The sequence below is a fragment of the Falco cherrug genome, chromosome 9 (assembly GCF_023634085.1).
Source record: "Falco cherrug isolate bFalChe1 chromosome 9, bFalChe1.pri, whole genome shotgun sequence".
Classification (NCBI taxonomy): domain Eukaryota; kingdom Metazoa; phylum Chordata; class Aves; order Falconiformes; family Falconidae; genus Falco; species Falco cherrug.
Window position 1 is genome coordinate 20,355,646 of NC_073705.1, and position 72,089 is coordinate 20,427,734.

Below are 72,089 nucleotides of genomic sequence, written 5' to 3' on the forward strand. Positions count from 1 at the left end.
GCCGTTTGTCAACAACTCCCTGGCTGGTTCATTATGTTAGAGTCCCTCTCAAGTTTAATCACTCTAAATGAAGAAAGGGTTTGCACCACTTAGATGTTAAATGGAAAAAACCTTACCCTGCCCCTGCACACACACGCACAAGAGGGAAAAAGGGAGGCCAGTGCAAGTGATGAGGGAAAGGCAGCTGTGACTCTTGTGTGACTTCAGAGAGCTGGAGGAGGTGGGAATGTAATTAGAGGTAGATCAGGTGCCACAGGAATCACAGGGAGCGAGCAGGGGATGGGGTGGGAGCGGGAACGCTGCCTGCGACGCACAGCCTGGCTCCTCTTCAAATAACCAAAGCTAAAGCCAAGCAAGTGCGGGGCCACTCCTTAAGCATCCCCTTAAGTCTAGCCCAGGTTTCACTGCCTGCAGCAGCAGAATGGCAGCTATAGATATTTTTTTTCTTCTGTGACATCAGTCAGAAAGAGCTGGCTTTTGCGTGGGGGTGGGAGGGGGGGAAGAGGCAGAGAGAGAGAAGAGGGGAAAAAAATAAGCAGAAGTAATTTATTCGGGATCTTTGAGAGGATAATAGCCAATTATTTGTTTATAACACTGGTTAAATTTTCATTAGGCAGATTAATGGAATATCATGTACTGTCAACATTGGACTGAGGGGTGGTCTGTAAGAGATAAACGGGCAAACAGTCGATGTGTCTCCCTGAGTAAATTAGTTTTTGCTTTCCTGTTTTTCATATGAAAATGGAAAGGTGGACAAGGTGGTGCATTTTAAAACAGGTCTCAAGATGGGCCAAATCAGTTAAATATGAAAGCAATTCTGGTAATAAATACATTATAATAACTTAGCATCGTGCCTATCATTTTGATTTCATGAAAGTCTGGGATAATGTAGATTTTTAACCTGCTCTCTTAATACACATTTCCTCTTCCTGAACTTCAGCGTTTCTTGCTGTGAGGTGAAAGCATATTACTTTTTTTTGCCTGATTTTTCTGTGTAATCTGTTCAGTATTACAGCTGGTAAGTGCTAGAGGCTCACAGCTCTTTCTTGTGAATTCTGGTATTATCATACTGGATAGCATGAGCAGTCCCCTCTAAGTACTGTATTATCAGCATCAGAACCCCTGAGTGGTTATGGTTGCATATCCTCCTCTTTTGAAGTCAGAATATTTCTTAACGTATTAGCCTGGGATTTTCAGACAAGCCACGGAGAGGCAGACACCCAAATTTCAGTGGGAGTCAGGCCCATAAGTCCACTTAACCTCTTTGAAAATCTCAAGGTATTTTATAGAAGAGCAAAGCCGTGCGGAGGGTCTCATCAGCCTCATCACCTTAATTTGACTTTACAGCTCTGCTGCTCTCGGCGCTGTGCGGGCAGGTGGAGAAGGGAGGTCCTCCTCAGTGAACCCAGCTCTGGAGCACACAGCAGGTTTAAAACGGTCCCAAGGCATTTCATTCAGACTTGACCAGTAATAATTACAGAGGACAAAAATGGCCTCCTGCTATTAGGAATGGCAAATTATTTTTTTCTCACGATACGTGATTATGGCACGCCCTGTAAGTTTCCATTTGCAGGCAGCACTTGGTGACATTTGTTCTTTTAGGCCACAAGTTTTGAGGCTGCACAATATATGAATAATATTCCTTCTTATGCTTCTTAAAATTGCAATGTTAAGATGTCTCTACAAAAATGGTGTTTTGTTTACAGAATCCCTGAGTACTTACACACCATGTTCATAAAGATTCTTAGACGTGGTGAGGGGACAAGTCACACTTCTCACATGTTACCCTGACCTCCTCGGAACATCTGTAAAGAAAAGTGAGCTGAGAACTGAGTAATGATGCATGACACTGGCCTGAAACCATATTCCTTGGATTTGTTGTTGCAACCTTCTTAAAAGTCTCCTTCTTGGGTGATCATAGACCCTACCTGTGGAAGTCAATATTCTCTATTTTCATCAATCAGGAGGCGCACTACGCTCCTCTTCTGCCGCACGACATGGTACCTTCACATATGTCAACATCGGGAGCAGCAGCAGCCTGGCTCCAGGCTACACCGCTGCCTTCATACTGATCTTGAAGATAAGAAAGTTCAGTCCAGATTCTTAAATTCATCTCTCTTTTAAGTATTGTATTGTGGACTGTTTTTTTCCAAGTAGCAGGTGTTTATTGATAACATATAAGGTGTTTCTCCACATGTATAAGGTGTTTCTCATCTACAAACAGTTTCTACATGTTTGATAGCTTTAACTATGGTTTATTCTCTTCCTGTAAACGTACCAGTCCAGTGAGGTAGGGACTCCATCACTCATGAGCAGTCAGATGCATGTTTGTAAATCAGTCTGAAATAAACCTGAACTATGGACAGCGGTCAATAAATCAGACATTGAGTTACACATATGACAAAAAGACACAGCTGATGTCTTTGATTTTCAAAAACTGAAAGGAAATCCTGTTTTCAAAGCAACGAAGGTTTTAGCTGAGATTCTTAGGTTGGATTTTACCTGTTGTATAGACCTAGTTACCCTGGTCCTGTGGCTGTATGATGTATGGAAAGGGTTTTCACTTTAAACAGGGACAAAGGTACAATTTGAGACCTATTTAGGAATTCCATTTTTAAAAATGTTTTATTTTCAAGACACCTAAATGACCATTTTAAAACAGTCCATTTTGATTATGTCAGAATGTTACAATAAAATGAGGCATATTTTAAAATGTACATTTAATTTTAAGATTAAATGCTCTGATGAAATTGAACTGAATCAAAACAAGACCAGAATGACTAGTGAAACGTTCCTCTCGAACATGAGCCTGTTTTTATGAAAACTGAGAAGCCCCTGAAAAAAACCTGCATTTTATGATAGGAAAGTTGCTCCGGAAAAAAAATCAGCAAATGTTACCAAATCTTTAGGTGCACAGTGCTGAAAAACATGCACTACTAAGCAGTGGAGGAGTGGAGGTTTTTCTGATATGACCAGACCCACTGTGATAACCCGCTCATTTCAAGTTATTCTATTTCCCTTTGACCAGTTTAAATCTTGCCTACTTCCATGAAGAACCCTTTAATTACACTCATATCTAAGTGGTGTAAATGAGATCAAAACAGATCCCTGACAGCAATGCCCTATGAACTACGTCAGGTGCTGCTGTGAAGTGTATCTTCTGGTTTCCGTTTGATGTTTGACTGAAAGTTGCTGCTGTGATGCAGGATCTATGCGGGCATCTTTAAGGAGTTAAATGTTTGCTAGCAAAGTTATGGTTGTCTATAATGAATGGGATTATCTGTACTACTCATCAGTGCAGAAAGAATAGCACTAATAACGCAAGTAAACTCTCATCTTGCAGATGTTTTTCTGTTTCATCTTGGAAGTGAATCTGTTCACTCATAAATCTTGCTTTGGTTAAAAAAAAAAAAAAAAAAAAAAACAACCAAAGAAAGAATTAGCATTCTAGCAAGTCTTCTCCACAGAATGACATTCATCATTTTCAACATAAATGAAACGTTGCAAGAACTGATAGGCTCTATTTTTCTTGTATGAATTTAAAAGACGTGGATTTGGAGGAGAAAAAAGGAGAATTCGTACGTACTTGATTTAAAATGCTGTGAACTATAAAGTTCATCCTGCAAACAATTCCTACCAAAAACATTACTCCAAAACTGCCAGCAACAGTTTTGTTATAGTTTCACTGAAGAAAAATACTTGCTAAGAAAGGAATTAATTCTCTCCCTGTATCCATCCAGAGATTCTCCATTTGTGTGACAGGAAGATACAGGTGTAAATGGAGATATTTTTCTTCATAACAAATAGCCCACATGATAAGCTCATAAGGGTTTTGAGGAATATTTATATGTCCCTTGCTTGCTGAGAGCCAGGCTTCTCTCTCAAGGGATATAATTAGCAAAAGCATCAAAGCTGACATATTTTTAGGAAGTATCCTTCATTTCTACAGTATTGTTCCAAAACCTTCCATTGTGAAAAATAAATAAATAAATAAATAAATAAATATTAGAAATCCCACTCATAAGGATGAGGCAAAACATGAGACTCAATTTGTGCACACAGATATCTGCCGTTTCAGAGGATAGCAAGTTTCCACTTCCCTAAATGAACAGGTCTGCTTTCACTGAAGAACTAATGAAGTCTGACCCTCTATTAACTATAAAAGGAGTCTCAGTTTAGTTGGGTTTTTTAATCACATTAATGCAATTTATCTACCGCATAGGGAGACTAATCTCCACATTTTAATACATTAGCTAAAATGAGGTGGTCTCTATACCATTTTGGGATTAGTAAATGTACTAGAGACTTGCCTTTTTCCTGGGATGTAATTTTTTCTTTTCAGGCCATCATCATTAGTGCCCCTTACCTGCAGTACTCCAAATAACCAGCCACAAACCCTACGCAAGCTGAGGCTTTTAAAGGAGACTCAATCAGTTAGGCTCCCAAATCCCATCAAAGGACAGTTGTGCTTGGTTCCTCATCAATCTTAAATCCCTTTGGAAATCCCAACATTAATTCATGCTGAAGGATCAAATATGTCCTATAAAGCAAGGGGTTCAGTGGCTGCTCTGTTAGCAGAACAAAGAATAAAGTCACTCTCTGGTGACTTCCCAAAATACCTTCCTTCAGAAATGGCCTCGTGAGCTCTCCTGGCATGCTATCATACATTAGTTTCTTTTAAAACAACTGATAATATCCTGAGACTCACAGATATGATCTCTGCTTCCAGTTATATTTGAGCCTCTGATGGCAAAATTTGGCCAACAGTTTTAAATACAACACCTAGGATGTTAACAAAATATGTTTCACGTGGCTGGTAAAGTGGCTGCTTTTTATTTCAAAGCCATTGACTTCAAAGGCTGCTTGGATTGTGTGTGTGTGTTTTCTTTTAAAAACCTTCATACTGTTTCTGTCTTTTTTTCTCACTATCAAATAGATCATTACATTTTCAACACTTAAGGACAAAAATTCTTCTCTCAGATCTGCACGGCAGATCTTGACAGTAATATTCAGCTCTTCCCCACATGCAGGGAACTCCTGTTGACATCAAGGAGAGAAATGGAGGCATGTGCAGGTAGGTCCAAGGAGAGCGCTGGCACGGAGACCCTCCGGCTGAGGTCTGGTGGCAAATCTGACCCCTATTTTCCAAACACCCTACGGCCCTGGGATTTTGGGGCCCTTTTCCCCCTACATTTTCAGCAGCTGATCTTGAGGAGCCATTGAACACCCATTTTCTGATACCAGTGTTTCAGCTGCAGTGCTCAGGACCATACTGACACTCCCTCACATTCACCTGCGTGTTATTTCCCCACTGCCAGGGTTCTTTCTGATAAATAGCAGATTTTGTCAGCCCTGCCACCCACTTAGCTGGCTGTGCATTTAGGAACAACCTCCTATTTTTGCTTGTCTTTCTCAGCACTAAATACGGTGCTGCAGGTTTGCCATGAACCTGGGCATTAGGAAGTTAATACTTGGAGTTGTTATTCCTATCCCATAAACTTATTAATAATATGAACTCCACAGCAAGCGTCAGTTGATGGCCCAGGGAGGGGATGTTTGTTTGTTTATTCGTTTTCTTTGGGCTTTTGTGGAGGCTTCCCTTCATCTTTGTTAATATTAACAAAGTTTTTGTGACACGCAAGATACTTGGACAGACAGCTGCTTATCACAGCTCAGAATGCCAGGCTGCTGCTCTCCGCTAACGTGTAAGGCTTTGTTTCATTTCTCTTTTGACTTTTACCATGAATGTATTATCAGAACTTTTCTAAGCATCTTCTTTTCCCATCTCTTCAAACAATGAAAACAAATCCAATGCCAAAAAAGGCCAAGTATGAAAAGGAATAGCTTGGCCATGTTAAAATGTCTTCCCCAAACGCCCAGCTACCATGGAGAAGGATTAGCCATTTAAATGGGCACATTTAAAAAAAAAAAAAAAAAAAAAAGCCATTAGGATAGATTTGTTCCTTCACTTCTCATTTCAATCTTCCATTGTGTATGTTTAATGAATAGAGCTAGGAGGGTGAATAAGTTAAATAAGGCAAATAAGGCCATGGTTAACTTAACTAGTTATATGATTAATTCTTTGCTCTAGCTATTTTACTCATGTGGGAGTGTTTGTGTGTGTTATTCAAAATCAGTGGTTCAGTTATTTCAATTTTTAAGGTTTTATTTATATAAATGCACACCTGTTGTAAATTAAAGCAGCTTAAATGGAATCTTACTGTGAACAAACTTCAGACCAAGATCCAGGATGATGGAGAATCAGTCCTAAAATAACCAGAGGCTTTTACAGTGCTGGTGCAAACATTTCTCAGACATACTCTAATTGATCTCTGTAAAGGACTTTTGTGGAGAACAACCGTACAGAACATTGCTTGTGGTACCATCACCTCTCTGTTGCAGCCATCCACCCCCTCATGATGGGTTTGTCCATGGTCTCCTCTGCACATTGAAGGGAGAACAGAGCAGATCACATTCATGGGAAAGCTCATCAAAAGCTGTCCTCTGGGGAACACAAAACCCTCTCCAATGCTTTGCAAGAGTCCCTCCTGAGCAACAGCTCCACGCTGGAGCCATTGCCCCATCAGGAGAAGTGTAAATCACAGAGCATGGGCTTCCACCACCCAGAGGACACCTGAAAGCAAATATGTTCTTGTACCTCCCCCACATGTGTATGCAGTGCCCCCAACCCCCAGACAAACCAGAAAGGAGTGAAGGGGACTTGAGACACAGCCAACGCTGACATCCCCTCCGCGTTCAGTCTCACAGCTGAAGTTTCTGTGTTAGATATTTAATTGCACTGATTTCTCCCTACAGTCAGCTGCAAGCACATATGGAAGGTGATTTTTGATCTTCAGCCCACCAGAGAGTGATTCAGCTGTCTAGCCCTCCATTACCTGTGAAAGATCCTGGGATGATTTTACTGCTAGGTTAGGATACTAGTTTCTAAAGGGAGATGATGCTGAAGAGGTACAGTCCTTGTTAGTATAGATGGGAGTGAGGGCGTGGGGTAAACAGCGATCCTTTAGGAAATTTCTCATCCCTGCTGCTGCTGGCTGGTCTGGGAATCATGTACAGGAACGTGTTTCAAAAATTCAAAATTTGGAGAACACTTTTGGTGGGACACAGAGTCCCATGCTGCTCCCTCCTGGCACGAGCAATGGTTTTACCACTGAGCCAGCTTTCACTCCCTGTATCATGGGTCGCAGCTCTGATGGAATCTCAAACACTTGCACAAAACTCACTAGTCTACAATAAAAAGAAAATAAGAGAGAGTGACTACAAAGGTTGTTTGAGTGAAAATACCTAAAGTTTCAAATGACAGCTCTGTTGGTCATTTATTTCAGTCTCATCCAGCAAAACCAAGTGCTTTACCTGTCCTTTCAGTCTGCCTTGCCAGTCTCCCATATTTCAAAATCCTGCTTAGATACCCTCTGCACAGGTTCAAACACACGAGCTGACAGTGAAGTGATAGGAATAGGATTCAGTCTGTTAGGAAAAGAAAATTTACCCCATTCTGACAAATTCTTCTATTACTATTTGTGGAAACAGAGGGAGGAAACTCATGATGTGTAATTCAACCGTATAAGATGATGATGGTTTTCTGCCTTTTTGTTGGCTAATGGGAAGATTCATGATAACCTGTGACCTTCCGAAAGTGTCTGAAGGGCATATCTGACCCTCAGCAAAGAAACATTTTCCAAAACTTGCCTAATTCTGCATACAAAAGAAATACATTCCTGTGCTGCAAATATATGTACGTCTTTCAGTAGAAGCTAGTTTGAATTCCAAATTTTTAACGATGCCTGATGATCTATTTACACAGAAACCTTCAAAACTTTAGTAGCAAAAAACCCCTGACCTGACGGTTTTTCTTCCAGATTAAGAGAATTCTTGGCATGGTACCTCTGTCTTCATCCACATCCTCTGTTTTCTCTGCATGCTCATGACAAATTAACAAGGAAGATGGACATTTCCTTATATTTCAGAGCTGACATAGAAACTTTTCCAAACTTTGCATCCTCAACCCTCAGAATAACAACAGGAACAAAGAATTATGTCTGGTACCACTCTTGCTATTGGAGAGACATTGCTGAACTGTGCTGACACTCGCTGGTGTTCATGCCCAGGGCTCACCAGCTACAGGGGCACCACCGATGCCTGGGGGATATTTTGGGGACTGGGAATTGCCTGTGGATTTAAGGCTGCCCCACACAACGGTGAGGGAAGGGATTCTCACAGAGCCAGGGCTGGCTTGGGATGTGCTGCCCGGGGGTGCAGCCCACTGTCTGCAACAGGCACCCCCTGGGGAGATGGGAAGCGGGGCCAGGGCCAGCCCCCACTATCGCACCCAGCTGCCTTCGGGGTGTCCTTTCCCAACAGCGCCAAGGTGGGATCTGCGTGGAAGAAGGAGCTACACCTCCAACTCTCTGTGAATGTCCCTTCCCAGGGAGGGCATACAGGGCACAGTCTCTGAGGTTGTTGTTTTTATTTTAATTTTGGAACTTGGGTGTATTTTTTATCATTACCATTGCCTACCACAATTTTTCAGAAATGCACATATGCACTAGAGCTTTAGGATCAAATGGAAAACTGAATAAATCAACATATTATTGATAATGATGGATTAAAACTGTTTCTGGCAGAGTAATCTTCTTTCATGGTGCATCTGTTGAGGAGGACTCTGTTATCCTTTTGGGCATCTTTTAGGTGTATTAATTAGTACCAGCTGTAACTGGTACCAGGTGTAACTGCTTCAACTCCAAGAGCTGCTGAAGAGAGCCCCCTCCAGCATTCACACAGCCCCTCACAGGGAATGTGGTCTCCCCGACAGGCATTAGGGATCTAGGAGGAGGACACACGCCGGGATGATCAAATGCTCTATGTGACTGCAGACTGGGCGTGTGAGGTGGGATGTGGCCATGACCCCTTTCATGGCATACATGCTTCATACCATATTGAAGCGTACATTGCCTCTAAACATAAGCAACATTGTTTTCCCTGTTAGTCCTTCATGCATTTTGTTTATAATTTAAGACCATTATGAACTAGACTGATAATCAGTCAGAATTCTTGAATTGTTGCAAAAATAACATATTACAGGACTCTCTCAACTTGGTCAGATACCATCTGCCTTCCTACAGCTGGTACTGCCTCTTCCTTCTGCAGCAAAGTGTCTGAGGTCAGGGAGTGCCTTCCTCTTTGTCTGGTGTCTATTAACTCTCTCTGGAAAAAGTTGTCCTTTAACAGATTTTTTTTTCCCCCCAGCATGCCTTTTTGGGACTGATCCTTTAAATTTCACAGAGACAAGCTGCTACAGCTTTTGAATGAACTTGCTGCTATTTGCTCTCACTCTCTCCCTTTTCCAGCTGGTAAGTGTTAACTCACATTGCCTTTCCTTGCAGGTTTTCATTTCTTATTCCTGGGAAGTACATTTTCACATAGGGGAGAAAAAAAATCCCATAAGTCTTAGCAAATCCATTTAAACGCAGATGTATCCATTTTACAGTTGTTGCTATGACAGTTTGGCAAAGGTTATACATACTGAGAAACCTACCTTCTGAGGAGAGAGATCCACGTATGAGCAAAGGTGGAAGGTGGAACCCAGCCTCATCCATGCTGTTTGTTTGGTAGGGAAAGGAAAACATGGAGGGAAACTGCCCATCGTGATAGCTTTTCCATTACACCCACCAGCATATAAGTGGAGCTCAAGGTCAGTGAGATAATAGAAGCAGAAGATTGGTCATGGGAATGGGAAGATGAAAAGGAGATATTTTTTTGGTTTTCCCTGGTTATTCAAGGAGAATTTAGCCCAGACTAGAAGAGAAAAGGGACAAGTCTACCAGAGAACATCTCCCATCTGAAAGTAATATGTTTTAATCCATATGATGCTGCATGTGGTTGAGCCCTTAATGTAGACGTGGACATGGCATTTTTAATTTTTTTTTCTTTTATCTCATAGCACTGCCAACAAACATTCATGATGAGTAAAGCCTTATTTAGTGTCCTGGGAGCTAAACATTGCTAGTTAATTCATTTTATAATGTGACATATTTCTCAGTGTAAATAAAGCCCAAGAGCAGTCAAAGGTCCCTTTCAGATTTCCTGGGGAAGCATCATTAACACTTAAAAAATCTTCACTGAAAATCAAGTGATATGCATCAATTTAAAAAAAAAAAATCTATGAAAGAGTCACAAAAGTGGGGTAGATGTGCTTCAAGCTCATTGCAATTAATGCATTATCTACCATGATTGCTTTACTTCCTGTGGAACAAGTCTATTAATTTTTTCCTCTTAAAATGGATTTACATTAAATGTCATCTTGACACAAATTCTAAATTTTAGTTAAAAGCTGAAAAAAATGTAAGTCAGAGTAACAACTGAAATATGAGTTGCAACCAAATTAAATGTTTGGTTAATTTCTTTAAGCTGCCTTAGGGAATAGTCACTGGAAATAAATTTATCTAGTATTATTTACAATAGAGAAGATACTTAAATAGAGAGAATAAATGTATTCTCCTTCTTTAAATTAAGTTATTCCAGGGGTGAATTTGGCCCAGCAGCTTTTACACTATTCTTAATACAATCTGAATATCAGAAGTCTTTTTTTAGCAGCATTCGTCTCATAAATGGACAGTTTTGATACCGTAGGATTTATAATTACTTTGTACATTTCATACATATAGCACAAAAGATCCAAATGCAGTATTTCCTTTGATAGCCTATTATGCCTGACATGAATTCCCTATCACATCTTGTTAAGGAAATTTATCTTGTATGGAAGATTTTGAAACTACATTTGCAAAATATACAAACACCAAAATGAGTCTGTAGTTTAAAAATAAAGATAAAGTAGGGAACACACATTTAAAGACAATTACAATCATTTTGAACAGTATTTGACAGTATTTCAGGATATTTAGTCTGGAATTAGTCCTTCCCCTGCAAGGGCAGCATTGCTTTGCCCCAGTGCAAGAGATTCAGCTCCTTTCACTGCAGAGCACAGCCCCAAGGCAAAGTGATGGATGCAGTGAGGGTGTTTCAAAGTGTATTTAAAGTGGCATGAAAATTTGTGGGGAGGGAGAGGGACAACATCACCTTTAAGGCTGCCATCCCTTGGTCACCAATTTCTCACGGTCAGTCTGGTCCCTGTACCCAGATATGTTCCTGTGCATCCTTCAGCATCCCTAGGGCCTGTATGGAAAGCCCAGAGGCAGCAGGACATCATTTTTCCTACTGCCTGGGAGGAACATTTTCAACACCTCAAGCTCTCCACAACCCCGCGACCCCCTTCCCCACCCAGGTGTGTTGAGGAATGGGAAGGAATAGAGGAATCACCTGGTTGCTGACAGGTGAAGGGGTGAAGTTACCCAACCCTGGTGGCACAAACAGATCCCCTTAGTCCTCCAAAAGCTCCTTTGGGAGTGTCAGGTCTAGGGCAGACCAGGAATAGCTTAACCCCAGTCTCTGGTACGAGTTTCACACTGGTAAGAGCAGAGGCCAGGGAAGGGTGGTGCTTGGCTGTACCTGCCGCACAGGTGTAACCCTGCATCCCTGCCCATCCCCCTCCCTATGCCGCTGGCGCTATCACTCCTTTCAAAGGCAGCATAGCTCCAGGCATATCTGCTCTGCAGATTGTTTCCATCCTGTGTTCCCCATGGTTCTGGCTCTGTCTGTGCCTTGTAGATATAGTAACTTTGCAGCTTGTAAAGATTTGTCTGCTCTCCCACCCCCTCCCCCCACTCACTCCTTAAATCAGCAACTGGGAGAAGCCCATTCATGTTGTAGGTATCGGGGTTCCAAAGACTTCAGTGTGCATGGTCCTCCAGCAAGACTGAGTGCAGGACCCCATCCTCCCGATGGTGAGCTCTAGCAACCAGCCCTTACAAAGGACCAGGCCATGCAAAGTCCTGGGGAAGTCCGGACATCCAAAGGTTGCACGTTCCTGATGTTCAGGCACTGAGGGGCTCAGCTGAGATAGAGAGTGATGGAGAAACGCTAGTACCTGCCTGGCACCACCAGACATTACCATTGCATGAATGTTTACTAACAGTAAATAGTAATAACTAGATTTTATTACTTCCTGACTCCTAGTCTTACCTACAGTCCCTGAAGAAAAAAGCCATGCGTCTTGGAAGAGCTCCAATGGGAAACACAGTGCAGCTGCTAAGCACAGGGTCCCTTGGAGCCCATTACCTGCTGTACCAACCACTGCAGTGGCTTGCAGTAAGCACAGGCTCTGGTTTAATGCATCCATTTTCCAACTTCTCACGCTCCAGCTGTCTGAAAAGAAACTAAAAAGATCCCCTCTCCCTCTCCCACCAAGCAGTTGCACAACAGCTGTATTTCCCTGCAGTCCCTGTGCTTGGAAAGCATTTTGTGACAGAACTGGACCTACGGTCTGGAACTGCTTTGTGAGAAACCGGGCTGCTCCCCCCACTGTCAGCTCACTGTGAAACTGAGTTCTTTCTTCAGTTTTTCTGCTTGATTTCTCTCGCTTCTTTCACACAGTCCGGCAAAATGTGCGTTTTTGTGTTACTACAAGTGATTTCTCACCTAGCCTGTGAAGGAACAAACACCAAAGAGTGGATTTCGGGTGGGTTTTTACAAGAATGGCTCACATGTACATCTCCTGGTACCCAACGCCGTGTGCAGCTCCACTTCTCTTCACCAGGACTTCTGCAGATAGAGATTTGGAACTGGACTTTGGTCCACCCTATCTGGGATCATCAGGATCCCCTACACATGCTCATGTTGGCTTTGCAAAATGAATTTCAGCAAGCACCTACAAGCAAGCAAACAAACCCTTTCTTCTTGCAACAGAGAGGGAATGTAAAAGCTAGAAGGCTGCAGCTCTCTGGCTGATACCTTGTTATGCCAAGTTGGAGCACAGAGTAAATTTCTTACAGCAGAGTTATAAACCCCCTGAAAATAGGTTTTATTATGGAAATGCAAACACAACCATGGCTATAGCAACATGAAAGGCTCTGCTATAATAACGCTTAGATCCAACTCTTTATGCACAATTGGCATAGAAAAGTATTTGATTTTTGTCGGTTTTTTGCTGGTATGTGTCAGTGTCACTTCACAGTTGGTCTCAGTTTATAAAAAAATGCATAAAAATTGTTAGTAATCCTCATTTATAGCTGGGGTCTGAGAAGCACCATCTCAGACATTACTTTACCTATCAAACATAGCTAAAACAGCTATTGACATTTGGAACTTTATTCCTGGAAAGATGTGATGTTCACAGTTAACTAAGGAGAGTGCCTATTGAGTTTAGTGCCTCTCACACACTGTAAAGCATTAGGCTCACTGACTGAGCTTTGATAATCAGTTTGTTTCAGATGAGAAGGAAAAAAAAGCCAGGAGAAGGGGAGGAAATCATGAAGACCCTCAGCCTGAGATACTCTGCTTTGCTGTAAGTTCAGATGCTCTGCATATTTTCAGAATCCTGACATTTACCTCATGTTTATATTTCTGGGTTTTAGTTAAAAAGAAGAAGAAGAAAAAATATATTTCATTGTACTCCTAGAGTTTCCACCATATAAAGTAAGTCAGGCTCTTATGGAAAGCTGTGGTCTATTCTGTCCTCTTGGGTGGGGGGACAATCCAAATTCTGCTAAGGAAATATCCTGTAACCCAGAGGAAAAAAAACTACTGTCCTCAGATTTTTTAGTTCACTGTGTTGAGCCACCCTGCCCTAAAATCTCCAAATGTAGTAAATTCATTTTTATGGATGGAAAGTGCTTTCAAAGGGCCTTGTTTTGCTTAAATCACTCAAATGAGTAGTCTGCTCGGTTCAGTACATTGAGTCCTATTGTGAGAGTAAGGTTTTCACTTTTCAGCCACACGCCTTCACCTTGAAAGCAATCCCTCACCTGTGCCTATCTATTTTCCTAAAGTATTTTTAACGATCAGAAGCATGAATCTCCATTTCACAGGGTCAGACACATCCCTGGCACTCAGCCATCCTTCCCCCCTTTTCTCTGTAGCAACTTTAGCAAATTTATTTTGACTGCCATGGTCCCAGCACCTCAATTCACTAAGCATCAGCATTCCAAAAATGTTTAGGATAACAAAATACTTAAAGATCAGTTTTGCTTGTTTGTTCTAAATCTGAATATCCCTTCCACTCAATAGTTTAATTAATGATTACATGTACATTAAATAACTTTAAATAGCCAGTTTACAGATGAGGTAGTTTGGCATGGCACAGGAAAAATGGAGTACATTCTGAAAAGCATAAATAAATGTGAAAATTCAGCCTTTTAAGATTTCACGCATCTTCCTTCCCCCACACACACCTCCTTGCTACACCTCAGGATGGAACTCTAGCTGGACAAAGCCAGGCAAGTGCCATGTGTTTGTAATACACATATAACTGTACTGGCTCTTCTGCTGCTATTGTGGTGCTCTTGGAGATATTCTGCAGAAAATATAAGCCTCTATAGAGGAACGTAAAGTTTAAAGGTAAGCTTTGTGGTGAGATCATACTGCCCAGGCCAATTTAGATTGTGTTTTCATTTTGATGCTCTGTTTCCCTAAAAGCTATCTAGGAACAGCTACTAAATTTTATCCAGCTTTTAAAACTTCACATCATATTCACAGTGTTACTACCTTTGCATATATGCTGGTGGGACCAAGAATCATTATTGTCTCAGTCTCCTGATCAGAGAGAGAAAAGCTACTGTCTCACATTTTCAGAAGGGAATAACTTTTACTGGGTATAAAATGCACAGCTATAGTGGAGTTAAAAATCAGGATTTGCCTCTGGTGGGCATCTGGCCCTCAACCAGCCTCACTCAGAGCTATTTACAGAGGCTTAGAGGAATTTCCAGCAGTCTTTTCACACATAGATAGTTTGTAATAGTTTGTTGTTTGGGACCCTGGATTGTGTATTCATCAGTTTCCAATGATTTGTTGTGACAGTACTTAAAGGACTCATGAGTGATATTCTCCAGGCAACTAAATGAATAGCATATTGGTATGAGCAAAGGTATTTTTACTGTTCCTTTACTGACTTTTATGTTTACTCTACAACTGTGTTATTTAATATGCAGATACTTTTTCTTTTTTTTTTTTTTTTTTAATTGGAATAACTGGCTCTGTCAATTATTGAACCCTCCCAAAGGAAGGTGATAATGTGGAGCCTAACTGGGAACAGTGTTTTATTTGGTGTTTTGTCTGCTTGTGATCTACAGGGATTTGCCTATTGTGGTGTTTTCTCTTTTGTTTGTTTTTTTGTTTGGTTGGGTTTTTTTGGTTTTTTTAGCTTTCCATTATTTGACTAACTTCAATGGTGAAGCAATTAATTTTTGTCTGAAAACTTTCCATCAAAATTGTCCCTTTTTTTCATTCCTAACATTTTCTAGTTTATTGCCATTTGCCTAAGAATCTCTCATTATTTTCTGATGCTTGCTGGTCACTGATCATTTTTAATTTATTGCTGCTTCCTTGTTTCTTCATCATATTTGTCAACGTAGTTATGGCTGGAGTTATACGCACACAATCAGTAATGCACTTAGGGAATACTTTGTCTTTTGGCTAACTGAAGAAGTCCCTCCAAATGATTAATAGATAAAATGTAGAAAGTGTAGCATTTCAAAGTTGCCAAAACTTGTGGAATATTTTACATTTCAGTGGAGTCATCTGTTTAACAGCCCCTGTTTTGTTTTGTGTATTACTCTCCCATACATATGCTTTTGGTTTTGAATCTTTATTGGTTTTGTCCTTTATTTCCACCCTTTCCTTAGTACAGACACATAGGAAATCATAACTGAAATAATATTCATAGTTTGGAGTATGGTGTGAATAGAAGCAAATACTCTGTTCCCATCTGAGAAGCAGACCAGGATGAAAAAAAAATAAAAATTTGTATCAGACCTGGTGCAGTGATGCTTAAAATGGAAGCAGAATCAAGTCTTTATCATTTTTAATAAAAGAAATAGGTTAGGCCTGGGAAGGAAAAACAAATACATCTAGCTGAAATATTCTTGTAGTGAATTATTATCAAATCCTTGAAGCTGTTTAGCCCATTACATTGTCAGGTAAATCTCCCTATGGGATTTGAAAGTGTATTTATTTATTTTGTTATTAAGAAATATATTTGGAATTTTTAAAAGTATGGATCAAATTCTGGTTTATGCAGAGTATTAAATTTATACTGTTGGAGCTGGAAGTAAAATATATTCCATGGTTTGTAAATCCTAAAATGTTTCTGGCACTTTCAGAGGAAGCACAGAATGGTTGTTTAAAATCTATTTCCTTTTAGCCTCATCGCTACATGTCATCTGTTAGCAAATATCCACCACTGCCATTACCAGCTATGGGAATTATAAATTTTAAGTCTTTGTTTCTGGGGAGGGGGGCTAAAAATCCACAACAACAGTGCTTTCAGAGCTGATTCAAACTGTAATTAGTGGTTCTGGGGTTTTTAATCCTATTTGAAGAGGGAAAAAATATCCATGTAAAAAAATAGGAGAATATGCATAAGAATTAATTGGCATCACCTGTATAGCAAGATGTCAAATGTCAGTGTACTGGTATGGGCAATATCCTTAACTGAACTATGAAACTATTTAATTAGCTCCAAAACTAGCAAATAAAATTTGCACTCTGTGTGCTAACGAATGCTCACTGTGTCAACAAATGTCAAGAACGGAGATAGTACCTGAGCAGTGAGATATTGGCTGAACTCATCATCTCAGCAAGATTCATAAGCCCATTTGTAATTTTAAATATAAAAGTGAGGGCCAGGAAGGGGACACTTAGATGCTTATCACACATCTGCTAAGATGCTTTGCTGTCTTGGGGCCTTAAAACTTGCCTCTTCTGCTGCTTAAATCCTGGAGCATGTTTTTAACTGATGGCAGGAGTTCTACTGGCTGCTGAAGACAGAGCAGGGATGCAAGTGAATCATTTATACCAGGGAAAATACAATCCACAGCCAATGCTGTATTGTTTGGGAATGGCAGCCAGGGCTCGGAGATCAGAGAGCTAGCAGGGAAAGGAGGAAAAGAGCAAAGATTGCCTCAACCATATTCTCAGAGCAACTTTATCACTCATTATCTAAGGGAGGGAAATGTTGCTTGGCTCTTGGTAACTTTAATCACAGAGTTTCACAGGTGTTTTTCTTGAATCTGCAGCCCCTGGAGTCATGTGATTATGGGAAATTTCCCACTCTTATTGAAGCTTAACTTTCTCTGAAACCAGCATAGCTAGAATTTTGGACATTAAAAGCCTCAAACAGAGAAAAACAAAATAAAAAGATTCCTTAATTTGCTATTAAAAAAAAAAAATATCAAGGGCCTGACTCTTAATGTTCAGAGTCCAAGGGAGAGGAGTGTTTTTAAATGCATGGTACACCCATACTCACCTGACCCTAGAGAGCACAATGTGAGCTGCAGTGGCCAACAAGCACCAACTGCAAAAGCATGCAACCCACCTTTGAAACATCTTCTCTTCCCTGCTCGCCTGTCCTCCTGCTTCTTTTCCTCCTGCCTGATACTGGCTGAACATCTCTGTACCACAGCAGCCAAGTTTCCATCTTGAAAGGCTGAGATATGAAGAGCAAGATGGGTCCTTGGTTCATTTAAGATGTCCACAGTGAAATAAAGTTATCCAGAACCGGTGCCTTGCTCCTGCACCTCGATATCTCTCCTACTAAACATTTTCCTTTGCCAAGATGAACAGCTTTCTGTCATGCAACCTAAAGCATGTCAAATTACCTGCCAAATTATCATGGTGTTTCTCTTCCCCATAACTCTTGTCTTCATCTTAGATTGCAAGCTCCCAGATGCAAGTGCCGTCTGGGTGTGGGAGAAGCACCAAGCACTTTACAGGCTTGGTACTGTAAATAAATTTAAATGTACTGAAGGGAAGAAAATTAAGTTAGGGTGAAGCCTTTCAAACTTATAAGCTTTGTTGCCAAAAACATATGCAGGTTGCCTGTTCCTTAAAAAAAAAAACCAACCAAAACAAAAAAAACACCCAAAAATAAATAAAAAAAAAACCAAGCCACTTGAAAAAAAAATCTTAACATGGGATCTTATGTCAGCCAGCCTCAGTCAGAGCTCCGAGTATGGAATGAGGCAGGACAGACCTTGAGCTTTTCAGTATTTGAAAGCAGGTGTGCATACTTCTGGCTGGCATTTTGGATTTGCTCCTCTCTAGAAAAAAAAATCCTATTAAATCCTTTTAAACATTTCAAAACAGCTGGGCAGATTTGCCATCTTTCTCCAACCCCCTGCTTTTATTTAAAAAAAAAAAAAAATACAAACCAACAACCTGAACTCTCCCAAGCTCCCCAAGGAAATTAACTACAAAAAAACTATGCTAATGGAACATTAAAGTCGTAATGTAAAACCATAAAAGTCAGGAAATTCAGAGTTAGGGCTCCCATGGTACCTCTAAGTCTGTCACCTCACGCGCATGCACTATGATAGGACCCTCAGAAATGAACAGTTGGGGTAAATGCAAGTATTTTGCTATCCACTCAGATATTTCATTTACTCCTAAGGTTGTTTTGTTGCTGGTAACCTTGCTCAGGCACTGCGCTAATGCAAGTGGTGCTCAGCATGGGACTGCGACAACCAAGTGCTTGCACAGCCAGCAATTCAGGGTGCTTGTTTAAACTTAAAAGCAGCAGAGATGCATAGATTTGTATGTCTTTTATGTGTAACTTTAGCACAAGGTCAGTTAATCTCAAGCAGCAGCCATACAAGAGCTGCAGTTTTGTTCAGGCAGGAGATCAAGTTCTTCATAGCACGATTTTAGAAGGGAAAAAAAAAAAAAAAAAAGGGACAAAAAAGAGGAGGGGGAGCTGGGGCAGCTGTGCACGAGCGATGGCAGATACCTTATTCTGTGATTCTGTAAAAATAATATTGTAGCGATAGCATTTATGAGGGGGATTTATAGGACAATTTTGCAGCCCACATGTGTATAAGAGTCACCAAAGCAATTCATATCGAGGAAAGAGGGCAACACATTTCAGCAAAGCAATTTTTAACAAATATCCTTCCCGATATGCAATATATATATATATATATATTTATATAATCAAAGGTCTGGGCACAATAAACTAAGCAGATCTGTATCTTTCCCAGGTTTTACCTTTTGATGCCCTCCTCAGCCCTAAGCATGAACAATGAGCCAGGACTCAATAAGCACAACTGACCGGAAGAATCAAAACAATTCTGGGGAAAAAATTAGGTTATCATTCATTAGCTCTCTATCATTTGGCCACCAGTAGGCTGCAGGATATGAGGGCCATTTAATTAGGCCCTGCACTACTCTCTGGTGTGAAAAAGGCTCTCAAAAGCTTTGATTCCCCACAGCTTCACAGCAGGAAGTTGTTGGCGATAATTGACACAGGATTTCCTTGTTAACCAGCAGCAGACATGCTGGATTAAAGCGACAGAGATCTAGAGAAGAAAGTGAAAAGAGATAAGAAGCTCGGAAAGACTTCTGCTTATTTTGCACTTGAGGATGATGAGCAAATAGCAATAACAAACTGGAGTGCTGCTCCCTGTGAGTAAGGCCTCCACTTATCAGACCCATTTCAGCTTGACTGATCAAAGATTGACTTCCCTTAAAATAACATAGGCCTGGGGTTTGTTAGTTTATTAAGCTGCAGGTTTTATGAATTATCACAGTTTTAAAGATGGATTGCAGTTTATGTGAAGGAGTAGAGGATTATCAGGTTTTCATCTAAACAATTATAAAATATCACAGCTGAAAGCTTGCTTGCAAATGACATAATTTTCTCCTGCAAACTAAACAGGTCATTGTATGCCTTCATGTAAGAATTTCCAGCAAGTGTACAAATACAGTAAAATTAACTCTGCAACTGAGATGATAGACTGGTAAAATATGTATTTTAACTTCCAAAATGCATGCAAACCCCACGTTCCCTTATGCTGTTCCAAAGGTAATTGTATTTAATTTTTGACCGGGACCTTTTAGGTCTAGTTACATTAAAGAAAAGAAAGAGAGAAATGGCCTATTGAAACGTTTCTTAAAATGTGGTCATGATAAATGGTACTGAAACAGATCCACATGAGTATAGTTAAATGAAACGTCCACTTTAGAGCAGAGACAATTATTGGATATCACTTAATAACTTAACCTTACAACAGCACATGTGGCATTAATAAAGAACTGAGAGTAATAAAAGCTACTACTACTACTATGCTCGGTGCATGCAGGCAGCCGTGTGTACGTATGGGTAGGAGCCAGGGGAAAAAATAGGGCACTCAGGGGGCAGGAGGAGGAGGGGAAGGACAGAGGACCAAGACAGGAGGTAATAGGCTAGTGGTGGTGGTGGGTGAGGTGGAAAGGGAGAGGCAGGTGCAGTCAGGGATGGAATGCTGGCAGGCAGGGTCAGTACCTGTTATTCTGAGCCGTATCTACAACTCTTGCTGGCTACTGGGTACCTGCAAGCTCCCTCGTTCCAGCAGAACCCCATCTTCCTCACCTTCCAGACAGCCCCGCAGGGAATGGCAGAGTCTTGGGTCACCAGTGGGGTTGCACAAAACCCAGATTAATTCCCAGGGTGTATTCTGTCTTCTGGGAAGGGAGAGAGATTGTGAGTGTTGCTACATCCAGGATCCTGCAGCTAAGTTGTGCAGTCCCTGGAAATCTCTACTGGGTGAAGAGATCCAGGAAAAAACTGTCCATGCTACACCTAAAACATCAAGAGTCTTAGGTAGTTTTGGCTGGAAAGTAGCAGTTCAACTGTGTGAAAAAGTGGAGGTAACAGTAATTATTTTTATTCCAGTGCAGAAACTGCTGTTAATAATTTTTTTTTAAAACAATGGGAAACACTTCCATTCTCCCACCTCTGTTTTTAAGGTCTTGGGTAACTCATTTTGACCATTTTAATAGTTTCTGAACCCAGAAGCTTCTCTTCTGACCACTGAAGCCAGAACAGGAAAACAGACATGAAAACAGTCTCAATAATGTGGGGGTTTAAAACCCTTAAAAGGAAATCAGTAACGTTCTCTGCAATGAATGTAGTACATACACCATACAGAGCTGCTGTGCCTCGTGGCAGTCTCAACACTACTACCTTTAAGGTCACCACTGACTTCAACGCATCTGAGTAATGTCACCATCCCAAATTCACACTGGGAAATACTCCTGAAAACCCTGTCATGAGGTATTAAGCACTTCCGTACGCAGCCTCATATCTTAACGGTTTTCTTAGGAGTATTTATGAAGCATTAGCCACAAATTATCATTTACTGTACAGCAGCTTCTCCTAGCATGACCAGATTGGGAAATTGTTTTTATGACTGCATCTTTTCCTTCCTGAAGTTGCTGTTCTCCTCAAAAAAGTGATGCAAAGCCCAGACAGCCAGCTATGCACACTGGATACCAGCAAAACTGCTCAGGCTACCATCAGCCTTGGTGTCTTCTTAGTCTTGGCATTTTTTTTCTGTGATAATGAATTATGTTTTGCAAAGTGGCAGGTTGTTACAATGTAGGCTCTATAATATGTATGTTAGATTTACTTAGGTGAGTATTCACTGGAGATGAACTGGAACCAAAGGTCTGGTTATCAACAACCCTGTATTTCAGTGACAAAGGCCAAAACCCAGACCCACACATCTCATCTGCTTCAATTCTTTGTCATGAGCTCCATTCAAATTTTAGGTTAGAGCACCTTGGACTAGATTGAAAGATCTCCCTTACAGTTCTGTGTGTCTATAACCCTGCAACAAAAGAAGTTAAAAATCTGTATCTTAATTATGTGGTTTGCCAAGTCCTTTGTATTTCCTTTCTGACGTGCTTTGTAACTCCCCCTATCATGCTTGCCTCTCCGTATTTTAAATTGGTTGCATATGAATTAATTATCATGTTCTCCTCTGCACTAGCAGCATCCTTTTCAGCAAGGACACCCAGCTGGTAAATTACCATGTGTTTTAACCAGGATTATATAGCACCAATTCCAGGGACATTGCAAACATAGAAGCTTTTTAAGTTCAGTGGCAGTTTTACATACAGAGGATCTGCTGAATTGGGCCCAGAGTGTGGTATGCACTCAAAGACAGTGAGAATTTCATTTCATTGGCAGATCAAGGTCTCATATTTAGTCTTGCAGTTCCTTTGCATTTGTACTAAGATAGCTAACACACACACATAATAACTCGCTTACTATTGCATGATCGTAATAAATAATATTGTTCTTGTTTAACATCATTTCTAGCTTACAGCAAAACCATTGTCTTAAGGTACTTCCTAAGAGCCTGGTACGAAACTCACTGTAACCATTGACAGGCTTGATGTTGATTCAAGTGAGTTGTGTGCCACATTGCTTTGTCCCATCACAAAAGAATATGGTCAGCAGAAAAACAATGAGGTTCTGGTTCAGTATTTCAGGGTGCTTGAGCAACCTGGTCTTATTCTACATAAAACAGGGAGAGCTGTTAGTGAACACACGCCACCATCACAACATTGGACCCTTGTGAAGGATTAGTACCATAATATGTCATGATGCTAGGCATTATTTTTTGTTTTGAAATGCCATCATATTTCAAAAAAGCTAGTTTTGCACATTTTGGAGAGAGAAATACGTATTAGTAAGTTTCACACTATTTTTAATATTTATTGCTATTGATAGGTCTTGCAGTTTTTAATGATACAGAACAGAACTAAATTACAACTAAACTTCTTTGAGTTCTTTTAGTTCCAATGTTGAATGTATTTTTTTCAAAGCTAGGATTACTTCAGTGGACATATAAACAGAACAGAAAACATATATTTATTTATTTATTTTATGTCATGTAAACAAAGACTATATTCAGTTTTAGTTTTGACACAGCAAATTGAGACTTGTGGTCAACTAGTAACCAGCATCACAGACTAATCCACCTTAATACTAGCAAAAGAGTTTGTTAATTTTCCTGGGAAAGAAGGTTTCTTTAATTCACATATGTACATATGGTAGATATGATTCTTTCATTTACAATGGCATTTGATAAAATCCTACTTTTATAAATGATGCATCTGCTTTTAATGTCTTAAATCCTGTGATTGAATAGACAAATCTTCCCCCTTGTCTTGGTTTTTTTAATATCTAAAAGGCCTTACTGCCTTAAAGCATACATCAAGCAACATTGTAATAGAGAAATACACTTTTAAGACAAAGTGACAGATTTACATATCTGTGTGATGTGACTCTCTTGACAACTAATAAATGTATTATATTGATGAAGTGAATATGTCCTCTATCTGGTCATTTTCAACTGGAAACTAATAACCAGCATCACCGTATCAGGCATGCAATAACCTGGGTTAAAACTAGGTTCATCAAATAAATCACTCAGGAATTTTTCTATTTCTTTCCCAAGACACGTTGCACATCTGCTTAGTGAAAGGAGGAAAGAAGCAATATTTCTTTGATCAAAGTCTTTTTTAATATCCTTGTATCTGTCCTTTGGGAATGCTATCTCTGGACTTAGGCCTGGGAGAGATGCTCAGCATCTCCTGAAAGGTGCTAAGCACCCTTTTACTGCCACTGACTGCACAAGAATATTCTACTCCTTGCAAGATAGGGCTCCTTCGGAACAGTTGCTGATGCTACATCCCTTTCCAATGATCCAGAGAATGACATAAACTCGAGATTTCTAAAAACAAAACACAAGGTGTTTTTAATGAGTCCCAGTTTATATCAACAGCTTTCAGGAGGGAAAAAAAAAATTCTTAGGCAGAGAAGTATACTGCATTAAATTTACCCCAAGCCTCTATCTCATAGACATGAAACACCTATACATATGTAGAGATCTCTAAGAAACACTTTGAAAAGCTATGTTGTGCTTTTAACTTTTTATAAAGTCTTATTAATATCATTTAGAGTTGCCATGTGGCTGGCTTCCTGCCTGGCCTCTTTTACTATAGACTTGGCAGTTGTTATCCCGAGCACCGCACATGTGTGGACGAAGCTGAGCGTGGGTAGCAGCCATTTGTCTGAGGCGGCTGGGTTTTGTCATATTTCAAACTGGCAACCCTAATGCCTGTTCTTATGGGATACAAATCTGGTATGAAATTCCCAGAGTTGAGTCAAGGCCTGGAGTGGCACACGTGAATCAGGTTTTTTCATGTGAGGATGGCTGCAGGAGCATATTGACAACAGGGGAGTTTTTCATCTGCTTCCACATCTGCCAGAGCCTTGGTGGAGACACTGAGAGTTGGGGCAGGACTTGGGGATTTGCAGGACCCAGCTGTTAAAATGCACTCCCCTCTGACACTTCTGGCTGTGGATATAGGGCTTTTCCTTGGTTAGGAGGTAGCAGACATAAACGTGGTGTCCATAGCCCGGACTTGCTCTGGTTTCAGGTCAGAAGCACGCTGAAAAGTTGGTAACACAGAGAAGGGAAAGTGGCCACTGCATTGCTTTTCTTTATCCTAGAGCTTGCTGGTGGGTACGTGGGGCAGAGAAGGACCAGGAAGTGGCTCAGAGAGCAGCTTTTTAGCATCCAGATGTACCCTGGAGCCACAGATCCCCCAGGAGCCTGGACCCCTCTGCCGCCCCATGCTGCCACAGAAGAGGCAAAGTCCTGCAGGAAGCACAGGTCAAGTCTGGTAGAGAGTCCAGGGTTTCTGCAATTAATTTTCCATTTTATGGTGGGGCAGAATAATACAGACACAAAAAAGAAAAAAGTGTGCATAGGAGTTGGTTTCACACGCTTGAGGCCAAATACTCAAATAGCTTTTAAATTAAACTGTATGGTCTTGTTGTCACTTTTCTTGCCTGTTCCCTAGGTGCTACCCAAAAATCAGGTGTCTCATGCAAACTACAGTGAGATTCATTAGGGCCCATCACTATATTTCTAGGCAGGGCCTGAGGCCCTAAAGTCACCCTGCACTTTTCATTATAAAGCATTATTTCCATCAACTGCATGGGCAGGCTTTTTTCCATGGGTCTTAACTTGGGCTTGGATTTTTAGGTAAGGCTACAGTGGAAAATATTCAACAGGGATTTCTTTCTAGAGTAAGAGATGTGCCACCTGCAATTTTGTGTAAATCCACATCCATTTAGTTTTGGCATAGCTGTAAACCTCAGCTTGCTCTTGCCAGAGTCTTGTTAGCACTTCAATTTGCACCAAAAATGCTCCCTTCCTGAACAGCATCTCACATGCAGCTGGACCATATTATGAAATAAGGAGAGTACTGTAAGGAGAAGAGGAGATGTTGGGGATGGAGGCAAACAGATCTTTAACCATCTGTCTGCTAGATCCTGCCTTTGTGTGTAGGAATAAACCTGCAGATCTACTCTGCTGGCAACAAATAGGTGGGAAACCCACCTGCTAAGCTGATGTCTCAGCCCTCTCTAAAGGCTGCGCCATAGACCGGATAATAATCTACTAATGTTATTTATTGTTCTAGTTACAGAATTCACAAAACATACAATCTAAAAAAACCAAATCCACTCAGTTTGCATAGTAATAATACTATATATAGGATACAAATAATACACAAGTAAAATACAGTTGCAAAAAATCTCAGTAATCTATATTTTCACCTAAAAATTACTTAAATGGGAGCATTTTAATGGCATTACAATTCGCCAAATAAACTATTAGATAAAGTACCCAAAGCAAAGCAAACATGAACTCCTGTAAATGTGTGTATGACCATGACTTTTTTTCCTCTTGTATGTGTGTGTGTTTTATGCCTATTCAACAAAATACATACCACTTAAGGCAACAATACTCAAGGGTAAGATGTTCAGGAGAGTTGGTCAGAACAATTTGTGATAACATGTTTATTACCACAAAATGAAATTCAGCGTGGTGCTCACTAGAAGATTCCCACCCCATCTAAGATCTGAAGCTAAATCCCAGTGCTACTGATTCCACAGGGCTTCTATCTTTGCTCAGGAGATAAGTGGGATTGAAAAGCTCATAACAACTTGACATGGGCCCAGCGAACTTGGATTAATTTCACTCAAAGATTTTCCTTAACTGGTTTGCTACCAAAAGAGGTGTACAGGATTGCTGAACTAACGTGAAATTTAAAATAAAAGGAGAAAAACCTACTTATTCTGACCTGGAAGCAAAAGCTGGTTGTTTTGGCATCATGACGAAAATATCTGCATGTATCTGCATAAGTAAGAGAATTCCCTGCTCAAAGCTGTCTTTGAAGATAACACACCTGCCTAAACGGGTCTACAATTTTCTTCCACCACACTGACGGTTTGTACCCTGTGAAACAACAGTCCCATGACCACACTGCTCTGTTGTTCACATTGACACTCAGTGTGGAATGATTAAAAGGGCAAATCTGGACACGCTGTTACCAGGCAGGTGAATTTGGATGCAGGTATACAAGGATGAAGTTACTGCAGTCTGTGTTATCTCCCTTTCTCCAGATCAGGAGTGATGGCGAGGAAAGCTGAATGTGGTGGATCCTGGCTCAAGGTCCCCTTCCTCCAAACTTCCTCCAGTAGCAAGGAAGAAACAGTGACGTGTGGAAGACATCTCGGAGGAGCAGCATCTCCAAAGGTAATGGGGTGGATGCAGAGTGTGCAGTTTACACATCATTGCATGTTAGAGCTGGATCTGAAATTACAAATACCGTCTTACGTACTGAAATTCTGAATTCTGAACTGCAGTTATGTGAGGAGTGAAAAAATGTGAATGTTTGCGTATCTGTTGATAACAATACCTCATGACAGAGGCAGCTTTCGTCAGTGCTCTGAGCTTATGTTGTCTTTATTAAAAACTAGTAGTTGTACTAGTAACTTGCTTTGTTTTTTAACTCCTAAACATGAAAAGCAAATGTGAATCAGCCTCTTTAAATTAAATATGAGAAACAATTACATTTTGACAGTTTAATTGCATTCTTCCTCCAACATGGCATTCTAAACAAGATACCACATGTATTTAGCATGCTGATTATATTTTTAGATTGTTTTGCAATTAAGAAAGTATCCGTAAAAGAGATAAAATAATTGGTTGACTAAATCACTATTTCTTGAGGGAACAATATTAAGAAATGAATGTTGAATGGTTATATCCATAATAATTAGCTTTTAAATCACTGCTTAAAGGTTTTAGGTTTTTAGCCTTCAAAATTGTATCTGTCATTCAAATTGCTGCATATTATTCAAATTTGCTTATATAAAACAAGGGAAAAAAAACAACCACTGCCAACAAAACAGCCTTCAGTGCAACTGACAGGATCTCATGACTTTTAATGGAAAAAAAAAACCCAAAAAAACAAAACAGGCACGCAAAATGTCTCTCATTGGAACAGTCCTAGTCCACAACGCTGATGGGCATTGTGCCATTGGTATTGCAAATAGAGAAAAAGATACTAACTTATTTCAAAATCACTGAGTCTTAAGCACAGTCCGGCTTCCCAGGAGTGCTGGATGACCTTTACATTGCTTTTATTATTTTTGCACAAAGCTGTTTCTTACTTTTCTTGAGTAAAAATAAAGATTAAATACCAAAAAGTTTCATGAGTTTCTGTTATTTTCCTCAACAGGTGATTGAAATGGGGTGGTGGGAACTGAGTTTGAAAAAGAAAGTGCTCATTCCCCAGGTTAAAACTACCTCTGGATGACAATCTTCTGAAATTTTATTTTAAAAATAAATTTTAAAGCAAAAGTATATTTAAATTATGCAAGTTGCAATCAAACTTTCAACTTTTCTGAAACACTGTGATTTTAATTATCATTTCAATCCACACACATCTCCCAAACAATTTTTTTTATTTTGACAAAATATTTTTGTTCAACTTCTCATACCAACAACAAACTAAAAAAAATATGTCAACTTCTTCCAGTGAAGTCAATGGAAGTTTTTATTCTGACCATTTTCTGTGTAAATTTGTACAAAGCCAAGCCGGTATTCAGAGAAGAGGCACAGTAGGCTTATGATTCACAAGACCAGATGGAATTTCCTGGAACTTGTTTTTAAGATACCAAATAAAATCATATTTAGAAGGAAGAAAATGGGAAGCTGAACTACAGCTGACTCTGAAGCAACATTGTTAAGACTTTTCATTAGGAATGTAAAGTTTGACCTGCTTGCAGTGCTCTTTGAGGTACGTTGAGTTCATACGTTTCCTACAGAGGTGCATACAAAAATATGTGGGTAGAGATGCCAGTAGTTCACAGAGGAATGATTTGTAAGGGGAAAGGAAGGTTAGCCCAAACATATGGGACAAAGCGAAGAAGACATGCTGGTGAGAACCAGAGCGCAACAATGCTGAATGGTCTAATCAGCTGAAAACGTTCCCAGGCAAACTGCCCCAGCAGCAGGGCTAGTACAGAGAGGGCCTGCTTTAGCAGGTTTAAGAAGACGACCAGGTAAGTAAGGAGAGAGAACTGGGAATGCCCAGTAGACACAGCTGGAATAAGCACACAGACATTTCAACACACAAGCTCAGAGCATTACACTTTACCTATTCTTCTATAAAAGGCCTGAGAATGCTTCACCCACACTGTTGAAATAAATGCTTTTTAATAATTTAATGCAACATAGCTCTATAAAATAACCAGCAAATATAGGGTAATAAGAGATCTTTATTTAGTACGTAGTCCCAAGTGCAAGGTCCCAGAGAAACAACAGGATGACAAGATGTACTTCTTGATGTGCAGGAAATCATTTCAGAACAGTTTCCAAACTGAGGTTTAGAAAGAAAAAAGTGGTGGCAAGATATAGCCTTGAACTCTTTCCACCCAGCATTCCTGGACAGTGAAGATTGTGAAGAAAGCATGAAAGAAGGCTGCATCCTTTTCATGTGTTTCTGGCTTTTCAACAGCAACTTACCAGTAGAGGATACTGCTTCCCCACAGACCTTGCCACACTTGAGATGATGCTTCTGTATTTCACAGGCTGAGAGCCAACCCATCTCCCTTTTAAATCAATTGCTCTCTCCTGATTGTAAGTTGTCAAAACCAGCACCAACATCACAGTGGCTGGAGCTGGAATAGTTACACTCAAATGAGCATTTAGCTAACAAGTTTTGATAGCAGCTTATCAATAGCTGACAGCTGATGTATTGATAAAAAAGAGCTGAGCAAAGATAGCTTCTCACATGCCAGCTGCTAGGTGACAGCACATCTCATTCACATGGAGCTATATGGCTAGTAAACCGCAAAGTCATCTTGTTTAGCAGTGGCTTAAGTATGTTCACCAGTGAAGTAGCCAATGTCTCTATTCACCATCACTGAGCAGGGAAGTCCTACCTCTACCTTGCCTGCTCCAGGCTCCAAGCTCGTCCACATACTTTTTGCTGCTCCAGCCTTGCTGGTCTTTCTTCCAGATTACCAGCTTGCATGAGGCCAGCAAAGGCCTGAAAAAACTTAGTGCAAGGATGGAGAGACTCATCAGTCTGGGAGTGCAATGGAAGGCAGAAGAGTAGGGAAGAAACAGGAAGAGCGCGAATTCCCTGTTTCAGCAACAACAAAGTGTTAGATGAGTTCAGCAACTCCTACTACATCCTGCATAAGTTGTACCCACTGCAACATGGACTCTGAAGTCAGAAAGCATTCTGTCTATTAAAACATAGGACTATAGGTAGGAGAGCAGCTGGTTCAATTTATGTCAGTTGCTGAAGAGAGTTCTGTACCTTTTTTCGTATGAAGAACCATTAGTGTCACTTGCACATTTTTGTAAAGACACAGTGGTGACTCCTAGCATGTCACTTGCTTATAGTATGTCCCTACCAAAAGCAGCAAAGTTGGGCCTATTATTTGTGAACATATTTAGCCGAGTTTGGCAGAAAGGGGAAGATCAGGCATTTGTCACATACACCAGAATATATGATAACTGCTGCAATTGAGTCTTGTGCTCCTGAGAGCCTGTTAACCATCTCCAGACAGCAGAGTATCAGACAAAACATTCAGTGCAGTTCAGATGAGCTAGCTATGCCAAATGTGTAGAAGCTGTGATATGCAAGAACTGCTTAAGTCAAGTTCCAACTGTTTCTGGGATACTCAGTCCAATAGGTTGATTAATGGACAAATGTATTTCTTGTGACAGTCAATGTTCATAAACCAGATCCCAGCATCTCAAAAGTTCTGTCACCAAGGTCCTCTATGAAGTGGAGACAGGGAGGCAGCTCACGTAAGATTTTTGTCTCTGTGCATTGCCTACGGTAACCAGGCTTTCTTAGTACAGGTTCTTAAGTTAAGGGTCTAAAAAGGGGGAATGAGCCTGGGCCCCAGTGGCCAATCGGAAATGCAGGAACAACAAGCTGATGCTTTCATAGACCTGCTCCTTCCTAATGCAGTAATAAAACTGAATAAATTTATGGTTCTGTAGCGTGTTGCTGAGATTCCTTCCCCAGCTGTCTTAATTCAACAGATCTGATCCAACCTAGGTACACTGCTGATACTAAGCAAAAGACACAGGGAACTTCCAGTTCAGAATTAGACTTTGGACTCAAATGGCAGCCATTTTTTGGCACAGGGGATAGACTTTAAATGAGCACAAATTGGTAAGCTACAGATTTAGAAAGGGGGCAAATTATTTAGATTCAGGCCAGACATTTTGGGGGAAACAGACCAAAAGTAATATCTGTTCTAAGGAGAAATACTGATAGGCTGTGGAAATACAGGCCAGCTCTTTCTTCTTTTTCCTTACAGTCTGGAGTATGCCTTATAGCTCATCATATTTTTGGCTTCTGGCACATTTTTTATTAACTTCCATTATACATAGAAACAAAACAGACCACTATTTAAAAAAAATGTTGTAAGTAAAAAAAGAAATGTAATGGCATATTCAAAGACTAATTAAAGACTCTTTTATGAAAGTTAAAAGCCAAGAAGAGTTTGAGAGACTTTCACACACAAAATATTGCTCAAAAATTGTATGAACCCATTTGCATCCACATTTGCGAGCCATGTGACTTCCCCTGAGATTTGGTTTGGCTTCTCCCTTTAAAGCATTACAGATACTGAAAACTGAGGACTAAAAATCTGGCTTGCTATCAAATCCAAGCTTCAGTTTAGACAATGCAGGAGAAACCAACAGAATCGGACCTCACTTAACTCATTCCAGTCTGCTCAATTACTGTCACCATTAGAAATTACTCCATATGCCAAAACCCTTTAAGCCCAACAGAGCCTGAATAAAGATGCCTGCAAAGCTAAAAAACTGTAAAACTATCAGCATACTGTGCATAGGCTGAATGCCATAAAGGACAAAAGATATCCAGGAACACAGGTTTGTTTTCTGTTCTTGCTGTTCCAGAGATCTGGTCTTATCTCAGATGCTTGTAAATGGCGTGAAGATCACAAAAAGCATTAGCATGAAATATGCTATCAACTGCCTTGTGATCATGGAGCTAGACTACAGGCAAGGTAAAGCCTGATAGCTGTTGGCATTGGTGTTGCTACTCCCGTTATTCTTCACAGTGAGCATTTTGCTGCACACATAAAGCTCTATCTGCTCCTCAGTTTAGGTGTAATATAGGCTTAAGATATTCTGAAGAACATGCAGGAGAGCCCAAAGTAATTTTAGCCATGTCCTGTGGAAGAAATTTGCCTAGGGGAGAAGGCCTATTTTTAGATTGTCACTGTTTCATGGAGATTAATGAAGAAGATGGAGAGGCTGCTCAGGAATTTCCTCACTCCCCCGTGCTCACACTGCAGAAATGGTCATCACAGCAGCCCCAAAGTCTTCTCTGCTGCAACAAATTTAGACCAACAGGAAAAAGTTGCACCTAAAAGAAAATGGTCCAGGGAAATTACAGGTAGGTATTTCTGCAACTATCGCAAAAGCATCTTAAATCAGGTGGTGAAGAGGAGAATGAATGCAGGCTAAATGGTTATCAAGCTGAGCTTCCCTGAAAAACACACTTTATAATTAACCTGAATGAAATGCTGTGAAATCTGCAATGACACTGAACTCACTTGGTAAATGAATTCATGTGTTGACGTTCATTTTCTGGGTCACATTGTCAGCTGATGTAAACAGAAGGAGTTTCCATTAAGTAAATGGGCCTCTGGCAACTCATCTCTGCTATTTATTTATTAATTTATTATTTATTTTAAAGTTTTCCAAATCTGCAGGTCTTTTAAATCCCTAACAAAATTAGATTACAGTTCTGCTGCAAGCTCGCTGAAAACCTACCCTTTTTAATGTAGTTTTCACCTGAAACCTTTTGTACTTTCCATAATTTTTTTTTTATTGAGACTCAGGGCTCATTTGAACTTAAGAATCAAAGTGGAAGCTTAAAATGAGGGGAAACCACGTGAACCAAAAACAGAAATCCAGGTATAACCAGGTATGAATCCAGATCACAACCTCAGACCAGCAGAGGGTGGCATGTCGGGAGGCTCCTGACCCCGAGCCAGCAGCGGGACCTGCAGCACCCCAGCCCCACTGCCTCCACACCGCCCATGCCTCTGCACTGGCTGGAAGGTTTTGGGGGTTTCAAGTAACCCGGTTATTTTTGTAAGGTTTTCTCACATATTTGTCCTTCACCTCCTAGCTACAGACTGACGGGAAGTTATTAAACGACGTGACACAAGACTTTATCTGGATGATGCAGTGAGAGGGCAACTGGTTTTCCTCCTGTCCCTCCCCGGTTCATTCCAGTGCACAAGATAAAGGAGGACTGGACCTAAACCTGAAAGCCTATTACATAAATAAAGGCACAACATAATACCCCATAGAAATAAATTATCTTTTCATATAAAAATCTTCTAAAGCCTATTTCCAGAAGAGTAATAGAGCTGCCAGTCCAACACCTGCAGGGTTGGAAATAATTTACTTAGCCTCACTGACTTTTAGGCAGGTTCTTCGTTTGACGAATGGCCCAATTAAACATCTGTTAATCACGACATTATCTCATCCCAAGGTGGAATACCTACTTCTTCCATCCTGTCTTCCTGCAAGATAACATCAGGTAGCCCCCCGATCCGCCAGGCGCGATGCCTCTTGGGGCTGAGGCAAGCGGGCCAGGGCATGGGCCCCGGGCCTGCCTGCCCCGAGGAAGCGGCTGGGAGGCCTGTGCCTTGCGCAGCCCTCCTCCCCCTCCGCACAACCTCCCCGTAACCTCAGGCTCCTGAACCCTCGTGTACATTTTAGGCCTTGATAATAAAGCAACATCTGCAAACTTACAAGTGCTTTACTCGAGTTAATTGAGTAAATTGAAGCAAGATGCGGTGCAGGGGTGATCTATGATCCCAGGTTGCGGGCCTAGAAGGGAGACAACAGATTTACTGCAAAGACAGTGGGCGGCCTTTTGTTCAGGCCCTGGTTCACGGGAAGTTTGAGGTCACGAGGGATTAAAATATCTTCAGAAACAAATGGAATAATTTGGCTGAAATATAAGGCACACAGTGCCAGCTCATGCCAGGAAACCAGGGGTGATTTATGTGCCTTCAATCCAACACATTTTTCTGATATCTGCCCCATTAGGTTGAATTTATAGATTATTGGGAGAATATGTATCCTCGTCTCTCCTTTTCCGACATGTTTGTACTCTGGGGAGCTGTTCCAAGTATTGCAAAATAAATAAAACTGTGCGTTACCTTGTGTTCACAAGGGTGAAGGCCCGCTGCATTTAAATCTCAGGGGTAAAAAAAAGAAAGAAGAAAAAGAACAAACCAAAACAAAACCCCCAGCCTCCCATTTACTGCACTTGTTTGGGAATTACTTATTAAAAAAGACATTAAACAGGTAATGCTCTTTCTCCTATAATCTGTACAAGTCATTAAGTTTAAGCACAATTCGCCACCTTGAAGCAATTGGATACATTGTAATTTGTTTTATGGTCTCGCAGATGCAAGGTATTTGCCGAGCTATAAATACATAAAAGTGGTTTATACGAGCAGCCCATACCCTGTGCGAGTTAGGAAAGGAGAACCTCTCCTGGTTTCTCTATTCGCATGCACACACACGCGCGTGCTCACGCACTGTATCTGTTTATATTATTTTTTTAAAGCCTGGCTCACTTTTAGTGGGATATATTGTCCCTTTTGTAGTTTCTCTGCTGCTTTATTAAATCCCAAATTCCTTACAAAACTGTACAATTTTAATAACACAAATCCATGCGGGTCATAAAGCTGTCGAAATGTACATAGCACCAGCCGCGATCAGCTGCAGTGATATCATCAACCCTGATTAGCTAGAGCCGGTCACACGACAAGGTTTTATTACAAGTGTCATTTACATTTTTGACAGTTTTACAAGGCTTAATGGCTTTGTATTAAATACATTGTGTTTCAAGGAAACTGACAGTTCAGGGTATCTTGTAAATACAATGCTATGGCATTTCCTCAGAAGCAGTACTCAGGAAAAATGAAACATCTAATATTCCTATTGTAAACAGGGACATTTCACCAAAAAAATGTTCACCCACACCAAAGTTTAACTCCAAGAATAAAAAAAAAGCTAAGAAAAAATATTTTCTGTTTTCTATTTTTTTTTTTTATATCAAGCTACTTATGTCTTGTAACATACTAAAACTTTTTCTAACAAAAGCACTAGCAAACACTGAAAAACCTGAGGCATGTTCCTCACAGAAATTAATGGGAAAATGCTCTTTGCAAAAGTTTCCTATGAAAACCTGATTTATTATTTGGTTTTCTTACAAACAAAAAGCCCTGCCTGGGGGCATTAAAATGTTTCCGAACTTCTTTACCAGGTTGGTGTCTATTTTTAATCTCATGAAGAAACCTTGCCTAAACTGATCATTTCTCACATGGTTTTAATCAGGAATGAGGATGAAATTGGCAATATCACCTCTATTTCTACTTGGGCTTTGGGGTTCATTGGGCCTAAGATAGAGATGCTCAGAAGGAAACCTCCTATACATTGAATGGCAGTAAATCAAAATCCAAAGCAGAATCTGTGCTTTTTGAATACAGACTAATTATTTCAGAAATTAAAATTAATCCCCCAACGTGAAAACTGCCTTGACTTGAAACAGATAGGCATTTTCACAACAAAATCTAGAGCAGACTGATCATTTAAGACCAGTGCATCAAATACAAGTTTTCCCTCCCACGGAGTATCTACTTACGCATGTAATAGTTCTCCGACTGATTAAATTTGTGCAACCTGTTATTTACTATATGAATTAGGTTTTCATTCCCAGATGTATTTCATTCACTGCTGTTCCTGTGCCAGTTTCTTAACAACACAACACTAATATCCCATATCATTTACACACACAGGTTTTATTATTTTGATTATATCAGCATAATAAAAATGGTACAGCCTTTTTATGGTACAGCCTTTTCTTTGTGTGGTGACCAGTATGAATTTACTCACACCAGTAAAAATTCTACCATTACCAGTGGAAGGAAGGCTTTTTGCTGATATGGCTGAAGACACAGTAGAGATTAACTGTTTAGGTTAAAAAAATGAACAGCGGCAAAACAGTACTCCCAAAAGAAATTTTAACACCAGCATAACAAATTATTTTATCCTGGGCCTTAAATGTTAACAGACTGATATTTCTTCTTTCTCCAGCTTGATCTGAGTAAAATATTAGAGCTACTCTAATGCCTTTTGAGTGCATATTTCCTTGAAGTCTTAATTAGTTAAGAAAAAAGAATTCGATATATGGTAACTTACCATCTTTGCCGATATCAAGAAACAGTAAGGGAGCTGCTGTCTTGCTTTGCCATATTCACACGGACTACTTTAAACCTATGATAGTTTCTAGAGATGATTCTGGCATGTCCCTGCATTTATTACTATGGGCTTTCCAACCACTATACTGACTATTTAATAGAGGGTCAGCCATTTGATTCATCCTAATTCTCTGTACATTATTTCAGTGGTATCTGTAGCCCATATGCAGGTGATCTACTGAACAGATAGTTCCCGATGCAAAAATGCTACAGTGTCTTTAGACATTATCCCCAAATTCTGTAAAAGTACAAGAAGGAGACAGGTATTTGGGATAAATCATGGTAGAGTACTTTTAGCAAAGTAAATCTGTCATCGCTTGCCCAGTGGAGCTTGCAGGCTGTTGTTTCTCCTGTTCCTTCCTTCCAGGCAGTGCTTTCTCCTAGAAGAAACCACAGAAAGGCTGAATGTAATTTATGTTATTCTCAAAGGCTCTCTCTTTGCGTCTCATACTCCACGGAGCCTGCTACCACACATCTTTCTACCAAGGCATCTCCTCCCTAACGGATGGCTGGCTGGCTGCAAGACAGCTAAGGGGCATTCACCCTTCCAATCTGTCACTGAATCCTCTGTTGGTGCTGTAAAAAAGTCACTTTGACCTAATATCAGTGATTTTCTTGATGGAGACCTGCCCACTGTAGAGAAGAAAGTTACTGACATAAATTCTTCTAGCCCAATGCCTATGGTAGCTCCATCACTTTTAGGCCGGTGAGAGGGAATGGAGCACCCAGACCTAATGCCCAGTTGGGTGTCATATGGGACACGGAGGAACCATTTGCGTGTTGCTTATGGCTCTTCTCCCCACTCCCACCACGTTGCCATCATGGCTAAGGGACCCCTCTCCTGGGTTACCCACAAAGCAGGCAGTCCTTCCTCCTCCCCATGGCTGCACAGCCCAGAGCGAGTGTCTGTGGCCTCTGTTGCCTCAGCAGCAGGTTGCGGATGGGCTGTTCTGTATTAAAGTTTGGAAATGAAAGTGAAAGCACATGTGAGACCTGCTGAACAGAACAGCAGAACCGGAGACTTAGCTGTATGCCAGAAGCCACAACCAGATAGAAATCACAGGTTAGTCAGGAAATTACTTGCATTTAATTTGGGGCCATGTCTCCTGGGAGGAGGCTGGTCTTTTCCTGTTGTGCAGCGATGTTGCCCCTGGGTATAATTTGCCTTTTTCATAAGCAAGGGTGCTATCTCCTCCTTCCTCAAAGAGACCTTTCAAAGCCAGCTGAGGAGAATCAAATGTGGCACATTAGCAACAGGACAATGGCAAAGTCATTATAAATTGACTTCCTTACTGTGAGCTTCAGTAATCTGGATGTATTACTAGCATGATTCTGCAATAAAACTGAAGCAGCCAGTTCCTCTACTTGAATTAAAAACACCCTTTCCCTACTACTTCAGAGAGGTAAGGCGTGCTCCCATCTTCTGGACATGAAGTGAGGTGCCCAGGGGATAAGTCTTCTGCTCCTTATCCATGTGCCCAAGGGAAGGATCCTTTCCAAGCAGGTGTGGACATAGCCACAGCATGTAGACCACTCTGTAAGTCTCACAAGATGAAGCAGCAGGCTCTGTCTTACCTCCTCCCACCTCCACATCCCCGGTGGGTTGCAGTAAGTGGTGGCAGTACAACTGCCACGTTGCCACATTTTGTCTCCTCCCAAAAGGAGCCTGCTTCAGCAATTGAAGAGGTCATCTCTGACAGCCATAATTAAGAGCTGGAGCAAAAGTCGATTCACTGCTCTAGTTCCCAGATTTCCCAAGTGCTGCAGCCTGAGGTCCTCAGTTAGACACATGCTGACTGCAGTCAGTACGGTTGCTTGTGCCAGTGACTCCTTAGCAGAGTCAGGGCTGGGGAATCCATCTTAAAAACACCTAGGATGCAGTAAGGTAAAGCATCTGCCAGTTTATCCCCCTTTTTTTTTTTTAGCTCCCACTTTCTACACAAACAATGGCAACTTTTACAAGCATGTGTCTGCCATAAAATGAGGACTCACTGTAAAAATAATGTTTCATTCAGAGCAAGTAGGTTTTTAAAAGTGTATTTTCTGCAGGGCAAGGTTTTTTAACAGTTCTTGGCTCACGCTTCCAGATAATGCATTAAAAATGTCACTCTGGATCAAATGAACAAATCCTTAATATAGCTATGAGTTTTCCTCCTTCTTAAATTAAATTTAAAAATCAATGGTTGTGCTCAAGTCTAGTTGCTATTTCTATTCAAAATGTTTTGCTACCACATCTGTATTCTCTGTACGATTTGTTATGACCAATTATTCAGTGTCAGCAACTTCGTATTTTTCAGTCTTTTGGCAATTAATAATTCTGTGTCCCTTGCATAGAGCATGACTCCTTTACATCAGCTGTGATGAGGTACATGCAAAGTTCACTTGCTGGAAATAGCCAGATCTCAAAGGTCTGATACTAATATCTCCATCTCCATAAACTGATAAGACTCCACATGTTCATCACATTACCAAAATATGAGCAGGATTAGTCACACAAGACTCCGAAATTAATGACTTGTATCACATCTGCAATGTTTATGTTTTCTTAAGCTTTCTGGTAATACGGATTGTGGGCACAAGCTCTTTCCATTTTACACAGCCTGAGCTACCCACCAGCTCAGCCTCAGGGGCACAGTGTGTCCAGGCCAGAGCATCAGCATTCCTCTGTTCCCAGGACTTGTCAGAGCATCAGTAAATAACAAAGTAACAAAATAAATTAAACAGAAGCAAACAAGACAAATCCACCAGTGCAGGAACTGCAGCCTGGCCTGCCTTGAAGGCATTAATGACTTCCACTTTGGTGTAAGTTTGGATAACTAAGACTCCCATGGCAATAAAAGTTCAAGTTAAACTCAACTGGTCTTGGTTCCTCAGGCCTCACACAATCTCTTTTTCAAGCAAAACTACGGGATGTTGGTGGGAGTTGTACCACGGAGGCAGGGTAAGGAAAGTCCTTGATGGGTGTGATCCCATCTCAGGGGACAGGGAACATCCCTGCCTGAGCTAGCTGTAGGATCAGCCCTACCTTGTGTCTCCAGGATTGGGCTCAGGTAATGTGAGCCAGATAGATCTGGGTAGGAAAATGTACTCCTTGTATTTCATAAGTTGCGTTTCAGCATATGTTTAAGAAAATCTATTTACAATATTAAAACAATGTAGACCATAAAAATGGTTGAGTGGGCTACCAAAAGATTTAGTTAAGCCCTCATCTAATTAAAAATATCCCATTTGCTATGAATCTGTGGGGGGCAATGTAAAATAATTCTGGAAAGTAGTGTTTCCTAGGGTTATGCGAAGTTTTTATTTTCTTTTTCTTTTTTTCTTTACCATTTCTTTTCTTTTTTGGTTTTGTTTTGTTTAAAAGGGTAAATTAACATCTGACTGCAGGCTTCAACATTGGCTTGCTTTTATTACCATACACTGTCACTTCTATTAAAAATGGGGGGGAGGGGGGGAAGATTCCAAAGTTTTTTTATTTTCCCCCTTTGTCTACAATGTGTGTAAAGAAAAGTGACCGAAAGGAGAGGTTAAGAATAGTTCCTTTTTTCAAATCTATGTTGATTGAATTAAAATGTTTGAATTTTATTGAACAGGGGAAAAGAGATTTTTAAAAGCCTATCTGTAGCCCCCTATAAAAGCATTTTTTTTAATAAAACTTCTGTTTAAAAAGTATGTTATTAGCAGTATATCCTGTGCTGCATATTAATAAAACAATGGAATTTTGTATTTCTTTTTCTCATAAATTACATAATTCAAACCTTAAAACACCTTTAATGAACACTGACTCGGCATGTGGCACTTAATAAAACTGGGCTAAACTCGTTTTCTGCCTGACAGGCTACCAGTGGAGAATGTGCCCTACAAGTAAATGATTAAGAGGCAGAAATCTTTTCTGGACTACTATTAAACACTTCAAAGATTTTCAAAGTCAGATAAAATGAAAAGCAAATGTGTTTCACTGCCTCTCAAATACCTCAAATGTTTTAGCAGGTGCAAGCAATGAAACCTTCTGTAGTGACAGCACTTTAGGGTCTGCAAAGTGCACCCTACTGAATTATGGGAAAGCAGGGCTTACTTCATAAAAATTCATGATTTTAGATGAGGAGAGATGCATGTCCTTAATACCCATCTACATATGTAGCACAGAAGGAGAGTCCCATTGTGTCTCCGGGTGTCATGGGCTTGTCTTAACCCTTGTTGGAACTGCTGGACTGTTCAATGTTGAGTTTCATAGCCTTTAACCATTGCAACTTTTGCTTTGATCTTAACACATCAGCAGAAGAGCAGGCAGATAGTCTGTCCTCTGCATGGTTTGTGCTCCAGCAGATATTGCAGTCCAGGAGAGGAAAGTCCAACCAGCTGGCAAGAGCAGTCCCTGGGAACTAGGCTGACCTGGGCGCTTGTCCTTACAGCAAGGTGCAGCTAACTCTTGCGTAGCTTTAGCCACACTGGTCAGCCTCCCCATGCCTCAGTTTCCCACGTGCCTTATGTGAGCAATGCTACTTCTTGCCTCGTGGGGTGTTACACGTGCTTAATACCTTGAAGCCTGCAGGTATTAAGGAAACTGGGCTGATAGTCCTGCTGGATTTTTAAATGGCGCTTGCAGACTAAGATGACTGAGGAAATTTCTTCAGTATTAATTTCTCTGGCATATAAAGGAAAGTCTACACATATTAAATAGTTGTAGCTGCTTTGAACTTTCTCTTCTAGAAAACTGTAAATGAAAGTAGGGCTTATAAAAGCAAAGATAGGTACCATCTGGGCAGGTGCTGGTAACTGCTCTCAGGCTTTGCCAATTTACCAGACCATATACCTCAATCTCAGTCTGTAACTACTTGAATTTGGTTTCAGGAAGATTTTATCAGATGGTTGCATGGGTTTTGAAAGCTGGACCAATAGGTCTTTTCTTGTGCATGTTTGTTACATTTCCTTTGATTGTGCTTTATTTTAACATTTAGCTGACAAATTGTTTGTTGAGGACTAATAAATGACTAACACAAGACAAACGTGCTATGGACCAGAATGTTAGAGACTATATGGAATCAGTGAAAAAACAGGATAAAATGGTAGGACAGTTTTAAGCAAACTATTGCTGAATTCTGCAATAATTCTGCATTTATTAGAACATATATTAGTCAGGAATTAATTCTTTATACGTTCTCTTTAAGTGCAATGTAAATATGTTGTATTTACCTGCACTCTAAATGGGATTATGTAGCTGGAAAGATGTTTCACTTTTTCCTGGGCTGCTGAGAGGATATTTGTCTGCCTGCATCTCCAGCCACCCCATGCCAAGCCTGGCTGCACAGTGTCTGTCCTGCACCGAACAGGCTCTGTGGAGATGGCTGCACACCTTCCTACACACGTCCCAGGGGCTTAGCGATGAAAGGTCTGAGTGTATTCGCTAACCCCAAAATAAACTCAAACGCTGTGCATTGTGCTTAGGAGGCAGAGCTTTTGCAAGCAAAATACTGCACAGAAAAGGGAACCTGCAGTAAGTGCCATTACAAGAGGGGAAGATCACAAATTTAATAAAATCTTATTATCCCATTACTTGGCATCCTTGGAATCTATTTACCTTTGTGTTAAAGTGCTAAGTGAAGTGTTCCGCATAAACTCCCTGATAAGTCATAATATGCATGATTAACTTTAAAACCCCACTAACATAGCTAAGAACTACGCTTACCATAGTGTTATGGTGGCAATTTTTACATGGCCAATAGCTTGACATTCAGTGCTGTGTTTCCCACAGCAGCTGCAGCTTCAGTCTTTCATGCCAGTATTTGACTTCCTATGGATAGACGGAGTGATAGTAATTCTTCTGTTAGGATGTCTGTGAGTGCATAGATGAGAGGATATGCAGGGAAATCATGTTACGAGCATGAATGTATTCAGTTGTGCAATAATAGAACCACACGAATTGTCCCACATTAAAATAAATTCACAGAGCCTGACATTGTGGAAGCTGAGAACAAATGTTTTGCATGTAATCCATAAAGAAAATTCATATAATATATAAAATAATCCAGATCAACTGAAAATATTTATGGACCAGCCATGCAGCTGGTGTAAATCAGCATAGCTCCACTCAAGTCAATGGAGCAACACCAGTTGTAGGCATATGAAGATTTGGCACCCAAGTAACTTGGATTTGCAGCATGAAAACCCAAAGCTACTTCTCCTGTGGATTTGATGATTGAACCTCTGTTTAAAAGGTTGCGTTTTGAAATTCTGAATCAAGAAAATCATATATTACATTTTGGGTTTTGAACAGCTTTTGCTGGCTGTGGAAATGTTTAATTCATCACAGTTGGCACTGAGTATTATCTGAGATAGTGTAATGGAAACTTTTAAGGATTGATGAGGTTTTTAACATTTTACATGTGTATTTACCCTTTCTATTTTTTAATACATTAACAGGATTGTAGGGCATTGGACTCTGATCCATATTCCATTACATTCAGGAACAGTCTTTTCATTGGCATCCAAGAGCTCTGGGTCATTCTTTTGGTCAGCCAGATACTGTTAAGCTGTACATATATGTATATCTCATGTATTGTCCAAATTTCTTTTGTGAGATGGGAAAAATTAACATGCCTACCATTTACTGAGATGTTTGCACATGAAGATTACATCACACATTTAAATCAATACAGATGCATTTATTTCACCATGTGGATATCCAGACATCTATGCTTGCCTGGCATACATCTGGATAACTGAAGCATACTATTTCCACTTGTTTATAACTCCTTTCTTTCTGAACCAATTTTTTTTCCAACTTATCCAAGCCCACATTTCTCACTGGAGACTACATGCCAAGTCTAAACTGTTTTCAGTTACCCTAGCACAAGTTTAACATCTGAAACAATTCTATAAGCATGCTCAAAACCAACCATATGGATTTTTACCAAACTTTCCAAAAGCTACAAAAGTATCAGCCTAAAGGAGTAATTTTTTTTCTGGAAACTCATAAAGGGGCTTAGAAAGGAAGTACCTCTTTAACTAGCAAGGAACGCTCAACTACCAAAGAATTATACTCAAGAAGTTCTAAAAGTCTGTTTCTGTGCAAACACATGTCCTGCACTGTCTTCTTTATCTGCCACGTCAGGTAAATTCTGAGTTCAGTCCCAACACAGGTAAGATCCGTAAGAGTGTCTTTTAAAGCTTATGTTGAAACTATAAGCTGAATTTTGGTCTCAACTTTTGCCATGCTTTCAGAAAGATCCTTCTACCTAGGAGACCCTACCAGTAAGTTCAGTGATGTGTCCAACTGTGCTCCTGAAGGAACAAGGTTTGGAAACATGGGATTCCAGTCTGGTTGAAGCCTGGAACAAGAGATCAGATCTGTCATAGCAGGAAACTTGCGGACTGGCTCTGGATTCCCTCCTCAGTGTTACAGGCTGGTACAACATTATCTTGCAGCATGGCAGGAAAAAAGTAGTTTGAGTTCAGTCTCAGCTAACAGGGAAAGTGCAAACAGAGGAGCCTGAGCAGGCAAGCCTGTTAACCAAAGCACATCCGCTAGATCCTGACAGAAGCAATGAAGATAATTTCCATATGGTATATTCCTATTCTAACAGGTTTCAAGTGCCAAATTTTTGGAGCTTTCTTTTCTTTTAAGATATGAGACTTTTTTAAATCAAGTAGTAGAAATTGGTTTACTTTTCCCTTTAACGTGTGACAGCAGCAGATAGTGCAACATCATTAGGAAGCACTAATGAAGAACACATTATAGTCAGAGTCAGGACTGCACCACAGCTCCTCTTCAAACACATCTACACAGCAAAAATCCCGGGGGTTTGGGCTGTTGAGCATGAGGATGGATGAGCACAGCCCCCCCCCCCCCCCCCCCCCCCCCCTTATTGAAATGTACTCTAAACTGGCAATGATCAAGCAAGGTAATGGGACATCAGGGCTGTGCTCTTTGTGTGGCTTTTGCTGGCTTTGCTTTTGTGAGCCTTAAGTTGTCAGTGTTCCCACGAGAAACTACACAGACAGCAAACGTAATAGCAAGCGTAAGCAGTATTTTAAGGACATAGGTGACAGTGAAACACTATCCTGGCTTTCCTCCCCATTTAGTCATGCTTTTCATTCCATCCTTGGTCGCAGGTGACATGAATTTGATTATCCCAGCTACTCAACCACCCAATGAAAAACAGCAGCTCCCATCCAGAAACAAATCAGCATGAAATCAGACAGTTGACAGTGGTTTCTCAGAAACTGCCTTTAATGTAGTTACACTGGGGACTGGGTTACCTATTCAAATCAAGCTAAACTGACACATCTGACCCAACCGAGCATCACTGTGTTTGCATTCATCACATCCAGTCCTTTCATGTTTTCAGATTACGGTGGTGGTGGGAGGGAAACCCGAGGTGTTTAACAAATACTATTATTTTATAAGCTTCTGTTAAATAGTTAGACAAATATTCTGTAATCCTTTAGGCTCATCTTAGGTCAACCACATAGTTAATGAACAATGATAACAAATGAGTAAGTTGAAATTGAAGCTTTGGGGAAAATGCCCCATCTCTTCATCACACGCCTGTGTGCACATATGCACAGTCTGTTAAGCATTTACATTTTAGTTCAAACTTACTTGCCACACTCAAGAAAAATAAATTTGCTGCTTTTAATAAGAGGATTGAAACCAAAGGGCATTTAATCTTTTATGATCGACAATAATGTTGAAATGCTCGAATATATTAAATCTACTTATAGCAATCCCTCATTACATAAGCTGTGTTTTCTTCACTAATGAATTGCATGTTTAAAATATATTGTTACAAAAATGTTTGTAAAAATGTGCTTTACTTTTCAAATGTTTCACAGTATAAACTGCAGGCATTTCACATGTTTTACAATTCAGGCTTTAAAATTATGCAAATATGTGTTAGCTGAAACACAGAATTCCTGCATTTGGAATTATAATACAATAGCATAGTCCCTGTTTTTCTATAACCGTTGTTTTTCACACCAAAGGCTAAAATATAACGCAAAGTATGCAAGCACAGTACTACAGAGACACAAAATAGTTTACATCTTAGTGGACTTAATAAACAGAATACCTAAAAAATGTAAATGACTGGATTTACATACTAGTATTATATCAATTAGTTCTTGTTTTATACCATGCTCAAAAGAATGACAGACATACAGAAGAAATACAAGCTTCTGTCAAGAGTATCTTACAAAAGCCCCAGTCCTGCAGAGGAAGGTTGAAACTGTGCAGCTTTGCTCAGGTGAGTCCATTCATGTGTCGCTTTCCCAAAACAACCTGCACGTAGATCCTGATAGCAGAAGAAAGGAAGCAACCTGTGGGGTCATCATTCAGGAAGGGTTTTTTCCCTTCCTTTTAAATATTTCCTTCTTCATTTCTGCATGTTGACTTGGTATCCTTTTATGCAGATGGGGTCATTTTTTCCTAGAATTGTATAGGATTTTAGGCATCTAAACTGTTGCCATCTTCCTGTCATCTTTTCATTGTCAAGAGACAAAGCCCTATGCAGCCCTGGAGAAATTTAAGGGAAATATTTCTCAGCGAGGTCCTGATGCTGTAAGGTGCTTAGCATCAGATAGGACTGGGCCCTCAGACAGAACCTATTCTGTTTTTAAGTGGTCTGCAAGGGACGCACTTTGCCTGAAATTCATTCCAGCCCAAGATTGTGAACATAGCGTACAATAGATGGATTGGTGTAAAACTATCCCAGATAACTGCTCATACATCTTTCTTCTGTCAGTGAAATTTGCCATGATGTGTTCAAAGCCAAGAGGCATTATTTGTGCTGTCCTGGATCTGTTAAGGAATGGCAGGGGGAGGACAGAGATACTTAGGGATTTAAAAGCAGAGAGAACTCTATGAAAGAGATAAAAGGAGTCAAATGCACAAACCCTATTTGAAGTCCTTAAAGCATAAGAAAAGAAAGTATTAGACTTACCACATAGGGAGAGCTGGAATTTGTGTAGCTCTGGCCCCTGTGAACTGTAGCTGCTATTTTAGGGGTGGTCTGAATGTTTGAAAAGCTAGCCTGAATTCACAAAACTTTTCCCTAGTACTTATAATGCTTTTTTTTTTTTCTATAAAAGTTGGTTCTTTTTTACTGTTGTTGTTTCTATGAACTACATCCTAGATGATGTATCTGTTGTGACGTTAAATATCAAAATGAGGAGAGAAGTCTATAGAAGCTGGGCCATAGAAAGGTGTGAAATGTATTTTATATGGTAGCTATCTGCATCTAAAAGTATTTTCTCCATCATGCCAACTGCTAGGTCTCAGACAGCAATGTTTGACTAGTATTTTCCCTGCAAGCATTCTCTGCCTCTTTACTACTTCCTCTCTCATATAGTTCTATTATCAAAGCTTCTGTCTGCTCTTTTTTCCTCACTTTCTCTCCTAGGCAAAATCAAGCCCAATACAGACCAAGTCAATTTTCAAAACCAATGGGTTATGATCAGTTTGAACTTCGGTATCATATTTTTCTCCTTTATTCAGTGTCTCTAACATTTAAAGGATCTTTTTTTATTTAATATCCACACTAAGGTCCTCACAACACTATTGTTCATTGCAAGTTGCCAGCATTATAGATCAAAGAGGAGCTCAAAAGACGTTGTTTGCTGGGCTGCCTTTCAGAGGCTTGTCTTAACCCTACTATTGTATAAGGCAAATCAAAATTATTCTGTTCCCTGGACTTTACAACTTTTTGCTGGAAATCTGAAGATAAGACACTGACCAAGTAGATTCTGAGTGTTTCCTATCTATTGTTGGCTACAAACATGTTGAGGAAAGACATTTTATTTACAGTGTTTTGTCAACAGTACTGTATGTCCCAGACCACGGTGCTGGAAAATCTGCAGAGATGAAAATAAGAGATAAAAGCAGGTTACTCAGACCTTTCAGACACCCCATGTATTCCCAGCTCCCTCAGCCAGTTTCTCAGTTCCCTACCACAAATTAAGAGGATCACACAAATGAGGGTGTCTCTAAGTGTCAGAAGGATGGCTTTGTGACCATCTTCTAACTAGAAAAACCAGTGTCTATGTCCTTCATGCCTTTCAGTATTGCACAGAAAAAGAGCCAAATTCACAAGGTTCACTTCCAAAACAGAACAGCCAGTTCCTAAGATAATTCACACTGGTAACCTGTACACAATCATCTCTCATCCATACTATAAGCTTTTAGTATAAAGTTGAGAATAAGGATATTTCTTCACTCCTGTATTGATTGTGTAAGGCTGAGCATTTGAGTGTTTGGTGCCCAGAGTTACTGTGTCAGTGCTGCACACAACTTCTTCCTCAGGACTGTGATCTTTGCCTCATACGAAGCTCTTCTCTGCAGAGTTACCTTAAGGAAAAATAGCAGGTGGCTTGCTTCCATTGCTGAGTATGTTGAATCTCTTCTTGGATTTAATGTCTGTGACTCACAGGTATTTTTAATATAATCCAACGAATGCAGTTATCCTTTGTGATTATATCTACTAGTATTATTTCCAGTATGCCACAAGGAAGCATGGATATTATAAAGCCATGTTGTTTTGGTGTTAGAGATTTATTTAGGTTAATTCTTAACAGCGAGAAAATTAAAAGCAAAATTTTCTTTTATAGTTTTGCTGGACTTCAAATGGGCACTGGGAGTATAATGTCTTCCTTCAACCAGTACAAGCACCTTAAGCAGAAGTCTGTGCATGCTGAGGTATGCCCTACTATAAAGGAGGTAGAACAACATAATTAACTCCACTGTTCATGAACTGTCATGCTAGCCCTTTCCTGAATCTCAGACAATATGTTTATATATATATTTGTGTATTCATAATTCCACAGCAGTATTCAAAAGCAAATGTGCGTAGAAAAGTAAACACATCAGAAGGTATGATAAGTCTGCTGCTGAAAAGAATTTCTGGTACATTGCAGGTAGTTTATCATTTTTGGGGAGATTTTGTAAAATCTTTTTCCAACAACAAGCGTGTTCACTGTAAGAGCTACTGAAGTGAGATCTAAGAAATAGTCCAACTTTTGCAGAAGTAAAAGTTATTTCAGTAGCAATCAATTTGGCTGAGTATTTCTTTAATGCACAGGTCCATATGTTTGTAGCACACCTTTAAAGTGACTTATTGGATCACTTGAGAAATTGAACCATATGAATAAAAAAAATCAAATAAAGAACAGGCCCATTCTTTTTTAACACCTACTTTATATCTCTGTATATATTTTTGTGTTGAAAATCCATTAGGGCTGTAAATGCAGCTATATCCTTATGCAACTGCAGAGATGAATACAGTTGCCCCTGGGAGGACCAAATGAAACAGCAGCTGTCTATCTAGCCCACCACAAAGCAAAGGTACCACAAGAGACACCACAAAGAAGTTACCACCCTTAATTCTCACCTGCTGGTCCTCAGCCAAAGGTTCCCATGGCCCAGCTGCAATGTCAGAATTGAGCTCTTCATTGCATGCAGTTCATTCTGAGACACTTCCTTAAATCACATCTAGAGCTCTTGTTTAAGTGGCTAGGCAGGTAGCTACCATGGGTTTGAAGAATTGGCTTCTTTTCAGTGCAGAGTGAAATTAATTTGTTCTTGTAAATTAAAATGTTGTTGTAAAACAAAAAATTATTATGTTCAGATATGAGATCAGTGGATGAGCACAAGCCCATGCTTAGAGAAGAAAATGTTATTTTTCTGAACTTTAGCAGTTCTGAACATGCTCAGTCATATCTCATTAGCTTCATTGACCACTAGTCATATTTCATCTAGGATTCATAGAAACCCTTTTTTAATGATTAATCCAAGATCAAGTAATTTTTATAAGAAGGCATTCTTTTTTATTTCCAGGAATGTGAGTTTCACAGGAAAGTCTTGATTCTGAAACACAGTTTCACTGAGTGATCCCACTGGACTCCCTTGTCTTCTCACCCAGGTGGTATTTGTCAAGAAGAATAGGTGTGGTCACAGATGTAATCAAGTAAGCTTCCTTACAGGCATACATTTCAAGTTCCAGCTCTGCCTCCTTCGTTTTCCAGAGACTGTATTGTCTGGAAGTCAATGCACCGGGACAACTAGTGAATAAACACTATATCCCAGTAAATCTGCCCCGTAAGGCTTTTGAAACTCCATCTCGTAGTGTTTTTCTGATGTGAGTGCTACTCAACAGGTATCACAAGTCAAGCTCAAGTCTTTGCCCTTTGTTTCCATGAGGAGGATCAATAAAAGGTTCTGCACAACACTAGATTATAGGCTGAGTAGGCTGGATGCAGAAGCCAAATAAACAACCTGCCGTGGTGTAGAAAGCTGCAGATTTGCTCTGATGAATGGAGCTCATAGTAATATTATTTTTTTTTCAGAGTGCGAATTGAAACATTATTGTACAACTATTAGTTTCCAGGAGAAAAATGTAATTGCTTCTAGATGCTGCTTGCTGTTTTCAAGAGCTCTTTAACCTTTAACTTTTTCAGTACAAAGGAAGTCTTGCTGTGCAGTGAATCTAACAAGACCATCATTTATAGTTGGCAGAGTTCATTAGTCAGTCATAACAGTTTAATTATTAGCATTTTAATGCATGAGTGTTTAACTAGACAGAACAACAGTCTTTTAGGTATGGCATGAGACTTCTTAAAAGAAAACGAATTAATTGGTGCTGTTGTTTATAGTGTGGTTCATTAATAAAATTAGATAACTAAAATTCAAGAAATTTTGAGTCACATTTTGTCACCCATTAAATTAACATTATATCTGATGAACTTTTCAATACATTTCAGCTTTAATGAACGTATTTCCTTTTATAGGAACAAAAACTCTTTCGTGTCTTGTGTCTTTAACAAACAGTTGTGGTGGACTGGGCAAAGCTAATTTCTTCAGTTCAGTCCCTGTCTCAGAATCCATTTTTGCTGTAAGTTGATTTCTCTCCAAGTTACCTCTGCTTCAAAACCAGTAATGAAGCTACAGTGTCAGCCATAAGACAGGTTAGTGGGTATCTGAGGTAAATGAGTAGTCTGAAGCTGCACATATTTGAAAAGTCCAATATTTTACAAAGAATTGAATTTTTTTCATAAAAAAGTTTTCATCCATCCATTTTTTTGAAAACGTTTGATGAATACTTTCTCCTCCACAATTTAAAATCATCCTTTATGATGGGTTTTTTTCTTTTATTTTCTAGATTACATTTTCCATTTTTTTGGAAAAGTTTGATGAATACTTTCTCCTCCACAATTTAAAATAATCTTTTATGATTTTTTATTATTATTATTATTATTTTCTAGATTACACTTTTTCCTTAGCCCTTGTAAGAGGTACGTTTTTCCCCCTTTTTTTTTATGGATTGCTGAAAATAACAGTTATTTGGGAGCTAGAGGTCTGAAGGGGGATCTTTGGGAACAGGTTGGATTGCTTGGGAGATCAAAGGAAACATATTAAAAAAATGTGGATGCTTATCAGAACAGCACTTCCGAAGCGTCAAAGAATCTCATTTCTAACTGTGGACCAAAGGAAAATATGTGAATGCAGGTTATCTTTGTTATCTTGGCATGGCAGGTTAATGGTGCTGGAGGAATATGTACTAAGAAAACCTACAGTGTTGTATCATCCCATAGTGATGGTGTCACTGAACAGTGTCCCTGACATATCCTTTTTAAGGTTTTTACAGTCTGCATATGTTGAGGGATAACTTTTATTAGCCCTTTTCAACTTCTGCTGCACTGTGAGCAACAAATAAGGTATGACACAGTTCCTTCCTTTCAACCACACTTGTTCTGCTTTCCCTGTGATCCTTCCTTCCTCCTTCCCCTCCCAGACCATCCTTCCCCCTCCTCTCAGGAGCATGATGTGCTTCATGGATTAAAGCAAGGCATGCACTAAAAAAACCTCAAGGAGCATTGGTTTACAGCATTTTGATGGGGAAGAGAGAAGGATGCAAATTGACTGATTTTTTTGTATTTTTTTTTTAATTCTGGAGTACAAAACTGGTTTAGATTAGTGGTGCTACACTTGCACGTACCATGATTTTGCCCCTGATGCAATTGCCTATGATCTGACAGCATGTCATAGCCTGAGGGCAGTGACTGGCTTCTACAAATTATGGGGTGCCCTGACTACTGGTAAATTAGGGGATCTCAGGAACTGCCCCCTCAGTTATTTTGTTCTCCAGAAGCTGACAGGTGGTGGTACATGGCTAGAAAAGTTTTGCAGAGTCTTAGTGGAACTGTGGGGGATGATACTGGTGAATAATATTTTTTTTTAAGATTTCCTGATAAACTGACTGTCTCTCTGAGGCATTCCCATGTTTTGTGCATGATGAAATGTGTTGCAACAAGGCTTAAGGATCATTTAAAAAATGTCCCTTCTTACAATTTATTGCAGACAGAAGTGTTACATCATATTTACAATGTTAAATTAGAAACTCCAGGTTTTATGGAAGGACGAAATACCTGTTTGGTCCTAACATATAATGATGCCTATTCAGTTTCACTGACATTTTATTAGTACTCAATTTCAGCAGGATATTTATAATCAGAAATAAACATTTGCTGTGGAAATGTCTTTTCCTCAACGTTTCCAGACACAATGTGTCTTTAGTCAGACAAAGGGTTTTTATTTTCAAGGAATGGTATTTCAGAGCTGGAAATGCCAGCTCCCTGGTGCTGAGATGTAGTTTCTGGAAGTCTCTTCCAGATGTGAAGCTTTAAGGAATTAAATTATATTGGGAAAATGGATTATCCCTAGTGGAGAGCATTTTATCACCTCGTTAGGTTTAGGAAGCCCAGGTGATAGGGAAGAGTGGGAGAAAGCAATGTTGGTACAAAATGCTTCAAATCACAAAACAGGGAAAGACTGTCATTGATAATATACTGACACCACTGCAAAGTCTATCTCTGAGCTACTGTATGATTAATATGTTATCATTTAATCAAATTATTCTATGAAGAAGAACAAAAAGACAGAGAAAATCTGGATTATCCCTATACAGCATGCTAAGAGAGTCGCTAAGCAAATGACAATGTTTTGATGGCAGAGTGACTCCGTATAATGAGCCAGCTTGCTGACAAAGTAATGCCACCTGATCTCTTGGACATGCATTTTGTACACTATTTCTGCAGTTGTTTTTCTTGATTTCTGCTTCCATGGTCCATCTGATTATGCTTTACCTCTGTGTGTGTGTGAGAGAGAGAGAGGAGAGTGTGTGTTTTGTACATATCGGCAGATTTGAGCTTGCCCTCTGAGGATATCAGTGCCCTAATTAGCACATCAGTATTATGCAAAAGGTAGAAGCATTTCTGGTTCCCTTTAGACACAGAGGGCTTGCTTATCCTACACAGTCTTGTCTCAGAACAAGGGAAGTTTGTTCCTGGTGTAGCTGGTTGGTGTCCTCTCCCTGTGAACAGGACACTCATTGCTCTTGGGAATTCCTCTTGAGTTTTAAATAAAGTGCAGCCTGTTCTTCTATAACCCTGTTTACATCTGTGTCATGGTTTTCTTGCTGCTGGACTCAAGGCTACAGGTAACACAGGAAAACAGACTCTGGTGTACAAAGACTTGTAAAATACACTGCTTGTCCGTAGTTTTTACCTGTATGCAAGGGAGAGCTGAGGGTGTTTGCCTCTGTGCTGGAGCTCCAGATGTTAAAGCATGGTTAAAAGCTTGTTAGGGTTGTAAAGGAAAGCACTTAGAAATAACGAAATGTCAAAGCTAAGGCTCATTTATAGATTCATCCTTCTTTAAAATATAAACAGTGTAGGCAGCTTTTCTGTTCTGTTTTTCCTAGATGTACGCATGAGTGAGAGTAACTCTGTGTGCACATATATAGAGCTATGCAGTCTGGGAAAGCATATATTAAACCCCTTTTTCTTACCCATAAATAGAGATGATTCCAAACCAAAGCCCTAGCTTCAAGCTAGCTACGGACCTCAGGGAATTCAAAATCAGAATCTGGATTTGGATCTGAATTTAGCAGCTTAGGCCCATCTGCAATAAATACATACAGGATGAAATGTAGATAACCAAGATATAAGGCTATATAGACTTCAAAGTGGCTCTGATAAAATCATGATAACCACAAGAAAGAAGTGGTGTGTGATCTCAGATGAGATATCCCCAAGATGTCTATACAGCTTAATTTTCCCACATTGTGTCCTTTTATCTTCAATGGATAAAAGGTGAATTATTATTATTATAGGCAGTGGAGTAGTAACGCCTGTTATTCAGGTTGTCTAACACTTTCCATTGTTCCCCCTCTAGTCACTCGCTTATAACTTTTGCAGACTTTAACCTTTTGAGCTGAAGTTTCCCATACTTGGTGTTTGCCTCAGGTTGAATTTGATCAAGAATAGGTATTCCACTTTCAAGACTGTATCAATAGCACCAGCGATAAATCATGTCAACATTTGCTTCTGCATTTGTAAACTGTCTTTGTAAGATAGCTGGAGAGAGGACAAGGGAGCAAGCAAACAGACAACTTTAAAAGCCTGCACCGTCATACTCACCTTATCAAACGAGCGATCATGTTAATTCTCAAATGACAGAAAGTCAGACAGCAGGTGGGTGGGAGATGAAGGAGAAAATGGCATTTCTCACATGATGGCACCTGTGCTTTCCTTTTCGTAGAAGTAGCCCCTGCCTCAGTAGAGTAATCCACCTGCTTTAATATCTGTAGGATTCAGTTTTCACATAGCAATGCAAAAAATAAAAGAGGTCTAAGTCTGAGAAATCTGCACAGCCTGAGAGCTGTCCCACATTCCCCACCCAATCAGCAGATAGGAGCTCTGCACAGCAAACCTGCCATGGTAGCTGATAATTATTGTTGTATTAATTGGTGCTGTCCAGACTAGACAGAATGTAAAAGATCCCACTGTGTCCAATAATTAATGTTTTTCCCTCACTGCAATGTCATTAATAAGGGGTTCCTCCAAGAAACAAGTAATTGGATGGTTCAGCTTCATTAGGGTATTTTTAGATAAGGTTTGGTCTAGAGACATATAGGAAAGCTTATTATGTTTATTTAGACTCTATTATCTATCGTTAATGTGTTACTGATTTTATATCTTCTGCATTCTCAGGGATTGTAATGATAAAAGCAATGCTCAAATTGTGATTTAAATGAACAGAAATACTGCCTTTAATTTAGTTATATTACAAGGACGAAAAAATGCCATCTCCAAATAAATATCACCAGTATCCTATAAATCTCCCCTTTTCTCAGAGACACACAAAGCTATTGTCACAGGAAGACAAAAGTCAGATTTTACTAATTAGAGATGAGTGTAGTTGAGCACTCTTGTTTTGGCAATTATCTGAGCAGCTTTTGAAACTGGAATGTGTAAATCTGGTTTTGGAAATAACTTTGAAAAGAAGACTAAGGGGCTTTTTCAGAGGTATCGTTTACATCGTCATGTATGACTTTATTATTCTGCAAAGATGCCTTGGGAATCTGACTCACATGAAAACTTGATATGCAAGTGAGCTGTAGACCAGGATGTGGCGGATTTACACAGGAAACATATATGGCTAGTCAAAACAGCTCTGTTTTACCACAAAGGAGCTTTGCACATGCTTTGCAAGGATTTTATGTGGGAGCTTACTCTTGAACATAGCACATAGCCAGTTTTTCACAACCCAAAGTTACTCTAGTTAAATTTTTTAGAGCAACTTAGCCAAACTGGTCCCATTCACAGCTGCATCCTTCTTAATCTCATCACAAGGCACAGATCTCCCACTAGGAAATGATAATCCACAGTTTAGTGTCTGTATTATACTTAGTGCAAACACAAAAGGCCACATTCATCCCAAAGTAATTCTCTAAATATGAGAGATCTTGTTACAACAGGGATGCACTTGTCCCAGAGAGTGTCAGATAGTGAAATGGATTCATCATGCAGTGCTAAATAAAAACAAAGAAAAATATCATCAGGGAAAGTATGCGGAGACTCAGATGATTTTAGTTGATCCTCATGAAGTTATTATGTCGGCCAGCATTTTCAGTAAATTCTAGGTGAAGAAGTGATACTGAGCCAGAAATTGATCCCAGCTATTTACAAATCTAGAGTCATTCCATTAACTTCTCACCAGGGCAAATGAAAAAAGAATTTGCCTCCTCCCTCCCTGCTAGATACTTCTTTGCCAAGAATCCAGCATATTGACAGCTCTGTGCAAACTGTTACCATCAGCACTATTTTAAAAACAAGAATTCTAATAGCCAATAAGTAGGACACGTCTGGACAAATGTCTAGACCTGCCACACTAAGTTCACCTCACACAGGAGTGAACAGCTCCAGGAAAGTCACCATATCATAATTTTCATTTGTAATAGAATGTGAATTTAATGAACATATTTCATTAGTATAAATGATCTTAAAAAGGCACAGAATTTTGTGTCCTGTCCATGCCCTACCCCAATGTCTCTGGACCCCTGTCTGCTTTAGGATAGTATAGAGAAAATCACATGTAATTCTGCTGAAGTCAGGGGTGTTACACCAGCACAAATCATAGCACAATAATGTCCTTGGTGTCCCGAGTTCCTCAATAAGATTCACAAAAGTAAATTCCATTAGTATGTGTAGAAATACGTCTTTCTCATAATGATATGACTATAAACTTTTGTACTTGAGAACAGTAGCACAGAGACCCCTCGAAAGCCAGATATTGATAGCTTGCTTTATGTTTAAAGATGTCAACAGAATACAATGGTTCTCAGCATCCCTATTAGTTATCTTTAGTAAAAGAGAAGAAGATTTAAAGTAAGGGAATGAGGTTTGCAGTGTAACAAGATAAAGTCATCTCCTGCAGTCTAGAGGATTTCTTTAATCTTATTTTTAGAGAAAAGCTGAGGAGCTTTTGCAAAACCAGCTTGTTTGAATTCAGTTTCTATTTTATCTCATCCATGAAAGTTTAGAGTTGAAGGGGGAAACAGATAAAAGTTTTGAGCAAACTGGGGTGGGTTTACATTGCTTTCATCAATCTTCTTAGTCTGGGTTTGGTTTTGTAAAACTGGTCTTAAACTAGATCTCTCCTTATCCAGTCCACCAAAACACGAGGAATTCTTAGAAAAGTTTGAAATTAAGAGACTTTAAAAAAAACCGAAAAAGTCATATTGTCTTCCAGTCTGCATCTACAAAACTGTTGAGTGTTTTTTTACCATTGACAGTACTATGCGTCTATGACAAGGGTTTGATAGTTTTAAGTAGAAATATTTCAGAGTCTTTCATAAGGAAATTTCTCCCAAAATTAACTTTGCCCAAGGAAAATTTCAGCATTATACAAGACCCTCTTTTTCTTTATAGGATTATTTTAATATTTCAACCAATCTGAACAGTTTGAATTCAGACAAGGTAATTTTCAGGATTCAGGAGTGTGTCTGCATTTTACTTTTCAGGCCCATGATCTAACAGACAAAGAAACTTCTCTGTATCTGGAGTGAGTTTATGTATCGTGAAGAACAACCAGGAGGAGTGGTGATCACAAATAAGATATCTTTATTTTATTCATACAGAATACACCAGGATATGTTCTTTTGACTGTTTTTTCCTCTTCCAACATGGTAAAAGAGTCATCACTGAAGACTTCTGCTGGGAACATCTTGCATGAAAGGATCAGTTACCTGCTCTAAAATATGCAGTACTCCAACTAAGAAGCTTCAGATAAAGTTTTTCTAAACTGACAGTTCCTGGTTACCATTGTGATGGTTCCTCATGAATATGATTCCAAGCTCCCAGAGCCATTAAAGAACCACCAAAACTCTACACTGCTCATCAGCCATCACAGTAGCAACACAAAACATGAAAGTTGATACATTTTACTGAAGTCATTCACCACGGCCTTTGATCAAGAAAAACAGCATCTCACTTCCCTTGTGTGTCCCCTCCTTCTCTTCAGGGAGAAACAGGTAAATCAACACTCATCTTTCTGGATTGTTTTGCAGTATCTGATTCATTCGATACTGTCAAATATTTCTGTCTTGTCTCCAAAAAGCTTTTGGGGGTAAATGTTAAAGTCCTGAAGGACCTCAGGCTTTTTCCTAAAGCTTGAGCATTCTTAGCATTTGTTCCTACATCTCTAAAAATCCTGCAGGCAAAGAATTATAAGCCCTGTCCTTTGCCTGATACTGTTCAACAAGGAGGCTGCTGGAAGAACAAGAAAGACGGAACAGTTTGAAATGCCAGGACTGAGAAAATTATACCTACTTGTACATTTCCTTGCTATCAAATACAGCATCTTACAGACTTGTCAGTGCTTAGCTGTAACAAACACGTGGATTCAGATCTACTGGAACCTACTGGCTGACAGTCAGAAGAGGAAGTGCTTAGTAAGGCTTGGTTTCTTTATTGTCAAGGGACCTTGAACTGCAAGTCAGTCTTGGCATACTTTCAGTGTACTTGCATAGACACACGTTTGGCTTGTGGAGCCAAACATAGCAGTGATGACCAAAATCACCTGAGTTTGTCTGCACCAGCCCCAAAGGGCGTGATCAGGTCTAGTAGACTTGGATCTAGCCATAGTGATTCAGAAGCAGACGAGCTCCAGCCAATATTGCTATAATTTGTGAAGAGGAATAAAGCCACAAATGCCGGTGAGAACCATAATTCAACGTTTGCTGAACAGGACAGGCCAGCTCTCCATGCCAGAGGCACATAGCAATCTAGTTTAAGGTTCTGCCTTTCTATTCAAAATGACCTGCCCTTAATTCTTCATGAAGTCATTAGCTTCCAAGGCAACTGACTCACCAGAAAGTGACAATCAAGCTAAAATGTAAAAAAAAAACCGACCAAAACTAATGAAGTGATTTCTCACGCAAAGATATTGTTTGTATTCTTCTCCTTACATACTTGGGATGCTCTCTAGCACTATCCACAAGGTCTGGGTACCTGGACCAGTAGTAATTCTACAGCATCACTCATTAAGTGCTCTAAAAACAGAAAGCCTGTGTAAACAGGTTCTTCTTTTCTCTCTGCTATGTTGAGCTGCTGTGTTACTGTGAGGAAAATGCATTTTGATTGCCAACAGAGTGTATGATTGCCCAGCATTTTGTATTGTTTGTTTGTTGCAGCTTAAACTGAAACAGGAGACAACCCTTCTATGGCTATCACACAACCAGACTGACTGCTTTGAAAATCTGTTTAAAAATAAATCCTCAGTGCCTTGGGCAATCTGGACACCAATACCAACAGTCAGGAGAATAGAAAGAAACTTAGAAGGGAACATCTTGTGCTCACTGCCAGCCCTTGGATTTACTGGGAAGGCATTCCTACAAAAAGGGTCTCCAGTCAAGTCGGTGAATGGAAGAGCTGCCTCCAGAAAAATCAATTCTGTGTGGTAGGAACCCAGTGCCTCTGTTCTGAAGGCCTTCCTTCTTTGAAGCCGAAAAATCAAATGAAGCTTCAAAACTTCATCTCAGCAATAAATTGTCATAAATCTTATTTGTGTTATGAAAGGAAACAAAGCAGACTGAATGGGTAATCAATTGGCTGATGTGCCCTGGAAGACCTGCAGCTTCCAAGTACCAGGAAAATCCTTTCCCTTGTCTCCAGAAGGTATTTTATTTTTTGCATTGCTTGGGGTGCTCCCAGTTTTGCACAGAGGGGAATATCACATGCTGACACTTGTGGAATCATTTTCATTTACACATGGCTCGACTGGAAAATGAGCCAATTTTATTTCAAGGGGATAGGCAACACCGAGGGGAAAAAGAAAGTGGGGATAAAACCTGCACTGATTGCAAATACAATAAACGATACACACACACACACACACACACACAAAAAGGAAATTGAAGAATGGAATCTGACCCTCCTTGAAATGTAAACTGTGTACAGATTTAACTTTAAAAATGAACAGATGTTTCTGAGATTAGGGGAAACTACTGTATAAAACCTCTGCTGGGTGCCTAATATTTTAGATTCCATGGCCCATGGTTTCTTAAAGCTGAAGTTTCAGAACTCTCTACTTTCTAGTAAACTATAAAACAGTCCAAAAGGTGCATAACTTCTGCATCTCCCCAGTTCCTGATTTTATATTTAGTTCTCAGCATTATCAGCGATCACTTGCTGGCATGAGACCCAGCGATCTGTCATCTTGCTCCGTAACATTGCATAACATTATTGTTGGCAGTCCTGGAAAGGACACAAGTGTATTTGATAAATAACGCACATTTTTCCTCCAGCAAAATATGCACAGTCGAATCCTTCATGAGACATCACACATGGCTGCAGTGTCTGCATGTTGCTAGACTGTTCTTTTTAATGTTATCTGCAGTGAATAAAGAAACTACAGAAGAAAATTTGCAAGATTTTACCTTACCACCTACCTTTTGAATGGCAGCAGGCTGGAAGCCGCAGCCTTAAACCCCTTACTGACTTATGGTAAAGGGGGCTTATAATGTATTTTATCCATTTCATACATGCCCAGTGCCTGAGAGAGGCACTTCAGTGTAAATTTTACATCTGCTGCTCAGTTCTCGAGTACCCACTCAGGGACACAAAAGTACCTGATGAATTTTGGTTTTTAAAGGGATATTCCTAAACAGAGCATTATTGTAGTACCTTTCAACTATGGCATTTATGTGAAAAGGTTTCAGTTAGTAAAATATATGTTAGACTGATGTGTCAAGGGACTTGGGAGATAGCTGTTGGGATGCCTGCACATTTGTGTTTGTTTATTCAATGCCTGATGATACTGCAGTAAGTAACACTTCCATATTCCTGTTTCTAGCAATCAGAAAGGTCTTAGCCTCATGGGTATACACACACTGCGTGCATTACAAAAATACTATATTTGGGCATAATTGGAGATATAAGATGTGCATTCTGTCTTATGCCATGATGTGAAACAATTGTTTTCAAAAGTATCAGAAGTAGCAGAACATACTGGTCCTATATTCACAACAGCCCTATCTCTTTTCCAGAGAACTGTAAAACTGAGGGGTTTTTTTACAGTTTCCACACTTAGCATCTTTCAGAACAATATAGAACACATGCTCATCCAGATGTGTGTATATATATACATATGCATACGTATATATATTTATACACTCATGCACACGAAAGAGAGGTCATAAATTTTTGGTGAATTGCCTCACTCTTAAAATGGCTTTTTTAATTAAGTGAAACAAGTCAATTTGGGAGCTATCAAATGCAATTTAGAAATTTTCATACACCTCATGTAATACTGACTGCATAAAATATCAGCTATGCCTGGGAAATGTGTTCGTAATGTTTATGCAACACTGGCCACTATCATGGCATCTAATGAAGGGACAATATACGATGCTCCATGGACTGCTGCAAAACTTAAACTGTGAATCTGTGATGGTCCAGAATAAGGAAAAGAGATGCTTCTCCATGCCTATAGCGAACTGGCTCTCTAAATATTGGGGTTTTTCTTTTTACAATAGCTGATTTCTGAAAAGTGACTGAGTTTTACATTGTATTTACAACACTGTTGGATGCAACTGTTATTTTTATCTCTATCATGTTTGACAAGTTGATTCTGTGATTAATGGATACAGTTTTATGGATAATAGAAGTATTTACTGATTTATATAGCTAAATAATTTCACTTCCCTATATACCTCTATCTGTATAAGCTCTTCAGCTAGAATGATTACACTGAAGCTGACATACCAGCTGAAAACTGGGTGGTCCATAAGTATGTAGAATTAATAAAGGTACACATGTGAGCCAAAGACCACGAAAGTATCTTCAGAATTCTTAAATTACTTCAAGGGGGCTTAGATCAGGCCAGGAATGGATGGATAGAACTTCATCTCAAATTATTTTAGAGACTTTTTCTTATTCCCCTCCTCTCTCTCTCTTAGGACTCTGAAATCAGTAAGACATTAAAAAATAGAGCCAGAAAATGAAAATTATGAACAAAAGGTTGTTTGGGGTATTTAGAAATCAAAATATTGGTCTAAAACATATATAAGAACAAAGAGCACCTGTGTGCACTACAAGGCCAGTACCTAATAAAAATTATGTTGTGTTGCTAATTTACTCTGAAGCTTCTTGCCTATTTAGACCCTTCAAAGTACTTCCATTATGAAGCTGTGAAGCACCACAGTTTGATTACCTTTTTACATGCATTACATATGCAGTGCAAAATGATGTAATTGCTTGATTGTTATTAGACTTTTACAATATATATGTATGTATATGGTATTATACATAAATATAACGGGGGGCGGGGGGGGGGGGCGGGGAAGATGACATTAAAACCTTTATTTTCATTCCCAAATGAATCCAAGGCAAAGGTGGTGCCAACACTGGTTATTTTCTCACAATTTGATTTACATTCGCCATGCTGTGCCTGGTGTATACAAGTTGGGGCAAAATGGCTGACGTTTGCAAATGCCCGAAAGGCTAATAAAGATCACCCTACTCCCAGCATGCTCTCTGCTGTCAGAAACCAGCAATTAACTTTAATAGGGTTCCTGAAACGTGGTAGATCCATGAGATGTGGCATGTGTTGACATTCTCCGGCTGATCTAAACAACCTCCCATCACTCAGTAGCAGGATATGTTTGCTATTTGAATTATTTAGGAGCTTGTTATGTGAATTATAAAGCAGCACTTTGCAGTATTAAGTCTAATATTTTATGATCTTCAATTGATTAGGTAGGCTTTCCGGATTACCTATAAAGGTTAAGATAAAACAATACAGATTCTGGCAATTTGTGTGCAGAGCTGTAGTTTCAAGCTATATGCAGCAAAAAGTGGGAAAAAGAAGTCATCTTCTCTTAGCTTTCCTTCTAAAAACACTAGGCTGCTTTGCTTTTTAGACACAAACTAGCAAGCAAAAGAGGTTGGTCTTGAGATGTCCAAAGGCAACAGGGAAAGTGACTCATTCAGTGAACCTGAGCAACATCACTATTTTTCTGAGGTTTAATAGGTATTTGTGCAGGAAAATATTTATGTGGGGAAGAGAATGGCAAAGTCTTGCATGTGGCAAGGACTAAGGAAGAGGAAGAATCAAAGCACGTTGGATTTGCACAGGAGGAAACCATCAGGCCTGAGATAGAGTCAAACAAAGGTAGTGGATGGTAAATAAGATGGTGTGGAAAAAAGCATAAAAGCATGAGGGAAAGAAACACAGAAAGAGAACTAACAAAGGAACAAATCTAAGACATGGTGCAGAGGGAGAATGAAAAAGGAAATACAAGATAAAGGAAAAAAAAACAAAGTAGGATTTTCAAAGGAATTGAGAATAACCCATAAGGCCTCACAAATCTTATGTCTGGTCCTGCTTATTTCTTCTTTCTCACTGCTTCACTAGTTCTGTGCTACTGGCCATCGCTTCTAACAAAAGATCTAGGAATATTAGCTCACTATAAACATAAATAGCAGATATAATGCTTCTGCCACTGCAGGGAAGAACAAGAAATCTTCGATCTTTTCTGACTGGCCTTCTAGTGACACACAGGAATGAAGTCTATCAGGCCTTCAGAAGGTGTGTGGCTCCCGTTAAAAGCTACACTTGCATTTACTTCCAGAGATGAGGGCCCATCAAGTAGTGTTTTCTTGGACCTTGTGATGTCACCATTTTGAGATCATCGCACAATACATGTCTCAAGATTACATGAGATGATATGTCCCTCTAGCAATGTGCCTTCAATGTAACGAGCTGCTGGGTCCCAGCCAAGCCTAGTAAGGAGAAGTTGGGTAATAAAAAGGTATGACCTGGCAGATACATTTATATGTGATTGATTTTTGTCTGTTAGGCCAAACAGTGAATAAATATGGCAAAGGAACAGAACTCCTCAACATTGCCAAGCGGAGCTGTACAGAGCTGTGGAAATTAGTACCCTGGCCGCAGCAGGAGCGCACACATTCCTCAGAGTTCAGCAGACAACCTTCTGTCAGACCAATGCAAACTCTGTAAACCCTGCAAACAAATCTGGCTCCTTTACCCCAAGCCAGACTCAGCATCATTCTTGCACCTACAGCCTGCTAAAGTCAACCTTCAAACAAATTCTCCTTTTAAACTTGGAAAGAACCTCACATCGTGCTCCATGATCAACACAGGGTGAGCAATCCAGCCAAGCTGCTATGTGGCTTTTCATCTCACCCCAAAAACTCAGTAGTCTGCATTTCCATCAGCCATGCGGTGTGCCAGGCAAGGCGATCAGGGCTGGACCCGTGGATCCCACAGCACACTGGTGGCAGCTGAATCCCCTTTAAACCAGACATGTCAAGACTTTCCTGTCATCACTTTATACGGTCAAAACCAGAAGGGTGGCAGGGACACCCCCTGCCCATGTTGGAGCATTGTGGTCGTGTAGGAGGCCAGCCCCCAACTCCACCCTCACCGTTCTCCTGCCGGCACTGGCTGCCAGCTGGAAACCACACACGCCTCACCTCGCCACGGGAAGAGGGAAGGACCAGAGCCTTTTCCTGCTCTTGTTTTCCTTTGCACACCAAAACGTAGCCGTCTTATAATTTCTGAAGAACGAAATTGTAAATGTCAGCGTCTTATCTTTGCTCAGCAAACAGTTTACTAAATGCAGCTCGTCATGTTTATGGAGCACGCTAATCTTGTTGCCAGCAATGAGGATTGAGGCACGTTGAATCTGGGAGCGGTGGCATTATTAAAAAGGAGAATAAAATAAGGCAGGATAGTACAGAACTACATTAATTTATAACACTCACTGTATTACAACCAGCAGCCTTACATTAACATGATGTAAATTATTGCACACTACTCTTTGCGTATGCGTTGGGTTTTCCGAGCCATTATTTATTTTTCACTACTCCCCACTGTTCTGAATGCAGTTATTGACAAGTAACAAGGTATGGATTGTTATTGCTTTTCTTGTCATAAATCCCTGTAGACATTTACTTAGCATGAATTAAATCACAATCATGTGTCATTTATTTTGCATAAAATGAGACATAAGTAGTCTTAATCATATAGCTGTAGAAAGAACAACCATGCCATTGTTTTCTATATTTGAACAATAATTCGATATTTAAACTTAAATATTATAATTATCAGCTTTGTTTGCCTTGCTTAGAAGTAAGATAGGTAAGATTGACACCTCACTTTTGACACCAGACATTAGATTTAATAAGCATAATTTTCATTTATTTGAGTCTAGACTGATTTTTTTATCAATGTATTTATTGTAGAAAGCAAATGTACATAAAGAAAGTTAGCACATTTATGAAGAAAGCTGAAATGACTTTTATGTGTTGCTTTGTCCAACTGATAAAATACCTACTGGCACAAAAATACCTATAACAAGAGCTGAAATCACACCAAACTGTAATTGACATGTGATTTTAAAAAATGCTCAAAGTAATAATATACTATCTCCTAAGTAAAGATTCTTCTGTTCATTCTTTATCCATTTCCAAGAATCTTTTTGTCATGTAAATTCGCATTGATTAGTTTTTAATTTGAGTTTCTAAAAATGTGCTCTGAATACTTAATTCTCGCAAAAGTACATTTTTTTTCCTAGTATTAATAACAATAATTGCAGTCCACAAACGGTGAGCCTTGATGGATTTTTTTTAATGCACATAAACTTCAGCTGCTTCAATGATCTTTAGTTTTGCTGAAAGCCTTATGTTAGTTACCTATGCCGGTAAACTGAAATCTCAAGAAAATAAGGAACAAAGCTATTTAAGTCCCAATCCTGCTTTGCTTGTGCAAGCAAACCTGCCAGTTGCTAGGCCAAAAATTGCAGTGTGACACACGAGTAAATGAGAATTTTGTCAGAAGTACGATCTGTGAGTACAATTTCACTACAGCCCTGACAAGTGAGAGCCCTTTGCGGCACGGGGAACCTGCTCTGACCGAGGAAGGATCAGGCCCTGCACAGAGAAGGGCATTGCCTAAGATTCAGGGGCCAAAACCTGATGGGGAGTAGCTCTTTCGCCAGCAAAAGCACACCTGAAAGCAAGGTGAGCTTTGCCACTGTGTCCTGGCAATATGAGAGGGACTTTGCTGCCATTAAGTGCCCAGAACTGCCCCATCAATTGCAATGAGAGAAATGCAAATGTAGGGGATGGTGGGGCAGAAGGTGGGTGTTCAGCTGCAAGTAAAATCACTGAGGGCACAGCATGTTTCCAAAAGTAACAATTGCTCTGACGAAAGAAACCCTATCATCAGACAAGAGAGGCAAGGGGCAATAAAATAAATAAAAAGCAGTAAGCTTTAAGGCAGCAAGGAGGAAAAAAGATATCAAGTATATTAACATTGTAGCCAAGTATAGAAATACAGACATTTGTGCAAAGTTGGGGGTTTTCTCCAACAACACCTTAAAAATACAGATCTTTTTTTTTATTTCTGTTTAAGAAGTTAGAAGACACTTCACAAAGAATATTGGGGTTTGATGTATTTTTTTTAAATCGAGGTAGACAATTAATTTCCTCTTCCTGGACATCCAAAACCTTGTGTATTTTTATAAAATTACATTCATAGCTGAATTTTTTATTGTTCATACATTACTTTTGAAGCCAGCTTTTTATTTCTTTCCTCCTTTAAAGCAAAAACATATCAAATATTACAGTATAGGCACAGAAACAAATCATGTTTGAAATAATCTAAAGATTAAACTTTATTTTTCTTAGTTGATTGTATTATTTGAACAATAATTTTTTTAAACAAAATTATTCATCTGCCTGATGAAAGAAAGTACCTGATACATATTTTTATTCCATGCCCATGGAATATTGGCAACATTTTATGTTTCAGCCTAAGCTACAAATTCCTTCAGAACAAATCAAATGTCTTTAAAGAATATTTCTGTTTGAAAAGGAATTAAGCTTTCCTGAAAGAATTTTAAAGGTTGTGATATTCGCAGTCTGATAAAGCAGCACCTTTAATGAAATTCTAATTAGCAATTTCATGCACTTTGCTATTAGTCATATCAGATTAGTGCACATTTTCACAGCCTTCCTTTAATTAAGTGCACTTATTCCAAGTTTCAAACACTTTCCTTATAAGATGAAAACTGTGCTGAAATGTTATTTAGTAAACAGCAGACGTGTGAAAGTAAAGGTGTGTATCCATGTGCTGATGGACACTTTTAAACTGTCCAGAGTTGTATAAATTTCTAGTTGCTGCCAGCTGCTTTATGTGCTTTGTTTTCTGCTATTCATTTGTATACATTTTTCACATGCCATTAAAAAATGCAGAGAGGTGAAGTCCAGTTCTTAAATGGCTCCAAAGATGTGCAAAAGTTTTTAGTGGCTGATTCATGCGTGCATTTCAGGTTCAGACAATAAAAGCAAAATGTGACAAAAAAAATTCAGACGGTCAAGCCTGAATTACCCATGTTTGTTTTCCTGGACGTCACCCTCCATCACATCACTTTGCATGTTCACAGCAGGGGCCCTTGGTATAAATACTGCATGTGGACCGGCTATTTTACCCACCCAAATCATCAGAAAACTCCCATACACTTTAGCAAGAATAGGTTAGGCCTTATCTCTTGTATAAGGATATTGAATTGCAAAGGCAAATACTTCTAAAATACTGTATGTAACACTCATCTCTCTGCAAGCTGATTAACTTATGGTCAGCATTGTAAAAGGTGAGAGATTACCAACACTGCATTAATTCACAGTACACCTTGTTTTGCATGATAGGAGCAACACAGGGAGTGATTTAACATACATAATGATAAGCAAGCTTATTATGTGTGGGTAGATAAAGGATATAAGGCATTTCTTCCTCTTTCCACAACGCACAGCTATAAAAACACCAACATGATCATTTTTCACATTTCCCATATTTTTAAATATATATATGAATGTTTTCTCATTCCCCAGAACAGAATACCTCATTTTGTTTTTAAACATTCTTTCCCAGGTACTGCTTCTCAGGTCTGTCGTGTTCCAGGATTTGCATTTTATTGTATTAGCTAATTGCACATGTTTTTAAACACATGTTCTCTTGCTGATGTCATTCATTTAGACTGTAACATTTCTGACATTTTTAGGTAGTCCCCCAGGCCTCATAGCCCTCTTAGCAGGGTCCTTTCAGTGAGGGGTGTTTGCTTTATGATTACTGACTGACATCTCAATAACTTGGAACATATTGAGCAGTGCATGTCTAGTGAGCAGCTTTTTTAAATGCAGGGTCCACTTTGTCAAGTCATGTGCGAGCCATAATTTAGGCTAATAATTACCAGACATGAATGCTATGAAACATTGATGTCTACACTTTTTTCCCCCTCTAAGTACTGAATTTTAATACATTCAGAAAAGGTTTTCCTAAGGCCAAGATAAGCCCCCCAAAAAGCTCATATGGAAGCACTTTAAAAGTGATAAATGATTTGGAATCTACACTGTCTACTGATGTACGTCTCAGGAAAGAAAATTAGAGCTAACAGGTGTTAGATATGGAATGGTGAAGCATTTTAATAGAATTGTCAAAATGTTGGTCCCAGATGCTGACATTAATGCATGCAACAAGGAATGTAATGCTGCACTGCCATTAAATGATTATTTGTTTAAATTTCAAGTCGATGGCAGGAAATCCTAACTTTGTCCACTACTTCTCTGTACAGGCCATCCCTCCTGTGCTTTCCTCTATGATTTGCATCAAAGTGTAATGGTTATATGGCTCACGTCTGCATGCTTTAAATAATCCATGCCTGTCAAATTTCATTTTTTCCTCTCAGATCAGAACCATCATAACCCCTTCTCCGCCAGCCTTGCAGTCACTACAAATATATTTGTACATTTGGATGAAAATAATTTAAATACTGTGAGTTAAGGGATAATTAATCTTTGAACTATTTTCTTACTTCAAATATATTTACTAAGTAATCTGCATGAAGGCTTGTAATTATTATGTATTTGTAAGGTATTTTTCATGTAATCACGAAGTAGTGACATGGTCACATGAATCCTGTAAATTATAATGATACTGGGGGAAGGGGCATGAGGAGGGGAGCTCTGCTGCCTACGTTAAAAAGCTTTTCCAGAAATCTTTGGAATTCTCTTCAGTGAGGTAGCCTGAGAAGGCAGAAAAAGCACGTCCTTTAGAGATTACTAGAATTTCTGCCAACAAAAGAGATCCAATATCCATGTACAGTTCAGCTGGGTGAGGGGGGAGAGGGGAGTGCAGATAATGAAATATTTTTTTATCACTTGTTTTAAGAGTAAATCATTAATTTAAAAGTTGCTGTTATTTTTCAGAGGAATTGTGGCAGTTTGCAGACTGCTGAAAACTCAGCATCCATTCGTGCTTCAAAAACAAAAGGGAGATTTCTCTTTCTAATCTTTGCGGAAACCTAAATAGGATGTAGCCTGTAGTCAGACCATCTCTGGCTGTAATCTTGTCAGAGCTCAGCACACATGCATAGGCGTGCTGACACACACACAGCATTACAGTCACAGCATTAATAAAGCCATTGCCCCAGCATGGTTGAAAGCAAGCAAGCAAGCAAACCGTGTGATTATTTCCGTTTTAAAATACTTGGAAGACAATAAACAGATATTAGGACAAATGAACCGATTAGAAGTGAGCACTGCGGTGGGTCAGATCAGAAACGTGGATGGAAGAGCCTTGGACGGGCAGTCACAGGGGGAAACCTGTGCTAGAAAAGCAGGGTTGGTTCGTCTGTAACTGGCATCTTATCTCTCTGTAGAGCCCGCGGTTAAAAGCCAATGCCTTTTTGGAAGCTTTTCCTTACAGATGAGATATAAAAGCAATGCCTGCCTAACCACTTATATACATTAATGATCCCATGAAGCTTTCCAAAAGAGGAAAATATTAACCCAGGCACCACAGTAATATTCTGCTTACTTATAACCCCCATACAATTTAAATTCAATCTGGTGTTGGGTTATTTTTGACTTCCTGACCCAAATTGGTGTGCTGTAGCTCTGAGCTGTTAAGCAGATGAACGCTCCGGTCCAGCGGTAGATCCATCTCTCTGGTGCCTTGGAAGAGATTTCTTAGCCTGCGTTTCAGTGAGCCTCTCCTGGAAAATGTGCTGTATGTAAAACCATTGGCTGAACATGACACAGCATCCACAGGGCCATTTTTACTATACGCACACATCCTTAGTTTCCTGTGGCTGCATCCTTGCCAGAGACTGCAGATGGAGAAAGGCTCTCAAATCCCTCTGTTGGTAAAAAGGAGAAAATGCTCCAGAACGATTTTCTTTCCTGTCTACCCACAGCTCCCTTAGACAGTGCTCAGCATAACATGCAAGAGCGAAGTGCATCACTCTGAGTGTCAGAGCTGGGAAATACACTCTCATTTCACAGCCGAACACCTGGGAGCTGAAGGGACAGACACTCTCTTGGTTCCTGTCCTGTCCAGATTTTCATGGGAGAGCCCCAGTGCCCAGGAGATTGTCACCTACTGGAGCTGCACCACTGCGAAGAGGGCTCGCCTTGGACCCTGCCTGCTCTGCAGATCAGCAGAGCCAAAGCACATGCTGAAAGTAGTCAGTGAAACAAAACAGACATCTTGCTGGTGGCTGTGAAAACGTCACCACAGCCTCACCAGAGAGGCGAGTTGGGCTCAGTGGTCCGGGTGGTATGGTGGGGGTATTCCTGTGGCGGCTGCTCTGGGACAACTGGAAAAATGACACTGGAAGGTATAAGTTACTAGAAGAGCAGACTATCTGACTTGCTCTCTGCACCTCTTTTTACTATGGTGCCCACTGAATGTGTCATTGTCTTCTCTTGCTCCTAGATAATTGTGTGTTCTTGAAAACAAGGAGGTTCAGCCTGAGAATGGCACCCGAGAATGGGGGATTCAGGGTAGCCAGATTTCAGGGCAAAGGCAGGAGCCAATTTAGTTACTAGTCAAGTAAAACTTGTGCCACACTTGAGCCAGCCCTCTTTGCTGTCATCAACCACCTGGCAGAGGGCAGCTCGTATGATTGCATGCAAACACCACGTAACAGCTCTGCACGTGCCCTTGTGATGTACTGGTGATGTCTAGAGGGCTGAACAAAACAGAAGGTATGCATGAGCCGCTCTGTGTACCTGTTAGGGCATGAAAGAGATATCTGTTTGTCATGTCCTCATCAGCAACGGCAATAGAGTCACTTCAATGGATAATTCTGCTAAAAACGAATGGCATGAAGTATCTTGTCATCATTCTTTCGGAAAGTATCATGGTCCTCCCCAGCCTGTGGTCCCCAGCAGGTACAGGAGTCTGCTTGCTGTCACACGATTGTTTGAAATGAAATGAGCTCAAATTTTTATTTAAGAGGTTTTACAATCTATGGTATGGTGAAAGATTGCTTGATAACTGTGTCCACAAATTTCTCTTTCTGACTGTCCTAACAAGCAGACATGAGATATTTTTAATTGTGCATATTTTACAATACAATGTTGGGCTTGTACACTTTATCTCAGTATCATTAGTGCAGGTGGCTGCTATCATTTTAGAAACCTTTCTTTTTGTGGTATTTGCAGCCAATTTTTTTTCCCATGTTATTTTTCCTTCCTCTTTATCATGAAAGTGTAGCTCTTGGTACAATTCATGTTAACTAGAAATAAGCTCAGACAGAGATCAGATTTCGGATCCCTCAAGCCCATTGATGTGAAGTTCCACAGTCAGCCCATTGTGGAGAGAAATCTGGAGTCTGTATTCTCTCCTTTCAAAGTCTCTGGGGTTTTGTTTGGCTCCATTGCTAAAATCAACTCAAACAGGCAGTATTTTCTGTGGCCTACTCACATTTGCTGTCACAGCCCCCTTACCCAGCCAAGACCTATTCTTATCTAAATAACAAATTCTATGCAACGAACAGTCTCCTACCAAAGGTGGGGCCATTTGGACACCTTGTCTAAGAAACACCAATTCAAGCCGGAACGAATCAAGAGAAGAGTTACTAAGATGATTCTCTAGCGTGGAGCATGTTGTCTTATAGAAGACGACAATTTTCTTACTCTCCCAGCTTTGGAAAAAATGAGATTGAGGGTATGACTGCTGTCTGAAGTACTGCAGGATGAGCTAGATAACAATGTTCAAAGATGAAGTAATTAGTGTAAAACTAGTCAAGAATACATAAGTGGAGGCTTAAAACTGGCAGGTAGCTTGCTCCAAAAGGAGCAATGCTCTGTAGCAGCTTCTGAATTACTGGTTGCAAGGAAACACAATCACTTTCAACATCGAGATTCAATGCACCAGGAGGCAAAGAAACACTTGATCCCAGGTATGCAGGATGTGTTTTCCTGTAGGGAGTGATTTACAAAGGCCATATATAAGTAAACAGCAGAAAAATTGGCTTGATGTGTACCCTGACGTCCCGTGCAACCAGGACTAGAAGCAGGCATCTCAGTTTGCATGCTCTCCCCTGAGCTGGTGTGGAGCACACGTGATTTATTTTCCCATTCTTGTAGCAAGGCAGAATCCCTTTCTCAGCCCTTTCTGGTAGGGGCAACTGTGGGAAGAGTGAGAAATTATCGTGTCTATGAAAGGACAATCTCGCTGGGACTGGGCAGGATAATCATGCAGGACAACCACAAGATTATACTAGTAAAGAAACAGAGGAAGCCTTGTTTTCATTTCTGCTCCAGAACCAATTCAAAACATTGGAAATTTTCCACAAACATAAAGGGAGAGGGAGGAATGAGTATGCAGGGAGTAGAAGATTCAAACATTTTGATTAGTTCATCACATTTGTTGGAATTTTGACCTTTTTTTTTTTAATTTGAATGCATAATACATAGTGGTTGAAATAAAATGTCTTTTAGAAAATCAAAACACTTCTGAGACCAAGAAGACTTTCTAGGAATGCTCCAATCTGATATTTCACAGCAGCTGTTTAAATCGCTTCTGTGAATCTTTTACATTTGAAGGAAACAACCTACTGTGACAGAAAACTGTTACCTCAGACACTCTCCCCCACAGCATCCTCTAACAGGAGCGTGTTTCTACATGGGTTGGTCCTTGCCCTTGGGGACCAGTATGGGTGATACTGGCTGGACCCTGATCACACCCTGCACTTCCCAGACCAAGCTGCACTGAGGAAGAACAATTGTTTGGTGCCCTCTCAAACTGTACTGTGGACCATATCAAACTTCCCTGCTGAAGTAAAAAAAAAAAAAAAAAAATTATGTCAAGACCAGTTCCCCGCAGTCCATATTGCATTGCCCTCACACTGAGCATCATCATCCAGGTAAAAACTCCACATCTTTCCATGATTAACCCTACGGGCTCTGGTTTTCAAACTAAAGCTTACAGGGAGAGGCATCAGCAGGACTATGAGCAGACAGAGCAGCAGCAGGGGCTAAGTTTCACTGCCTCCTGTGGGAGTGGAGAGCACACAGACCAGCCCCATTTAGCTGATCGACCCACCGGTAATATCTCCATAACCTGTCGCAGGCAGCTTATCCCTCCGTCAGCAGACAGCAGTGGCGTGAGCTTGGGTTCAAGGGGCGGTTTGACCACCGATAACAGCCTTTGTAGTGAATTTCTAGTTAACTAGAGCCCACCTGATGCCGTAACCTCTGTAGCTGTTGATGGGGTCAACTGGGAACATTCCTGAGGGTCTGTCCTTCCCAGTGAACTGGTGAGGTGTGGGGGATT